Below are 72089 nucleotides of genomic sequence, written 5' to 3' on the forward strand. Positions count from 1 at the left end.
AATTAAAAAATTTATTCTATAGCCCAAAATATGTATTTTATGTTATTAACATTAGGATACAAGTTTAAGACATCTTTCATAACATTACCAAGGCTACACTAAAACCAATATTATGTGGAACCAACTAATGAATGGAGAATCAAAATCAAATTTTGTTGTTGAGAGAAGGTGTGTACAAACAAATCATTTATGAAAGCTATAGACTTTTTCTTACAAACTTTGAAGTAAATGGGCATATATGAATACCAAATTTCTCTTTAATCGAATCAACAAATACACAAAAAATAACATATGGATAAAAAATAAAAAATAAAAAACAAAGAAATAAGACAAAAAATACCTTGCATATCAAACATGTTATTGGGTAATGAAAGTTAACACATTTTTTAAGATACTCCTACACTACAATTGTGAAGGAAATTAGAATTTGTTTCAAAAATAAAATAAAACAATTTCTTTCTCTATATTTTCTTGTTGAAAAATCAACTTTTACTATTCTTCCAAGACAAAAATAAATAAATAAATGTTTTATTGGAAAATCCCACAAGACAAGGGAGCTCCTCTTCCAAATTAAAAATATATATTTTTTAATAAGACCTAAAGATAAGGAGCTTTAGTAGGCAAGTAGCAATTTTATTTTTGAAAGAATATCATTGACTAAGTTTCCTTAAAATTATTTCAAGTAGCAATTTTATTTTTGAAAGAATATCATTGACTAAGTTTCCTTAAAATTACTTCAATTTTTTTTTTGAAAGAATATCATTGACTAAGTTTCCTTAAAATTACTTTGTATTGATTTTATTGTTATATTTTTTGGAAAATCTTACAAGGGAGCTCTTCTTTCAAAATTAAGAAACATATTTTTTTATAAGATTCCAAAAGATAAAGGGTACATTAATAAGTAGTAATTTCAAATTTGAAAGAGTTTTAGGTGAGTTTCCTCAAATTATTTTGTATTGATTTTATTGTATTTTTGCAAAACCTCACAATTTAAGAAAATTCCTCCAAGATGTCCAAGGGGTTGAGCTTAACTAGTTAAAGCACCGGGTTCTCACTGTGGATACCCAAGTTCAATTCCCAATAGGGACATCTGAAGTGGAATTCTAAGTTGTGACTCTTGGCCTTCCATAGGATGGGGAAGGTCTTGGGATCAATCTAATCAAACATAATAATAATAATAATAATTCAAAGATATGTAATGGGGATGAGGCCCCAACATCAAAAATAAAATAAAATTTCCTCCAAGATTAGAAAACATATTTTATTATTAGACCCCAAATAACAAGGGAAACATTAATAAATAAATAATAATTTTATTTTCAAAAGAATAATTTTGATTGAATTTCCCTTAATTTATTTTAATGCTATCGTAATAGTATAATCAACTGCTTCAAATTTGTCATAAATAATTGTTATTGTTTAAAAACCATTGTGTAATTTTCATTTATGTGTTAATTTATATATTTATGTTTTTATTTAAATGGTCTACATAATTATAAAAGTGTTTATTACAGATCACAACTCAAAAAGAAAAATATTATATTATCTACTTGACAACTGTACTAGTAAAAGACATTGTTCCGTCTTGGCCTCTCAAATTATATTTCCAATTGAAAAGATAAGTAAGAGAATGCCCATTAAGATCCACAGGGCATTGCAGAATATGCAAGATCTATTGGCCTCAAATCGGCGTTTGGCCTCGATATGTTGAATTATACACACTGCGATCTTCTCCAACACCATTCCTTGATCCCTGTAACACAAACTTGCTTAATTCAAACGTTAATCTAACACTTCAAATTGTGGAATGTACAGTTGTATTGAGAAGAGAAAGAAAATCTTTTATGAAATATTTAAAAAGCAGAGGACTATATAATTTACCCTTGAAATTGAAATCCGTAATTATACGAAATCCTTCGGAGCGTGGCTCTCCATTTCTCAACAGTCTCACCGTCCACTCTGCGAGTGAGACGATGTTTGCTCAACGATTTTGAGTACACTCCTCCATTCTTTCGCAGGTCGCGGGGTCGAACACCACAAAAGATGGGGATAATGGAAGCTCCGCTTTCCTCCATCAAGCACAGTTCCCTTAAGCACCACGCGGATTCTGCGTACTTGTTAGAAAAAATAGCAATATGAATGGAAGCTGAGGCAATTGCTTGCTGAATTGTGAGGGGAAAAGGCTGCCCTTGTTGAAGTGATTTGTAGTCGAGAAACACTTTGAGTTGTTTGTTAGAGAGAGTGTGGTAGACAAGACTAGCAACTGTCTTCTTCACATCCTTGCCACAATGATTGATAAATACATGGTATTCCTGAGAAGAGACCTCAACATTTATCATTGCGTTGCAGTTGAAAACGCAGAAACGACTTACATACGAAGGCTTCGAAGAGAGATGGAGTCCTGCTGTAAATTATCCTCCTTAAAAAGCCATCTATGGCAGTTTGTCGTCTGAAGTTGTCTTAAAAATATTATTAATCCGGAGGCTTAGAACAGAGATGTGAGTCATGTTATCTCCCTCGTTTATAAAGAAGTCTTCTGGCGATTGGACGGCCTATTACCCAGAACTATTTGTCTTCACTCTTCACGCCATGTGACGGCAGTTTCCCAAATATATTTTTTTTATTGTAAAAAAATTAAAATCATCCATTTTGCCATTTAAACTAGTGTCTTTGGCAATCCCCAAATATTGCTGACTTTCTGAGAGGTGATATGATTATAAGTTTTCTCGAGATAATTTATAAAATATATTTAGTCGATAGCTTTTTCTAGCGGATTATCCTAGAACGGCCACAAAAGAACCGGCAATTCCAAGATAACATACCTACAATTCTGAGCCGGTTATTCCAAGATAAAATACCTAAAATTCTCAACCGGTTATATCTACATCTCTTTGGACAAGCGTGGATTCCTGTCGTTTTATTGAAATAAAATAATTCAAAGCAGAACCGATTAGTTTTTAAAAAGGCCGATCACATCGGCAGCGGTGATGCAGCCCCTACAATGCACATCTCCATAGCGAATTGTCTGCACAGCACCACAGCACCCAGATTGTACTATTGATCATATTTTTTTAATTATATATATATATATATATATATATCTTCTTATTCTTCCATCTAGAGATGGGGATGTGAACTATGCCAATATAGCATCTTGGATAAAACTGTTCGAAGGAACTATATATATATATATATGAGAGATGTATTCTTTTGATGAGAGATATAGAGTAACAGAGAAACATAGAGAGATACAGAGATAGAAGTGCAACATAGAGATCATATGTGATATGTGATTAAATTGGATAACTCAAGAGTGAATGAAGTATGTGAAGTCTGTCTACTAAGCTTAATTGGAACTGTATTACATGCATATGTGAGATGCAGCTATAATAGTTCAAGTAAGCCCTTTGCCAATGCACCTTCATCTTTTGACAGCGAGCATTTGTAATATTCTATAACTATTTATATTATATTGAGAGTTGACCCTCTTTGTGGTAATTCCCTAACGGGTTTCCATGAAAAAAAAATCTAGTGTTTTCTTGTGTACGTTGTTGTGGATGGTATCTCTACTTTTGATGTTCATTTGATCACTCATTTCTTTCTGTTGCATGCTAATTGATGTGAATCTAAAAAGTAATAATAATATTGTTTTACGATTTAGAGAATATAGATTCACCCCCTCCACCCTCTTAGTATTCCAGTTGTTCAACAATTGGTATCAGAAATTTGACTAAGGGGAAGCTATAATGAAGATCCTTTTCCCCTGCCAAAGAGGTTGATGTTGTTGTCACAACATGTTGATATATTGAGTAAATTGATGTACTTGAACTCTTGGTGAAGATTATGGTAGAAAATATTGCTATGCAATAGAATGCGAAGGTTCGAAAAGTGACTATTCACACAGATAGAGTTGTTTAGCATCTTTTTGGTAATATGATGATCAGAGATTACTTTAGTGGCGAATATTTGCCAATGGCGAATTTTTCACATCGGCCATGTCGGAAATGGCTAATATTTTGTACCAACTGGGGGTGGCCATGTCGCCAGAACATTATCAATTTATGTCAAAGTCACAGCCCGATTGCCATATGTTTTATGCAATTAAATGTTTCTATGCAATGAGTTCACCAATACAATATATGGTGGACACGCGGTAAATTTAATTTTTTTGCCTACACTCTCCGAGGTTGCCTTAATAGATGACATTAATTCGCCTATATGCATGTGAATATTTGTTAGCGAGGGGGACACAATTTGCCCTACATCTTGCTGACGCGTGTCTCTATTCACCCCAACTTTCACCAACTATATTGTATTCGCCTATTATTTGGACGACCTATAATCGCCTCGAAAATTAGATGCCATGTTATAGTTACGTGGGATTCACCAAATATTTGTATACCATATAAAATTCCCGTAGAATTTACCATATAAGGATTGGTATAAATACATGCAAAGATCAGATCTATCTCAACATAATCTGGTGGGTTCTAGGCTCTGAATTTTGATCAATAGCAAAGTGTTAGACCAAGGAAAATCATTGTTGTTGACTACATTGGCGACTGCTAGTGACCTAAAGGTGAGCGATCATATTTTTGAAGTGGTATAATATACATTATAGTCTATTATTGCTTTTTTAATAAATTGATATTTTTTGGTAGCCTTTATTTCGTTGGAGATGTCGAACAGGAAGAGGGGTAGGAAACCTGAATGTGGGGAAGGCCAGGAGAGGTCAACAAAAAGCAAAATGTTGTCTTCATACTTTGGCATTGGAAAATATTGTGGTGAAAATTAGGAAGGTACATCATCACAAGTACAAGTACAAAATTCACCACCTACACCGCATGTTGAAGATGGCGGCGAACCTGATATCTCAGATCAGGATGATCTTGAAGAAGATTATCTGGTAGATACCCAAGTTAGTCGGAATGATATAATTGACTTGGGTGATAATGCCATTGATGATAATGCACGGAAGGGGAAAAGAAAAGCCATATCAAAAAAGGGTGAACCATAATCAAAAAAGGATCGAGAGTGGGATATGTTAGTGAGGAATTTTTAAACTAATTGGGCATCAAAGTATCCATTTATTGAACTAGTGCAAAATCCAATTGAAGGCGAGCCTCCAATTAGGAAATTAGGTTATTGGGATATGTTAGTGAGGAATTTTTAAACTAATTGGGCATCAAAGTATCCATTTATTGAACTAGTGCAAAATCCAATTGAAGGCGAGCCTCCATTTATTGAACTAGTGCAGGTGTAAGATTTGCACTTGGAAACATAACAAGGAAATTAGGTTGCAACTAAAATTTGACACCATAAAAAAGCATATGGGTAAAGTTTATGAAAAATAAATGATAGACGGGGTTGAAAAATCAGTGATAAGATGGAAAACAAAGAGGAATGTAAGCATGTGAGGAATGCCGAAGAGTATTATTTTCATGAGAAAATACAGACGAAGCCTGCTAAAGTTAAAGGTTCTATTGAAGCTATTTTTGGAAAAGCAATGCAAATAGAACAACAGGGAAAATTTGTTCAGTTAAGAGTCATTTTTTATATTTTGAGCAGAGGGCGTGCTATGACAGATTTCCCATCAATTAGTGGTTTATTACACTTTTTGAAAGTTCCTAACTATCCTAATAGACACTGGTCAGTAAACAATGGATGGGAATGGGCAAGTTGTCTTGCTGAGGTTGAAAAAGAATATGTTAAGGAAAAAATAAGAGAGTCAAACTTTATTGCATTTTCTTTAGACGAAGTTACAGAAGTAGACAATACTTCATGTGTATGCATGCATGTTTATACTGTATAGAATCATACCCGCCAACCTCATTTACTATCTGTTGCTAAAATGAAGGAGAGTGCGACAATGGAAAATTTATTTCAACTAGTAAAGAGAAGTTTAATTGAATATGGAGGTATGGATGAAATGACAGTAGCCAAAAAATCAGTTTGTGTTGGAGCAAATGGAGCTTTAGTAATGCAAGGTCATAGGAACAATTTTTGTACAAAGATTGAAACTTCATTTGCACCTTACATTACTGCAATTCACTGCATGGCTCACAGAATGAATCTAGCTTTTGGAATTGTGAGCAAGTTTGCTTCGATAAAAAAATTGAAATTTTAATCAAAGAGCTCTACTCACACTTCTGTCGAAGTCCCAAGCGATTTATGGAATTTCAACACTTTGCTGATGAAATAACTGATGGGAACAAACTTCCCAAGGATAATGATACTAGATGGATCTCTTTGGATGGTCCGACGCATTGATTTTTTTCAGAATATCCATCCTTGATTGGACTATTTCACACAACTCATGATGAATCAAATCAACCGAAATTTCCTGGCCTTCTTCAAAGGTTAAGTAATCTAGAGATACTCTTAACTTTAGCAGCTCTTCTACCCATGCTAGAGGAAATGAGGAATATTATGAAGGCTATCCCAAAAAGAGATTTGTATATTGTAGAATATGTTGTGTTGCGTAAGATGACATGCATGACCCTCAACAATCTCTATCAAAATCAACCAACACTATCTGATAAAAAAATTGTTAAGTGGTGGACACTCACAGATTTGAACAATCCTGATAACTTTTTATAAATCGGTGCAGACGGGGAGGTATGTGCCAATGTATGGGGAGTTGAGATACCAATACACTTCTATGCCATGGTCGACCCCGAGGAACCAGGAAAGTGCCCCGGGAAGCAACTAGCAAGAGTTACAAGGGAAGATTTCGACAAGATTGTTGAGACTGTAACTACTTCTATGAAGAAAATTGCATATGATCTTTCCTCACAAATTAGAAGCAAATTCCCTCCTGACAATCTACTCAAAGCCATGTCTAAATTTGGTTTCCTCATTATTGGAGCCTCAATGGTGCAACTGATTTTCGAAGCAAGTTGTTGACTTTGATAAAACAATTTTGCATATCCAGAGAATTGAATGGAGTAACTATAAATAGAATATTAGATGAAACTCATCTTCGAGAGAAATCATCTCATTTTGCATACACTATGAGAGAACAATATGGCAAAATGGAGAACCCCCATGAAGAGGGATCAGTAACAAGGCCCTTTGGAAATATATAGCTGAGAACACAACATTGCATGATTCAATGCCAGAATATGTGAAGATTGCTTATTTATGTCTTACCATGATATTGGATAAGGTGGAAGGTGAGAGATTTTTCAATTCTTTGGGGTTTCTAAAATCAAAGCTAAGAAACAAACTAGACAAAAATTTGGAAAATTGTTTGAGGTTGTATACATCTAGGTATGATGTCCACACTTTTCCTTACGATAGGGCACTGCAAATCTGGATGTCCAAATGTGAAAGAAGAGGTTTGTGCAACACTTCAAACCAAAGTGCCAGTGGGACTATTGACACATGTACTGGACCTATTGGTAGCATTGAGATGCAGTTTGGTGAAGGTATGTAGACTTAGAATGAAGAAACTCAAACCACAGACAAGAATCAAGAAAGCTCTGAATTTGATGAGGATGAATGGAAGCTGTAAGAGATTGGTATTTATTAATCTTATTACTGTATCTCATCATTCATATTACAAAAGCATATTACTTTTTGCAATTAGAATTTAATATTGATTTGTAATTGTATTTTTCAACTTTCTATTTCCATATTTAAAATAGCATAATAAAAAAAAACATAATGTGTTTATTGATACAGAGATGTTTATTGTTTATTTATAAATATTTGAGTCTCAAATTTGTGTGATACATTTCAGAACCATATGATACAATTCATTCAATGGTAATACACATGTCGAGAACTTCGATTTTCATTAATTCTTTCAAAATATAGCCATATGATACAATTCATTCAATAGTAATACACCAATCGGTGTGATTCTCCATGCAAATTGCAAAAGTGAATACAAAGTTTTAGAACCCTTTGCAAATGACCCTAAATTCCCTTTTATAGAAACAAGAGAGCAACAACAGCTCCTATGTGATTCTCTAATGTCCATGCAAAAGTGAATACAAAGTTTCAGAAACCTTTGCAAATGACCTTGAATTCCCTTTTATAGAAACAAGGGAGAAACAACAGCTTCAATTCGAATTGCAAGTTTGCAACATGTGAAGACTGAACATCAAAATCACAAACTCACCACAGATTTATATGGCCATCACAGGCCATAGTAGCAATTTAACATCTCCCACATGTTTGATGTCTCTTGTTTAAAAAAAAGAGTTTAAAATTAAATATTAATTCACGCCATGAAAAATTAAACATAAATAATAGAAGTGCCTAAAACCTACTAATTAGAAATAGAGAAATGCATAAATGTTAAAGCAATGGAGAATTTGAGAATACAAATTCACTGGCTGAAGTTTTGCACTGTGCATCATAGATTCATAGGCTAGATTAGCAAAATAGCAATAGCGAGTGCTAGTTTTTTCCTATTCATAAAATAGATTCATAGGTTGGATTAGCAAAATAGAAATTGTGAGTGCATCATAGATTCATAGGCTAGATTAGCAAAATAGCAAACAAAAAAAACATAAAACCTTGAAATTAAGAGTAAAAGAAGAAAATTGTGCAATACATGCTATGATTCTTAAGATTTATGTGCCAGTTTTTGTAGGGTGCTCCACTCTTCGTCTGATGGAAGGTCAATATTTTGTAAACTTTGTCAACATTCCATATTTAAAATATTTACTTGACATCACTGTTTCATCCACTACCGAATTTAGAGTTGTAAAAGGTTGGATGAATTCCAGAAAGCTTTGGGGAGTTGTGTCCTTTGGAAGCAAGTCTAAATCAGACTTCATTTTTATCTCCATGTTTTTTTTGTAAGCTTCGTGTCCAATGAATTTATTTGATGGGTCAACAGTCTTAGGCAAACCAAGTTTAATCAAATTATTTTTCTTTTCTTGCAGCTTTAATATCTTTTTTCCATAATTTTCCATAACTTTTGATGTTTCCCTTAGCTTCTGGTATTTTTGAATTATAGATGATGTCTTAACTTTGGCATCAATGCGGCTCTTAACTCCCTTGGATGCCAAGTAGCTATCACTGGAACTGTAGACTACTTTCAAAATCTTTTTTGCCATATCCTCTTTTGAATAAACATTGTGCTCTTCTCATAGTGCCCTTTGATTTTCATATAAATTAGTCTCAGACTTTTAGTCAATTGAAACCATTCACACAACTTGTCACTCCTCTGTATTATTTGCTGCCAAATGTTTTCTTGTATATACTCCGTTGTATTTTTCATATTATCTTTCAATCTTTCCTCCAAAGTTTTTATTTTATCATTTGCATTGTGCAGGTCTTCTTTCATTTGTGCACATTTTTTTCTTTCTTCCTCTACTTCCTCTGGCAAATGTTTTTCTTTTTCCTTCCCATGATCTAATAGGTTCTATAATTTTCTCATTTTGGCAGCAACAAATTCATAACTTTTGTATATTTTTTAAAAACTAGCTCTTTCCTCATCAATTTTTTTACTTCTTTTAGCCAGTTTTTCTGTCAGGTCCTTCAATTCTGCATCCATCTTCTCCTGCTCTGCAATTTCTACTATAGAGCCTGAATTTTTTATCCTTTTCTGTAAATCATTGCACTTGCTTTCTGATGCTTTCCTCCTTGATTTTTTGTTTGCTAGGTCTGCCTGTAACTTTTCTATTTGTTTCTCCAGTTTATTTTTTTCTCTCTCCATCTTTAGTAGTGAAGCATAGACCACTTCGTTAGTCCTTTTTGACACACTAATTTTGTCCACATTATGTAATTTGGAAAAATCCATTTGGAGGGTGCTAACTTGAAATTCAGAGGGATCTATCTGATTGTGTGGTGGATTTTTATCTTTAGTTGGGGTCGGGGACATAACAACCATGATCTCCATCATATCTTTCTGTGGGTCATATGTTGGAAATACCCTATTCCTTGCAGGCTCTTCATTTAAAACTTTAGTCAAGGAAACCCTATGAAATGCTTTCTTTTTTTCTTTATTTGCTTTTGTTGTGTGTTCATATTTTTCATAGTAATCGCGATATTGAAAATCTGGGCTTGTTGAAGCAATTGAATGTTTGAAAGGTGACATAGGAATACCAGAGGCTCCAGTTCCACTTATTCATGTGGTTTTAACTAATGCTTGACTAGGATTACCAACAACAATTCATGATACTGTCCCACTCCCACTGACACTTTCATGTGTAGTTTTCATAATCTTTTTAGGTTTGTGATCTGAAGCTGCAAATGATTGTTTTGTAGTATCAATGGCACTTGAAATAGGATTCTGAATAGTATTAGTATCTACCACTAGTGACCTCTTGTGAGAGATATTTTGTTGTAGCCCTTGTCCAACAACTAGACAACTAGTATCAGCAGTACTAGTAGTACCCATGCCAACCCCACCATGGCCACCAATCACAACATCACTTAACTGAACAATAATGGGAATATTATCCCTAGATTCCCCACCTGTGGCTATGGCACTTGATTCACCACCAATGGGAATACCATGATGTGGTGGTGGTTGTGGATTTGAACCTGAAACAAATGTAGGTGGACCCTGAGGGTAATGAGTAGTACCTATCTGTGATGAATCTGAAGAATCAAGTCCAATGACTAGTTTAACAGGAGCTTTTGATTTTGACCTTGATGGAAGTTTTACCTAAAGTGGATACCAAATGCACCCTTCTCTGGCACCTAGACCACCACCTTCAAAACCCTTTTTTTCCATAATGCTTGCCCCTTTGCTATATTTTTCTTTCATGGACTCATGGACTGCACCTAATATTTTAGGGGTTGTAGTAGTTGTTGGAGCAGGCTCAACCTCATACTCATCATCATTTTCACTCCTATCATGTGTTGTTGTGGGATGCTCCATATTCCACAATTTGCTAAACTCATCATCCTCATCGATGGTCTCAAATTCTGCACTGGTCTTTGGTTCACTGAGATTCCTCCTCATAGTCCAAAAATAATTTATTTTGGTTTGAGTCCAAAAACACTCTTTACATTCTTGCAGAATTAATTTGGGAATAGATTTCTTAGATGGATTAGCAGATTTTAGGTAGAAATTGTATGACCTCCTATTTTGGATGCCTTCGCCCTCCTCTGTTGTCCTCTGTGTGTGCAATGCCATAATTTGTGATGAAATTTCTTCTATTGAAATGTTATTGTCATCTGCAATTTTTGCCATCTCTTTTTTAACCTCATCCCTGGAATCCATGTTTCTAAGCTTTTATAGCAATGGTTTACTTTCATGTTGACATAACGCTGAAGAGTTCCCATTTTTCTTAAGCCTTGCTCGAACTATACCGATTGGATCATACTGCGAGATACCCTCATCACCAAAGTTAAAAACTATCAAAAAATTATGTGCCACATTGAATGCTTTTCTCTCAAATGTGAACCCTCCACATGAGAAAGGCAAGGAAGGAAATATTCTCTTCTTTTGTTGACCATGGGAGTGCCTATATGTGCTCTCCAATTGCCATACATACTCTAATGCAAATACCCTCTTTGTCACATGTATTGGAAGTCTGTATGGTTTTACTGCTGATCCGTAAAACCTTAACACAATGAATTCTTCCATGAAGAACCAGTCAGCCAATTCTATTTGACTTCCGAGTTGAATGCAATCTCTACAAGACACAGGCAACCTAGGCATTGGAGTGCTTGTAGTTTCATTATACATTGGTGCCAAAAACAAGTCTACAAAATGGTTGTAGTTCTATCTGTTATCATGCATGCTTATCTTTGGTGTCCATTCATATATTGGACACTCTGTTCTGTTCCTAGTCTTCTCATCAATCTTATAGCTCACAATTTGAAGCTTTTTGGTCTAGAATATTGCACGATACTTGGATAGAAGGAGATAGCACAAGTAGGATGAGAACCTAAATGACTTACAGGAACCTTTTTTTATCATTAGTAATTGTTTTTGCATGGATTTAACAATGTGCTCAATAAAATTATATCTTACCAGTTGACCTACACAATGGATATTATATTATTTCAAGAAGGATTGCACCCACTTCCCTATCATTTTCCAATCCCAAGAAAAACATCAGCAAGGAAATAGTATCCCCAACCCATGGAACAAAAATGTTAGAATCATAAGGAGGCTTATGATTCTGATCCAACACAATACCAGTACCACTCTTTATTATAGCTTTGATAAATGAATCTCTGTGACTTGGATTGAGACTCTCATAATTCCCTGCTAGCTTTTCAAGGTCAATTTGGACATTTGAGTTTTGGGCTTCAAATCCTAGGTTCAACAAACGACCAAATTCTCCCTCATTTATGGATAGAATTTCCTCTTTTGTATTTTTATTGACAATTGTTTTTTTATCTTCATCATAATTTTTGGTGCAGAGTATGACAAAATTAGGGCAAGGGAGTACATCAGGTAACACCATGATTCCCAATCCAGCATCCCATGATGCGATTTTATTTATTTTTTGTTTTAACATTGGGTTGAAAACAGTAAATTTTGCCCTGGATGCATCTGCCGCCTTACTAGACAATGCATATCTAATATCTATGATATGCTTTTCACCATGGATAGCAGGGTCATAAATATCATGGTATTCATCAGTGAAACCTAGTGTTTTAACCAGTTCGGTTAGGTACATTTTGTTTTTCACTTTGCTTCCTGTTGAACTACTGCTTCCCATTTTCCCCATCGTTGTTATTGTTAATAATTCAAAATAATGCTAGATAAAAACCTGAAAATGCTAACCCTCAAATTGGATCACAAGATTAAAAAAAGCAAAAAGGTGGGATGTAGGTGTTGTAGATTTTACCTGGAATTTATATTTCACTCGATTGGCATAGACAGTCTCTGTTGCAACATGCATTCCTCAATCTAATAGCTATTTCTGAATCTCTCTCGATTTACAGGTTTGTCCATGAAATGAAATACGATTATGATTTATGAGTCTCTTATTTTGAAAACTTTGAAAAGTACAAAAGTAATACCTAAAGGGCAAAATATCTAGAATCATGTTGTAATTTTATTAATTATTATTAATAACTAATCCATACCAAAGGATAAAACATTCATTACTTTAGTATAAATTTTGAGGACATTAAATGTAAAACGTTCAGTTCTAGGCAAAGTTCTCACAAATGTGTTCACTTTCCACATCTAGGCCGAAATCCACCCTAAGACGTTGATCTTAACTCATACAACGGACGATGGCAAAATATCTAGAATCATGTTGTAATTTTATTAATGATTATTAATAACTGTTCCATGCCGAAGGAAAAAAAATTCATTACTTCAGTATAAATTCTGAGGACATTAGACTTAATTATATTTAATTAAATTTAAAACGTTTCAATTCCGGGCAAAGTTCTCACGAATGTGTTCACTTCCCACATTCGAGCTTAAATCCATCCTAAGCTGTTGATCTTTTCTCATCCAACGGATCATGGTACCTACTGTCAGATGTCGTGGGACGGTGGGTCCCACGACTTCTGCCATTTTTTTGGCACGTCACCATACTCGGGTCACTTTTCGGGTTTGTTTTTTAAGTCTATTCAATCATTTTAAAATTCCACCTAAAAAAGGGCTTTATAGAGATAGACTTAATTATATTTAATTAAATTTAAAATGTTAAATTCTGGGCAAAGTTCTCACAAACGTGTTCACTTCCCACATTCGGGCCGAAATCTACCCTAAGTCATTAATCTTTTTTCATCCAATGGACGATGGTACCTGTTTTCAGATGTAGTGGGTCCCATGACTTCTGCCATTTTTCTGGAATGTCACCATACTCATTTCACTTTTCGGGTCTATTTTTTAAGTCTATTTAATCATTTTAAACTTCCACCCAAAAAAGAGATTTATAGTCTATAGACTATAGACTTAATTATATTTAATTAAATTTAAAATGTTCAATTCCAGGCAAAGTTCTCACAAATGTGTTCACTTCCCACATTCGGGCCGAAATCCACCCTAAGTTGTTGATCTTTGTTCATCCAATGGACGATGGTACCTGTTTACAGATGTAGTGGGTCTCATGACTTCTGCCAATTTTCTTACATGTCACCATACTCATGTCACTTTTTGGGTCTTTTTTTTAAGTCTATTTAATCATTTTAAACTTCCATCCGAAAAAAAGATTTATAGAGATATAGACTATAGACTTAATCATATTTAATTAAATTTAAAATGTTCAATTCCGAGTGAAGTTCTCACAAATGTGTTCACTGCCCATATTTGGGTCGAAATCCACCCTAAGTCATTGATCTTTGCTCATCCGACGGACGATGATACCTGTTGAGAACTTGAGTGTTGTCAAATGTCGTCAGTCCCATAATAAGAGACATTTAAATTTTAAAGATGTGCAATAGTTTGAGATAACTATTAAATATAATGTTAATATTATTTGTAAAAATTTAAAATTCAAAAATAGTATAAAACATGAAACTTAGTTTCTAGAATAAAACAAATAACTAAATAATAATATAAATTTTAATATACAATTTGAAAGGTAAAAGTTTAATATAAAAAAGAAAACATTCAATATTAATTTAAAGTTTAACAAAATTCTTTGAAAATATGTTTACGATATATCATTTTAAAAAATAGTTTAAAAATATATATAAAAGTTTAACATAAATTTAGTGTATTAATTTTGAAAAATGTGCAGTCCTCAACCTATTAAGGCGAGCAAATTTGGAAAGTAAAAATGTCGAGGTGGCAATTAATTGTTGCAGAAGGAGTTGTTTGCGGCAGGTCACACGAACGGAGGAAGGAGAGGATGGCAGGAAATCTTTTTCTTGATCTCATGGCATTGATGCCTTATTGTACACATTCATTACCCGGCCTATATGACGGAGGAAAAATTTATTACCTTTTGATTTGTGTGCCAGTTTTTGCTTTGAAGCGAAACAAATCTGTAGTTCGTAGCTTCTGTAAGACATTTTTTGCAGGAAGTGCTTTTGAAATTGCAGGTGACCATGGAGGCCAATTTCACACTGTGAACAGACAAGAAGTTGGTGCCCCTTTCAGGCAAAGTATTGGATAAACGAATGCAAGGATTGTTTAGGTTTAAGGAGGAGAAGTTGTGGACGGCAGCTCGACTGATGCTTGTAGAGGAGGTGGCACATATCAGTCACCGGTATCAAACTAACGTGGAGGTTTACTCTCTGATTCTAGCGTGGGATTTTGAATTCAAACCGGAGGTGGAAAAGGTAAAACTCACATCGGTCAAATTAATTGAGGGGGATTTTTTTATTAACCTGGATTCAATCTTGGAGTGGGTGGTGTCAGGAGTTGGCATTCGAATTAAGGAAGGTGACGACCAGGAGGAATTGCTTCCTTTTATTTGTGGCCCAGAGGATGAAATCAAATACCAGTGTCGTGAACGTGCCCAAGTGGGGTGGGAAGCGATGAAACTCTTTGTGAAATTAACCTGGGTGGATGAATTCCTGAAGGCTTTGCATGTGGTGGCAAGGATGGAGGTTGGTAGGGAATTGAGAGATAGGGCTGAAGAAGGAAGGGCCATACAGCTACTGGCAAGCTTGGAGGCCAACCCCGACTTTGGGTGCCTTAACTGCATTCCAAAAATGAAAGTTGAAGCGACAAAAGGAAAAGCATCGACCTCCAAGGAGGGAAGGGACTAGGAGGAGGCGACCTAGGGGGATAGTGAGTGAATGGCCTATCGGCCAGTCTTTTTTAATTTTCTTCCAAATGATTTATTACTGCTAGAACATTTGTTATGGATATCCAGCAATGAACTGGTTTTTTTGTCTGCTTGGTATAAGCTGTGGGCAGTATGGTTTTCTCTTTGTTTGCGTTTATGCATGAATGATTGCAAATTTTGTATCTTGAAACTTTTGAATTAATAAAATGAAAAAAACTTTATCGATAAACTTTTGTATCTTGAAACTTTTGAAATTTTGTATTTTGAATGACTATATATTTATAAAATTATAATCAACCATAATCAATGTACAAATAATTAATGGAACGAACTAAATTTTTTTTATAGCATTACATAAAAAAGATCACAGTATTAAATTTATTTCCATTGTTTAACAAATAATTGAAATAACGTAGCTCATATAAAAAAAACATTTGAAAGAAATTATCTAATAAAAATGAAATAGAATTATAGAAAGCATTTTTATATCCATAAGACTATAAGAGGCAAACTGAAACAAACTGGAATTTAAAAAATTATCATTAATATTTATGCTTTGGAAATTTACAATTTTTTTGTCTCAAGTCTGAGACTTGAGTCCCTCAAAAACTTAAAAGCCAAACTGAGTGAGCCACTAAGCCTGTTAGGCTTCGAGGACATAGGAAAAAAAACTACTAGGGACCTAGGGGGTGGGGCTAAGGCACAGGTAGTGGATGGTTTACAACTTTGCAATAAGAATTCGGCCCTCCTTCCATGTAGAATTCTTCAGACAACATAAGCTGAGAGAATTCTTCAAGCTAATTGTAGTTTGGAAAGTTATCCAGGAGCAACCATTTCCGGAGGAAGTCCCTGCCAATCCATGCCCATTTCCTGTGACACGTCAAGTGCTCCACATTCAAGTTCAAGAGAAACGGTTGTCGGGCCACTGTCACTGTTTAGTCACGGAGGAGAAGCTTGGTTAATTCACTCGCCCAAGGGATCCCCACCCCTACTTCTACAAGGAAAACAACACTAATGTCATCTCCAAGGAAGTCTTCCTTAAAAACCTTCCTCAACAGCATCAGCATATCCACCTTGTCTCCTCTGAGATCCAGAAGAGACGCTAAGAAATTGGATGTAATGTCCATGTTAACATGGTATCTATTTTCATTTCACAGAAACTCTCTACCCAGCACCATCCACATAACCTCATTGATGAATGACCCGACCTCCTTACAAACTGATTGGAGGGTTTCGTCCTTAATGGAGCCCAAAAAGGCCCTCTGGTCCTCTACAAAAATGCTTCTCAAGAGAATGGGAATGTCCATCTTGAGAAAATAGATTAACAAATTAAACAACCTAAGCCTATAAACCAAAACTAGAGAAAGAATTTAAATACCGTGAGCTCCGAGGATTTATCTACCAAATGGAAAAGGCTAATTGAAGATGAAAGAAGCAGAGATCATATATAAATAAAGCTCTTGATTGCAATAATTACTTCTCTAATCATATTAATTTCTTTAAATTTGGAAACAGCTCAAAACCAGTACCAAGTTGGCAAGTACCACATTGGAAGTTGTGGGGACAGCGTGGATTGCCATAAGTGAATAGATATATATTAAATGACTGAAATTATCAATCATGATTCGTGATATTTGATACGTGTCTATTGAATCCAATTCCATTTCAGGCACTTTCTGGTGAGCTATGTTCCCTTCAAAAAATTGGGCCAAAATAAAACTTCAGCCATTGATCTATGATCATCGAACAGTTTAAAATCATTGATGGATTTTAGGTATGTGTCACCCTTCATATATCAAAGAGGCAACACTTATTGATACATCATGCAGAGTCTGGATTCAATATGAAGTACTGATGTGATGTGATGTGCCTTGTCTATTAATGGCAATGAATTCATGAAATCGCCAATAAATTACATAAATAACAAAATATTCGCCAAAACAAATTCAATAATTTTCAAGCGGTGGATAAAAATCGCCAATACATTTAAATAATTTTTCCTTCGGAGTAAAATTTTTGGCCCATACAATTATATGTTTGTTCCTTTTAACAAAAATTATTCGCCTCCTACAATATATATTTTCACCATAGAACAAGGTATAATTCCGTAGAAATTTATGGAATTTTCATACCCTAGAAAAAAATCGCCAATACAAAATAGTTTTTTGCCCTGTTTTGAAAAAAAAATCTGCCATCCATATGAAAATTTTCCCCCGAAAATAATGTCTGATTCGCCAGGATTTTACATAGTTGTCCGGGGGGGTGGTTTCTTAAAGTCATCCTTGATGATGATTTTGGAGGTAAAACCCTAGGTCATTTGACAAATCACCTAAAGTTATTATTGTTCATTTTTTTATCAGTGAATTGATAATTTGAGGAGTAGAAAGAAGTATTAAAGTGAAATTTCTATCAGTAGAGCTAAGGTATTTACAAATTTTATCTCATGAATTCTAGCAAGTTTGTTAGTTGTGAAAGTGAATCCTGACTCGAATTCAAGAAATTTATGAAAGAGCTGATAAGAGATGTTTCAGTTGGTGAATTTTAGTCACTACCGACTAGGGTGGTATGTCTTGAAGATATCTAGAAGTTTATTGATGTATAGATTGAGGAATATGACAATGTGAACATAAATTATTTTGAAGATTACCTTTCTAGAGAAAATTTACACTCGATCACTAAGTTAGGGCACAAGGGTTTGGATATTTGGAGTGAATTTTTTATAATAATTGATGAAGAATTGGTCAAGATTGTTTTGAGCAAAATTCATGATGACTACATTTGGCTAGACAAACTGTATTGAATTACAAAGGAAGCTTTAAAGATTATTACTGGTCTTTGTTTAGATGGAATCATACCAATGAAGGAGAATGTTGTTCGTGATGAGAACTTAATTGTAGGAAAGAAAAAGATATTTGGATAATCTAAATGATAAAGTTTTGGAGTTTTATAATTGATGAAAGAAAATTTTGTGTAGGTTATTGGTTGTCATTGATGTTAGCATTCTTTTGTTGACTTGTCTATTGTTTCTTCGATATATTCAGTGATTCTGTCTATCATATTTTTCTCTGCATTGCTCCATAATTGAATTAATAGATTTGCAATTTGGGTAGTACACTTATATACATCAAATATACCTCTATTATAGATTTCACATGTTTTGGATCTCTGGAAGGTGAGATTCTTGGATCGACAATTCAGTCTATCAGTTGCTCTATTCCTCTGGAATAGAATAGTTGGTTTTTGGCATCCACATTTATTTCATTAAGTGATTTTGATCTTGTGGTTTTTAGGACATGGTTAAACATTGTGGATAGTCTATATATCCTAGTTGTCTTTAATTTTGATGAGGTATGTTATATGTATGTATGCGAGAGAGATATAGAAGGAAATCAAGAGACAGAGACATAAGTGCAACATGGTAATTAGATGTGATTGAATTGGATAGTTCAAGAGTGATTTAAGTGTGAGAAGTCTATCAACTGAGCTTAATGACAACTATAATTCATGCATATGTAAGATGCATCTTTAGTAGTTCATTTTTTTATTCCCTTGGGTAGTGAGCCCTCTTGGCAGTGACCCCCTCCCTTTCATTTTGGTAGTGAACCTTGCAATGAGCACTTGTAATATTCTATAAATAGTTATACTATATCAAGAGTTAACCCTCTCAGTTATTTTTTCCTAATGGGTTTCCACAAAAAAATCTTGTGATCTCTTGTGTGTGTTGATGTGGATGATATATTTGTTTTTGTTGTTCATTTAATCACTAATTTTTATCTTATTAAAATAACAATGCAAAGTAGTAATAACAATATTGGTTGAAAGAGTTGTAGGGAATATTGATTACCCCCCCCCCCTCCTCAATATTCCAGTTGTTCAAAACAAAGACGAGGTGTGCAAAGAGTATTTCTATGAACTCTGGAAGGACTTGATTTCAATATTTAGGATCCCAAAAAGATGTGTTGAGATGTATAGGGATAGTATTACTTTCTTGTTTGATACTAATCATTGTTTCATGGAAGTTGTGTTGCCCCAGAAGTTTCAGTTAATAAAATTTGGATATAAAATCAGTGATGAAGAATGTGTGATGTATGGAGATGAGTTTCTTAAACTTCACATAGATTTCAATGAAAATAAATTTGGGACTTATGAAGAGCTCATTGGATCATATGTTACTGAACAAGTGCCTCTAGAAGGATCCTCCTTTGGTAAGAAGAGAAGCAAAAAATAAACTGAGATTGTTGAACCCAAGGTAGGACTAAGAGGGGGGGTCGAATCAGTCCAAATCAAAAACTAAATGAAGCATATAAAAATTAAATTTCAACACACATCCAACACATGAAAACCAATGTTTATATGTGGAAATCCCAAACAAGGAAAAACCACGATGAGCACATCCCCACAAAAATATCCACTATGTATATCAGATTACAAAGAAAAAAGATAACTACTTCGGACTTGTACACCAAGGCTAAGTGATCATGGGGCAAGATACAAAAGTGGACTTGCAAAACTTGAAGCTAATTGCACTTAGGGAAAGATACAAAATGATATGAAAAGAAGGATCTCCTAATCATGAAGCTATCCTTGACCTCTACATCAAGTGACCATAATCAACACACACAACTCTGATCTCAACTACCAACACACGGTCTCAAATATTTTTCACAGTCTCATCACAACTTGCATATCATTTGAACATAACTCTTCTTCTACTCTTTATCAAACCTCACAGATTATCCTTGCATCTACATTCATCACACATTCCTTCCTTTCCTCTCTTCACTCTTCTACATCTTCATAACACAATCATACACATACTTATATATACAAGATAGACCATCAAATCTCAAACAAAGTTGACCTAAATCAAGATACACTTTCTGAACAAAAAATACACACATTGATCCACTCCAAGAGAAAGTGGGGACTAAAACACATCTTCTAAAGATCAATTCACTAATCCACAATCACCAAAACATAACCAACAATATATCCACACATTACGCATCCATATAGGCAACTAAAAGTCAAAAACATACTCTTCAATGCAAATAACTCAAATTCGGATCTCCAAACACTATGGTAAGACCCATAACATAGCCTTATTCACAGCTTTTTCCAAAGCCATATCAATTGAAGCTATATGCATTGAACTTGCTTTTCCTTTTGAAAGGTATTCAAAATTGGGAAATAATACTTATACTGATCTAAGGAAAAAAGAGGAGGCCAGATTGCAAGTACTCTCATATCAAAGAGTCAACTGCCACTTATGAAAAATGCTCATGCTGGTAAAAACTATAGATTCATTATCGGACTTTTCATCAAGTGGTTCATTTTTATTGCTTCCTTCATTTATGACTACAATTATTTTCTCTGTAATGCATAATATACACAGATACCTTCTCACCAATCGAACGTGCAGTCGGATATGTTTCAGTCTTTGAATTATTATTGTTTCCATCAATATTGTTTGCTACGATTTTACTAAATTTTTTACACTTACTATTTTTTATGTACATGAAAAATAAACCACAATTGAAGAAACTATCTTGATGCTTGTTTAAATTTCAATCTTCTTCAATTTACAAGGAAATGGGTTACTCGTATATCACTTACTGCATGTTATTTGTTGCACAACCTAGATAATTACATGTCATGGGAATTTCTCTTTATTGGTTTTTAAATTGAATTAATTATTATTGTTCACATCACTTTATTTTTTATTGCCACTTTTCAACATTATAGTTGATTCGATGAGTACAACATCAATCACCCATTCCTCACTTTCTACCTTCTATTTATAGTTTTTTTTATTCTTTTTTATTCTCACAATTAATACTATGATTGTATACAATACACATCTCCAACAGTCATCAGCAATCCCGCTATTCAAATAGTTGCTTCAAAGTCAGAAATGTCATTCTTGTTGTTTTAATCATCTTAATTCTTTCCTGAACTTTAGATGATTGTTATTTGTTTCATAAGTTAATTTATGCAGCTTCTTTTAGGAAGTAAATTAATTGTAAGAACAAGTACCCATTTTTCAGTTCCTAGCTTCTATTTTATACACTTTCAATATACTCTTTACTTCAACTTTTGTAATAGCATTACATATACACTTTCTCTTTAGCAGCAAAGCACATTTCTATTGTATACACAGTTGCTTTGAATTGAAAAGTGTGGTACTTGTTCTTATTCTACTCTTGTTTTATAAATTGTTCTCTTACTAGTAAAAACAACCCAAAAAATACTTAACACTTTGCATGACCTTTGTGCAAGAACATGTATGTTTAACGCAAGCAAAAATAATCTTGTTTCAACAACCATCAATGCTCAAAGAAAGCGAATTGACTTTCTTATCTAAACTCCCATTGTCAACTTTATGTACACACACACACACACACGTGCGCGCGCGCGCGCGCACGCGCGTGGTGTGTGTGTGTGTACCTCTATGTCTCTATCACATGAACCTTGCGAGTAATATAATCATTTGCATGAAATCTTGTCCTTATGCTTCATTCATTCTTCTTTGAACTGCACATTTGGCTGATATGTACATTCCATCAAACTTTATTTTATAATACATGATGGTTCCTTTTTCAATTGGTGGAGGAGGGAGGAGAACCATTGGATGGGAATTGGGGTTCTATTGACTAAATGAAATTCTAAATATCTAAAACATTTAAAAACCGCACAGATTAGCACCAAAGTGACATCTCAACTATATATATATGTATGTATGTATGTATGTATATTTATATGCATATGTATATGTATATATGTGTTTGTGTGTGTGTGTGTGTGTGCATTAATAAATATATATATATATATATATATATATATATATATATGTATGTATGTATGTATGTATGTATGTATGTATGTATGTATGTATGTATGTATGTATGTGCATGTCTATAGATGTGTCTTTGTAGCTCTGTCATATGAACCTTGCAACCAATATAATTTTCCACATTAAAACTTCTACTTATCTTCTATCCATACTTGTCCAGAATGCACAGTTGGTCGATGTGTTCTTTCCATTGAGTTGAATGTCAATATGTATGATGCTTCTTTGGTCAATCGGCAGTGGAAGCTGGAGAACCACTGGCTGGGAATAGGGGCTCTACTAATTGCACCAACATACCCATTTTTCAATTCTTAGCTTTGTTTTATACACTTTCAATATACTCTTTACTTCATCTTTCGTAACAGCATTACATATATGTTTTCTCTTCATCAACGAAGCACATTTATGTTGTACAAATAACTACTTTGAATACTCAAAGGGAGGGAATTAACTTGCTTGACACAATTCCCACTACCAACTCCACCCACCTCATTGCCAACATTGCCTCTACAAAAATACACAACACTCGCTCAAGAATAAAGACAATAAACTAAGCTTTGTCAATCTCTACACCATAAATGTTCCCTCGTCCACATTTCCTAAGAAACCCACCAAAAACATTGCATATTACCAATAAATAAAAAACATTTCTTAACCTTTTCCCGACACCGACGACTCCAAGTTCCAACTGCCGCAATGACAATTTCACTACGGGCTGACAATTCTTTGAGAAAAAGGCTACATTGGAGCCTATCAGATGAACTGTGTGTGTGTGTGTGTGTGTGTGTGTGTGTGTGTGTGTGTGTGTGTGTGTGTGTGTGTGTGTGTGTGTGTGTGTGTGTGTGTGTGTGTGTGTGTGTGTGTGCATGTGTCTCTTTGTGTTTTATGGTCATAGCTATTTAAATGTGTTTGCAATTTACAATGTTCATTTCATTTTATCTATAATTTATATATATACTATATTTTTTGTTGTTTATATGATTGACAATAGCTTCCTAACAATTTTAGCTTCATGGACATATATACATGCATACATACATAGAAAATTTCATTACCTATTTTACTCCAATTTAGACAATGAATTTACACACATATATATACATGAATATATATAAGTAAATTGCAAACAATCGTCATTCTGGACATTCAATCAATACGTTGAATTCCCTCTTGTTCTCCTATACCTAATTAGATTACAAGTTTGTTCTCTACACGTAGAAACCAATGTTTGTTAAACACACACCATCAAAAATGATCTTACGACAACCATCAAAAATGATCTTACGACAACCATCAATGCTCAAGACAAGCAAATTAACTTCCCTAACACATGTACCACTGCCAACTCCACCCACCTCATTCCCAACATTTCCTCCACCAAAACACACACACACACACATATATGCCAATTACACGATAAAATGTGCACATTCCACTTATATACATACATATACATACATACACATACATATTTGTGTGTATATATACACATACATATTTGTGTGTATATATACACACACATATATATACATATTAATATATATACATGAATACACACACACACACACACACACACACATATACATATATATATATACATACATACATACATATATATACATATATATACATATATATATATATATATATATGTATACATACATACATACATACATACATGTATGTATGTATGTATGTATGTATATATACATATATATATATATATATATATATATATATATATATATATATATATATATATATATATATATATATATATATATATATATATATGTTCAGGATCATGGTGTGCCAAAACATGCCCTTAAGTGGCAATGAAATTTCAGAAAATCAGAGTTATGCAACTTGACATGAAAATTTGAATAAGTTGTGAACATTAATTTTAAAATATGTAAGAAGAGAATATATAGAAAATTGAATTTAGTTTCTAAGCTACTAGTTTTTTTTTGGAAAAAAAATCTCCTTTTTGATGAAAATTTCAAATTTCAATGCAGTGGTACTAAAATTTCAGGAAAAAAATATGAAGTAGACGTATGTCTGACCACCCTAATCACAATCAATTCTTAATATTTTTTAATAATATTTATAATATAAGTATTAGACTCATGTCCGGATGTGACACATATTTTTTTAAAATTTTTTATAAATTAAATAATTATTTATGAAATTTTTACTACAGCTTTTCAGAAATTCAGAAACTCCTATGTTTGACCACCTTAACTTGGTCAAAACCTTATGAAACTTAATTTTTTTTTTATTTTTCCCTATAGTAGACAAAGCATAGGATGTGACGCATGTTTCGGTTTCAAAAAATGTTATATCGTTTGAAAGTTATGAGTGTTTTTCAATCAGTATATCAATCAAGACTATTGTCGGAATTCAATTAGAAAACAAATAATAATTATTTATTAAAGTTGAAATAAGACAAACCTTATATTGTTGGAACGTTGGGAATGTCCTTAAAAAACCCTTTTCGTTTTATCAATTTTGGTTACAAAAAAAGTCATCAACCACCAGTGTAAACTCTGGAAAATCAAGGAATATTAAAAAACACGTTTTTTCAGTTGACTTTCCAGGCTTGTCACTTCTAAGCCAAATACCAAAGCATTCTTGAGCTGAAATTTGAAATTTGAAAATTTGACTACAAAAATCCGATTTCTGATATCCGATTTTAGTACAAAAATTTGTGGTCCCCAAACAATTTCTCGTTGCCGCCATTTATTTGGTAAACTATCGCATGGCAAAAATCCGATATCCGATTAAATCGGATATCGGATTTTATTAGTCATATTTTAGAGAGAGAGAGAGAGAGAGAGGAGGAGAGAGAGAGGGGGGGGGAGGGAGAGAGAGAGAGAGAGAGAGAATATGACCCCTAACGACACAATTTGGTGTCTTAAGGGGTCCCATGGTGTTGTTAGGGGTCATATGGTGACTTGGGACACCATAGGACCCCTTAAGATACCAAAGCATGTCATTAGGGGTCATATGGTGTCTTAAGGGGTCATATGGTGTCCCCTGAACCCTTATGACCTCTTATGAACCATAGGACACCTTAAGACACCAAAGCATGTCATTAAGGGTCATATGGTGTCTTAAGGGGTCATATGGTGTCCCATGAACCCTTATGACCTCTTAGGACACCATATGACCCCTAAAGACACCATATTGGGTTGCTTTGGGTCATATTCTAGTGAAAAGGGATCATATTGTGTCGTAAGGGGTCATATGGTGTCTTTGTGTCGTAAGGGGTCCAATGGTGTCCCAAGACACCATATGACCCCTATGGACATCGTATGACCCCTGACGACACCATAGGACCCCTTAAGACACCAAATCATGTTGTTAGGGGTCATATTGTGTCTTACGAGGTCGTAAGACACAATATGACCCCTAACGACATGATTTAGTGTCTTAAGGTGTTGTATGGTGTCGTTAGGGGTCGTATGGTGTCCATAGGGGTCATATTGTGTCCCATGAACCCTTATTACCTCTTAGGACACCATATGACCCCTAATGACACCATATTGGGTCACTTTGGGTCATATTGTAGGGAAAAGGGGTCATATTGTGTCATAAGGGGTCCTATGGTGTCCCAAGACACCATATGACCCATATGGACACCGTATGACCCCTAACGACACCATAGGACCCCTTAAGACACCAAACAATGTCATTAGGGGTCATATTGTGTCTTACGAGGTCGTAGGACATAATATAACCCCTAACGACATGATTTAGTGTCTTAAGGGGTCCTATGGTGTCGTTAGGGGTCATATGGTGTCCATAGGGGTCATATGGTGTCCCATGAACCCTTATGACCTCTTAGGACACCATATGACCCCTAATGACACCATATTGGGTCGCTTTGGGTCATATTATAGGGAAAAGGGGTCATATTGTGTCATAAGGGGTCCTATGGTGTCCCAAGACATCATATGACCCATATGGACACCGTATGACCCCTAACGACACTATAGGACCCCTTAAGACACCAAATAATGTCGTTAGGGGTCATATTGTGTCTTACAGGGTTGTAGGACACAATATGACCCCTAACGACATGATTTGGTGTCTTAAGGGGTCCTCTGGTGTCGTTAGGGGTCGTATGGTGTCCATAGGGGTCATAAGGGTCCTCTATCCCTCTCCTCCTCTCTCTCTCTCCCTCTCTCTCTCTCTCCCCCTCTCTCCCTCTCTCTCTCTCTCTCTCTCTCTCTCTCTCTCTCTCTCTCTCTCTCTCTCTCTCTCTCTCCCTCTCTCCCTCTTTCTCCCTCTCTCCCTAAAATATGACTAATAAAATCCGATATCCGATTAAATTCTACAATGTGGCATATTACTAAATAAATGACGGCAACGAGAATTTTTTGGGGGACCACAAATTTTTTTATTAAAATCGGATATCGGATAAAATCCAATATCTGATTTTTGTACAAAAAACTGAGAAAAAAAGGGTTTGTGGGCCATTTTGTAGATTCCAACAGCCCACAGTCTGTATATTCTATTTTCTATCAAGGAACACGGGTTTTTAGACAGCGAGAGACAAATTTGTGCCTTTGGGAGATTCTTAAAGTGAAAACTTGCATTGTGAATCACGAAGGAGCATGTGTGGAGGTAAATGGGGAGTAGTAATCATCGGAAGTCTAAACGCAAAAGAAAACTTGCAAATGACCAAATTAAAGTGTATAGAGAAAGAGATAGAGAATGTCATAGGAGGAGAAGACAAGTTATATTAAATATTGCTAATGTTACTTCAACTGAAGAGGAAATTTAATTTGAAAATGTGCCACAAGTTATTGAAAATGAAAATGTAGATTTTGAAAGTGAAAATATTGAAAATTTTGAAAATATTGAAAGTGATAATGAAAATGCTCAACATGTGGAAAATTTTGACATAGGAGGTGAAAATGTGGAAAACTTTAGCGTTGAAGGTGGAATTGCTCAACCAAGTGAACCATATGTAACACCTAATTACTTTAGAAATGAAGACCCTCTCATGGATGAAAGACAAATTCCAAATCCAAGACCTTCAAGAACCCCAAAATGGTTATTTGAAATCAATGAGAACATTATTGCGAATCTTGAAGGCAAGAGGTCAACAAGAACCATTCGGTTGTGGGCTACACAACTTTTCAACCAAAATTTTAGCAATAAGACATTGACCAAGAAATGCCAAATCTTTGTTCAATTGCTAAAGATGATAAAGATGAGACCATTGCTAAACAAATTGAAGATTCGTATGAACAAGAAGATGGAGAGAAATTCTATTATTGCAAAAAATTTATTTGACACTCTCAATTCTATTGGAAAGAATACCAAAGAAAGAGATAAGAGAGTCGCTCGAAGAGTGATTACAACCTCCTTAGTAAGCCATCAATTGAGGAAGGCTCATCAAATGAGACAAACTTGTGTTGATTTTAACATAAACCGTAAAACTTTGGATAGAGCACTTGCACGAAGACAAAGACTTGGCGATCCACTTCAACAAGATACATGGGCATTTGGTGGGAGGCTTCCACGTGTTGATAGAAAGTTGAGTAACAATGTGAAGGAAGAGATTCAACAATTTTGGCACTCTAATTCTAGAGTGTCACCCAATGTAAAGGATGTTTTGAAATTAAGAATCGGCAACCGAGACCGCACACCACATCCCAAACATTTCTTGGAATCAAGCCAAACAATGTTGTAAAAAAAATTTTGTGAATTGCATCCAACTTTGCAAATATCACAAAGGGCCTTTGAATCTTTGAAACCATTTTATTGTGTTCCTCTTAAGATTCGCAATACTTGTTGTTGCAAGTACCATGTGGAGTTTTCAATGTACCATGAACTTTAATGTCATATTCGTTCTACAATGCATACTAATGAGATGTTGTAGGAGTGTGGTGCAATGCTATTTCCAAGATCATCAAGAGACTTGCAAGATCTATTTTTACACCCTAGAGATGATGGCTGCTATTTCTATAGAAATGATTGTTTGAATGAGAAGTGCTCAGAATGCAGTGGGTTGTAAAAGTTTGTTTCATGTTTTCATGAGGGCAGCGAACACGAGTTTGGAAATAATTATGTTGAGAAAAAAAGATACGAGACAGTGAAATATACTTTGAAGAGTGGAGGTGAAGGTTCTAGATGCGAATTAGTCTCAAGAGAAGTAAGTATTGCTGATTTTATTTTGGATTTTAAGGAAAATCTTTTCTACAAGTATGCAAGGCACACCCATAGGTCTCAGTGGTTGGATCAACAGTTCAGGATGTGTAAGAACTCTTTCCCAATTGGCACCATTGTATCAGTGGTTGATTTTGCAGAGAACTATACATTGCAACCACAGAATGAGGTACAGTCTCAGTACTACAATTCAGTCGAGATTTCTATTTTTGTTCACATTACATATAGACATGCTTCTAATAGTATAGAAGAGGACAGGAAGATAATCAGGGAGTATCATTTTTATATGAGTGATGATAGATCACACTCCTCTAAGTATGTGCAACATTCTTTTGAGAAATTTTTTCAGTTCTTGCATGAGAAAGATATTACAATTGACCGACATATAATATGGTCAGATAACTGTATGGGTCAATTCAAGAATGTCTGTATGTTTTATTGGTTGAGTAGAATGCATGTGGAGAGGCGTATACCTCATATTTGGTGTTTTTTTTAGGCAGGGCATGGGAAGGGAGAGCATGATGGAGCAGGTGCATGTTTGAAGAGAGCTCTAGTTAAGGAGCAATTGAGGATTTCAGGTGCAAATTTCTCTGATACATGTTCTATTGTTGATTTGTGTAGTTCAGCATTGTCACATGGAGGTACTCTTGATTCAGCAGTGAGCAGATTCTTTTGGTTGGTTGAGGAGGGAACAGTGGGAGATAGATTGGATTGTCAAACAATTAAATATTCTTCAAAGATGCATTCATTTCTTAGCTCAAATGCAAGTACATGGACCATTTGGACATGAGTGTTGGCTTGTTTTTGTCAGAGTTGTGTTTGGTGTGATTGGGATCAGTGCGAGTCAAGTGAGTGGGTTGATATGTGGGTTCCCCATTATCTAACTCCTTTATCTCAAACAATATCCTTGTCAAATGATGACATGGAAAGTTCACTTGAGTATGATCGTCTATCAGATCTTGTACAGCCAAGACATGTTTTTGCAGTTGTTGCATCGCAAGGGAATGAAGAGAGATCAGAATATTGGTTGGCACAATGTGTACAGGGAAAACAAAAGCTAATAAAGCCAGTGACAGATGATGATGGGTTCACATATCCTACAAGTTTATTTGTTGTTGTGGGAACTTGGTTGCGAACATACATGATTAGAAAGAATGGCATGCCTGCATTTGAAGACTATGAGAGACACAAAACCATTATAATGTATTCACACCTTATTATAGCTACAAATGTCAAGTTGTTGAAGCATCAAGCAAAACTGAAGACCAAAGAGCTATGGATAGTGACTATTGTTGATCATGAAGCAATATTGGATACTCTTAAACAAAGAGATGACCCTTCAGGCAAACTTGAGTAGTAGGTCTTTAATGGTGCCTCATTTTTTTATCATGCATTTCATTTCAAACAATGATCATTAAACCTTAATGTTCAAGTTTGTTACGTGTATATTAAGGATGTGTTCAAAATGCAGGTCTATTGATGAACGTTTTTTTTTGGCAACATGGTTTTTGCATGCACATAGCGAGTACACTCGATATAATTGGAAGGGACGTATTTTTGCAACATGACTTATTATCATGCATTTGATGAGCTTTACAAATTTTTTTATTAGATAACACTATTTGATATTTTTTTATGATATAATTATCGCATAACCTTTATGCTCATGAAGGTCTTTTTTTATGATATACAATAGTATCACATTACGATTTTTGCGTCAACATAGTGGGTTCTATTGATATAATTCAAAGGGACGTATTTTTATGGTATATAATCCCACCTTTTCATTTATTATCATGCATTTCAGTTGAAGTGATTATCATAAATCCTTTATGTTCATCCATGCATTTTATGTGTAGACTAACAATTCTTAAAAATACAGGTTCATGCTAGATCATTCATTATTGACAAGACCCTCTCTTGGTGATGGTACATATTCCTTTGTGCATTAATGAGATTAAATTGTAGGTCTTGTTGTGTTTATTATCATGAAGATGATTCAAATGCATGTGGCCAGGACACATCTGCAGTGGATCAAATTTTCATGACAGATGATCTATTGAATCAAACATTTGACATTGATAGTCAGGTAAATAGGTTAATGTTGGGCCTTCAACATCAACACCTACTAGTCAGTTAGATTTTGGTAATTGAATAACATTGTTTCAATTTCAGATGCTCACATCAGATGCACCTAATATTCTCTCCACAATAGAGCATGGTGTTCTCTAGCAGTAGCATCTTTGATGCTTTTGACAGTAGTATGAGTCAGATTAGTAAATTTCTAATTTGATGCTTCCCACAGGGCTTTGCAACTTTAGATTGTGAGTGTGCCCCCATTACAAATTAATTATACTTTAATCGACATAGATGGTCTATGATGGCTTTTTTGTAAGACTATATGGTTTTATTACATATATTGTACTTTAATCGACATATAACAATATCCAAGTGGTGGTTGGCATGAGCTTGAATATGGTAAGTTGTATGCATCTTGAAGTTGAATATGATATGTTGTATACATCTTGAAGTTGAAATTTGATTAGACTTTGTCAGCATTTGATGAATCATAAATGTCATTTCATTATTAATCTTGTGAGTGTGAGGTGTAGGAATAAATATCAATTACTTTGAAAGTCATGGATGGTTGTCCTGATATGATAACCACCAGATGGTTGTGCCTTATGAAGAAAATTTGAACAGATAATAACTAATTGAGAACATCAATTCAAATCCATAATATAGAGGATGCTAATAACAGATCTTTGTATATTTATTTTTTCTAATAATGAAATAGGTACAACTGTATTGAGATAAAATGAAGCTTTTCTCTCATATGAAGATGTCACATTGGCAAATTGGTCTTTATTATAATACACAAGACATAAGTAAAATCAAAACACTCTCATCAAATCCTTCCAGATTCTATGTTAACTTGTGACTCATTAGTGTATGCTGGGAGAGGGAAGAGTGTGTGGCTTCAGGGTACATTTTTGGACTTGAGCCATATTGCATAAATCTCAAGGCTTCAACTTGATTATCATTAAAGGTTTCTGAATGTTTACAAAATATCCCTTCATGGATGTCACATGCGTAGGGTATGACCCCGAGCATTGGATCGAGTTGGGGGGGGGGGGGGGCAAAATAGGAGCATGTGTAGGGTAATAATGCCTAACTGAACATGTCAGAGCTGACGGTTCATCATCGCGATGAGAAAAATGAGAAATCGGCCACACGACAACATTCCATTGAGTGAGACTAATGATTTTTTTGCCAACCGAAAAATTGCTGCCCTAATAAAACCATAGAGCAACTTGAAAAACTGAGATAGGCTTTTGTAGGGAACCCTCTCATGACCCCATAGGTTCAAATAGATCATTTGCAAGTGCCACGGATTCCGAGTTAGGGCCCGTCAAAGTTTGACAATTTTGAGCACTTAGGGCGCTCAAGGGACGACACCAGTAGGGTATGACCCCGAGCATCGGATCGAGTGGGGGGGAAAAATAGGAGCATGCGTAGGGTAATAATGCCTAAGTGGACATGTTAGAGCTGATGGTTCATCACCACGATGAGCAGAACAAGAAATTGGCCATGCGACAACATTCCATTGAGTGAGACTGATGATTTTTTCACCAACCGAAAAATTGCTGCCCTAATAAAAACGTAGGGTAACTTGAAAAACCGAGATAGGCTTTTGTAGGGACCCCTCTCATGGCCCCATAGGTTCAAATGGATTGTTTGCAGGTGCCATGGATTCTGAGTTAGGGCCCGTCAAAGTTTGACAATTTTGAGCACATAGGGCGCTCAAGGGATGACACCGGTAGGGTATGACCCCAAGCATTCGATTGAGTGGAGGGGGGGGGAAATAGGACCATGTATAGAGTAATAATGCCTAACTGGACATGTCAGAGCTGATGGTTTGTCGGAGCAATGAGCAGAACAAGAAATCGGCCATGCGGCAACATTTGATTGAGTGAGACTGATGATTTTTTTGCCAACTGAAAAATTGCTGCCCTAATAAAACCATAGGGTAATTTGAAAAACTGAGATAGGCTTTTGTAGGGACCCCTCTCGTGACCCTGTAGGTTCAAATGGATCATTCACAAGTGCCACAGATTCTAATTTAGGGCCCGTCAAATTTTGATAATTTTGAGCACTTAGGGCGCTCAAGTGACGACATCGGTAGGGTATGACCCCGAGTGTCGGATCGAGTGGGGGAGGGGGGGAAATAGGAGCATGCGTAGGGTAATAATGCCTAACTGAACATGTCGGAGCTGATGGTTTATCATCGCGATGAGCAGAACGAGAAATCGGCCACACGACAACATTCCATTGAGTGAGACTGATGATTTGTTCGTCAACCAAAAAATTGTTGCCCTAATAAAACCGTAGGGTAAATTGAAAAACCGAGATAGGATTTTGTAGGGACCCCTCTCGTGACCCCATAGGTTCAAATGGATCGTTCGCAGGTTCCATGGATTCTGAGTTAGGGCCCGTCAAAGTTTGACAATTTTGAGCACTTAGGGCACTCAAGGGACGACGTCGGTAGGGTATGACCCCAAGCATCGGATCGAGTGGGGGGGAAAAATAGGAGCATGCGTAGGGTAATAATGCCTAATTAGACATGTCAGAGCCGACGGTTTGTCATCATGACAAGAAGAACAAGAAATCGGCCACGCGACAACATTCCATTGAGTGAGACTAACGATTTTTTTGCCAACCGAAAAATTGCTGCCCTAATAAAACTGTAGGGTAACTTGAAAAACCAAGATAGGATTTTGTAGGGACCCCTCTCATGGCCCCATAGGTTCAAATGGATTGTTCGCAGGTGCCACAAATTCCGAGTTAGGGCCCATCAAAGTTTGACAATTTTGAGCACTTAGGGCGCTCAAGGGACGACGTCGGTTGGGTATGACCCCGAGCGTTCGATCGAGTGGGGGGGGGGGGAATAGGACCATGCCTAGGGTAATAATGCCTAACTGGACATGTCAGAGCTGATGGTTCGTCATCATGACGAGCAGAACAAGAAATCAGCCACGCGACAACATTCCATTGAGTGAGACTGATGATTTTTTTGCTAACCAAAAAATTGCTGCCCTAATAAAACCGTAGGGAAAATTGAAAAATTGAGATAGGCTTTTGTAGGGACCCCTCTCATGATCCCGTAGGTTCAAACGGATTGTTCGCAAGGTGCCATAGATTCCGAGTTAGGGCCCGTCAAAGTTTGACAATTTTGAGCACTTAGGGCGCTCAAGGGACGATGTCGGTAGGGTATGACCCCAAGCATCGGATCGAGTGGGGGGGAAAAATAGGAGCATGCATAGGGTAATAATGAATTGTATCAAGTATTGTTCATTAAATGAATTGTATTGTATTGTATTGTTCATTAAATAAATTGTATTGTTCATGAATTGTATTGTTCATTTAATGAATTGTATTGTATTGTTGATTAAATGAATTGTATTGTTCATAAATTGTATTGTATTGTTGATTAAATGAATTATATTGTTCATTATAAAAACAACACTTACGATGAAATGAAATGTATTGTATTTTTCATTAAATATCCATTATTAACCATTGTTAATTATTGGAATGAAGATTAAAGATTTCCATGATAACACCACGCACAGATGAGCAACAATTTATATGATTGAATATCAACTTTTGTATATATAAAAACGTCAAATGATTACAAATGTATGTCCATACACAAATATGGCATAAATGCCAACTGAAACAAAATGTATGTCTAAATACGTGAATGTATGTCCATATACAAAATATACATGCCAACTAGACATGTAAGCATCCCAAAACTATCTTTAACATCCTAAGTTGCTGATGGATCATCAAAATCGATCCTCTTCGCCACACTGCTCGGCTCTTAAGGATGCTGCACAAGAAAAACAAACCATGATTAATATTAGTTATATTATATAATTCACATTTGAAAAGTTAATATAAAAATGAACTACAATTGAACTACTCATGTTTACCTCATCTCCACGTTTTCTCTTAAGCTTTGCAGGACTCTTGATGTATGTCTTCGGTAGAGGAGGTATGTTTTGAATATTTTCATACACAACCTACATATGTTCAAAAACATGACATTGATACAAGTTAGCATATAATTGTCACTGATAATAACAAATTATATCTACTAATCAAAAAATAAATTAAACACATATCTACTCGAGGCATCTCTTCTTCTTCTTCAGGTATACTGGGTGCAGTCATCAAGGATGTGAAGCCAAGAATTCTCTGTATATATACACAACAAGTATATGAAACTATCAATCTATGTCTAGACATGTATAATCACTATAAGTTATTTAAACTATTCATTCAATCATATTTGCATTCAATTACCTTTCCCTTGTCTCCAACTGCACTACCAGATCCTAAATCACACTGCCCCGCACTCGTGCTGCTTGTGCCCTACAAGAGTAAAATAAGATATACATGCAAGTTACTACATAATCTAATTAATACCAATATAAATGATGAGCATGTATGTACAATAAAATACAAATGACTAGGTGCAATAATATATGTACCGTCAAGCTATCAAGGCCAAATGAAATGGTCGACAAGGTGCCCTTCTGAATCTGTCTCAACTCATCCTCAATCATCAACTGTTAAATAGACCATGTAAATAAAAATTACCACTTAATATTATCTAATTTATAAATATTTAATTAAAATACAACATGAACTGTGAAAATATAAATCTTACCACTACATCATCAATGTATGATGATGGTGCCTCCTCTCTAGCATGTGAGGACTCCCCAGGGTATCCTCCAGTCTGTGTAATAACATCTGGTGCATCATGCATCTCATGCACCTCATAATCTGCACTGTCCACAGGAGGATTGACGGGTTGTCCAACTGAGCCCAAGCATACGTGCCCACACATGACACAACTATGGGGCACGCATATGTGTGGAGCCAAGGATGACGTGTCAATGCCACCGGATGCACCACTACCATCAAGAGTAGGCTGAGCTACTGACACAGCCTAAACCAAAAGGCTACTCAAAGAGTGAATAGCCAATATGGTCCATGAAGCCGCCTCACAAATGATATCAGGATGCTACACTGCAGGTGGGGGATCAACAGGAGGAGGGGGGACATACGGGCCCTAGACTACTTTGACTGCCCCAGGTCTATTTTGGGGCATACCTAAACCTACACCCTGGAAAGGTTGGATGTCAAAGTAGTTCACATGTTTGTGTAAAACAAACTCAACATACAATTTTTTTATGAAATAGAAGGGTATATCAAGATTTTTGTTGGGTGGTTTGTCAAAAACCATCCACCAATGATCCCAAAAGTTTTTCACAATCCCATCATTTGTGCACCATTTGATAAAAAGTTTTGTTTTTTTGGGATCTATGGGCTGACGAGTTCGGGGATTGACAAACAATGAGGTGATTTCGGCTTTGGATATCTCAAGATCCTTGATATCCTTATACGACAAGCCATCTACATATTTTTCCTTCATAGAATCTCGCCACAAAAGGGCGGCATCGTGCTCCTCAGTCATGGTTTCCATAATTTTTATGATTGACGTGAGAGGATCAAATAATGGGTGTAGACGAGGGATCCTACGATATACTTCTGCAATCCCCCTCAATTCATTCAAATTTTGTGCAATCAAATCTTAAATTGAGGGGGGGGTTTGGCAAATGAGGGTTTGGTTGTTGCAGTTGTGGTTGGTCAGTGTTTTCATTGTTATCCCCCATTTTTAACCTAATTGAATGTAAACAATTAAATTTAGTTAACAAATTTAAACAATTAGATATTTGATTTAAAAAAACCTAGTTTTCATGAAAAAAACCATATTTTCAATGAAAAATCAAATAAACATTAACAAAAAATACAAAAAATGAATGAAAATGATTCAAAATGATAAAATTCTTACCTCTAAATCTATTTTTTTGCAATTTTTTGTCAAAACACCGGATATCGGATTTTGACGAATTCGCACAACCCGTGAGTTAAAAATGACTCACGGGACTGTCACTGTCGAAATATATAAGTCTCATAAAATCGGATATCTGTTTTCTATACTTAAATTATTTTTAAATAACATATATAATATAATAATATATTATATAATATATTATTATATTATATAATACGTATTGTATTATATTATATAATACGTATTGTATTATATTATATAATACGTATTGTATTATATTATATATATTATAATATATAATATTATATTATATTATATTATATTATATTATATTATATTATATTATATTATATTATATATAATATTGTATTATATTATATATAATATTTTATTATATTATATATATTATAATACAATATAATACAATACGTATTATATAATATAATATTATATTATATTATATTATAATATTATATTATATTATATTATATTATAATATAATAATATATTATATAATATAATATAATATTGTATCATATTATAATATATAATATAATACAATATTATATATAATATAATATAATACAATATTATATTATATATAATATAATGTAATATTATCTTATATTATATAATATATTATTATATTATATAATATATTATTATATTATATAATATATTATTATATTATAATATAATATTATATTATAATATAATATAATATAATAATATATTATATAATACATATTATATATTATATAATATATTATTATATTATAATATAATATAATATAATAATATATTATATAATACGTATTATGTAATATATATAATGTAATATGTAACATATAATATATTTTTTAAATTAAAATTACAAATAAAAATCGGATATCCGATTTTCCCGGATATCCGATTTGCATAGGTAATTACCAGGCCGAGGTGTACTGACACCCAGGCCAAGCAAAAAGTCAACATGGATTTTTGAGTTTTTAGGCGAGTGAGGAAGGCTATTTATTTCACATCGCCACTTTTTGGCCCCCCTTGATCTTGCACTAACCCGTGTGTGTGTGTGTGTGTGTGTGTGTGTGTGTGTGTGTGTGTGTGTGTACATATACATACACATACACATACACACACACACATGTGTCTGTGTGTCTACAGATGTGCCTTTGTGTCTCTGTCATATGAACCTTGTAGCCAATAATCATTTTCCGCATTAAATATTCTACTTATCCTCCATCCATTCTTCTCTAAAATGCACATTTGGCCGATGTGTTCTTTCCATTGAGTTGAATGTCAATATGTTTGATGTATCCTTGGTCAATCGGTGGTGGAGGGTGGAGAACCATTGGCTAGGAATATGGGTTCTACCGATTGCACCATCATACAAAGATCAAAAAAAAAAACTCACATTCCCTACAAATCATCACCAATATTTATAGAGCCTTTCTATTTTTCTTTTGTTCTTTTAAAAAAAATTGTAGGTTTCACACATACGATGCTTCAAAATGTCGTATACATCACCTTTTATGTCTACAGCCTCCCTCTTGGTATACATACAATTTCTCACATTCCATTATCATTTAATCGTTCGTACCACATTTTTATATTTCTTTGCTTACTTTGTCCTTGTACTATGCTAAATACAATCATGACTTGTTGATTGAAAACATTGGTTTACTAACCTCCCTCTTGTTCCATTGCAAGATAGGTTATTTCAACTCTCCAATTTATTTCCTTCAATCGAAGAAACACTTCCTATTCCAGGTCATGCCATCATTTGTATCTATGGAACATTTGTGTCCAACTTTTAATTGTCTCCTTCTAAACAAATATCATTTCAAATTTAACGAACATTGCAAATTAGATTTCTATTGTTTGGATACATTTATATGATGACTCAATTAACTATTTCATTCACACTTGTGTCACTTAAATTTCATTACAAATTAATTTATTGCATCTTCTGATATGTCCATTAATTATTGTTTGCATGCATTTAATTATTTTCATTCAAATATTTCATTGTATATCCTTGCTCTTTATTAATATACATCTTGCCTTTATACATGTGACTTTATAATACTTTTTCTCAAAAGAAAGATAGTGTAAAATTTAAGATACAAACACAAAAGTTAGAGTTTTTAAATACACTTCTATGTCATTCAAATAACTTTTTCATTCTAAATTAAGTCAATTTAAATTCTTTTTAATGTCAAAATACATTAATATTCCACTCAATATATTCTTATTTTTCCTTTTCAATTTAATTATCTTCATTCCACCTATTAAATGCAAATACAAAAGTTAAATTTAATTCATCTTGAAATATTGTTTTTAAGGCCCTTCCAATTCATAATAATATTTGATCTATAATACTTTCATCTTCTACTTATTGTTTGCATCCAATTAAATGTTGTCATTTAAATATGACTTAATACATCTCACTTTACAATACTTTTGTGTGTGTGTGTGTGTGTGTGTGTGTGTGTGTGTGTGTGTGTGTGTGTGTGTGTGTGTGTGTGTGTATGTATGTATGTATGTATACATACATACATACATATGTGTGTGTGTGTGTGTGTGTGTGTGTGGGTGTGTTTGTGTGTGTGTGTGTATATATATAGATACATGTATATATATATATAGATACATGTATCTATATATATATATAGATACATGTATCTATATATAGATACATGTATATATATATATATATATATACATGTATATATATATATATATATATATATATATACATGTATATATATATATACATGTATATATATATATATATATGTATATAGATACATGTATATATATATATATATACATGTATCTATATATATATATATATATAGATACATGTATATATATAGATATGTAATGTATATATATATAGATATGTATGTATATACATGTATATACATTTATGTATATGCATGTATATATATACATGTATATACATCTATGTATATACATGTATATCTACATACATGTATAAACATGTATATACATCTATGTATATACATGTATATACATATATACATGTATATATATGTATATATATATGTATATATATATGTATATATATATGTATATATATATGTATATACATGTATGTATATATATGTATGTATATATATGTATATACATGTATGTATATATATGTATACATATCTATATATGTATGTATGTATGTAGATATATCTATATATGTATGTATATATATACATATATATGTATATGTATATATATATATATATATTTATGTATATATGTATGTATGTATATATGTGTGTGTGTGTGTGTTACATCTCTCTCTCGTATATGTATATGTATATGTATCTATGTGTATACACACACATATGTGTGTGTATGTGTACATACATGCATACATCTCTCTCTCTCTCTCTCTCTCTCTCTCTCTCTCTCTCTCTCTCTCTCTCTCTCTCTCTCTCTCTGCATATATATATGTGTGTGTGTGTGTGTGTGTGTGTGTGTGTGTACACATATGTATATGTATATGTATATGTATGTGTGTGTGTGTACATACATATGCATATATACATACTTACTTATATATATATATATATATTAGATTTAATTATCTCCATTCAACATACTAAAAAACAAATAAAATTAAAGAAATTTTCATTCATCTTTAAATCTCACATTCTGTGCACCCCCCCTCCCCAACCCCCTCCGGTCCAAAAAAAACTTTTATCAATATTGCATTGCTCTTTTTCTTCTCACACCCCTAATTCCAATTCCACAAAAAAAAATTAAAAAATGCCTATCGGCTCCCCGTTGCGCATGCTTCAATTGCAACTGATAGTATATAAAATACTTTTAACTTAGCTCTGAGGCTTCTCATTCTCTTAAACCAAAAAAATTGTTTTTCAGAGAAGGTATGGTTTTCAATCGCACAGAGGAGATTTGAAATAATCTACTTAAATGGACATAATCTGGAGAGGGCCCCGCAAAGGACAGCACAATGCTTAGGCTAGGGTCCCATGGGAGGGGCTTGGGCTATATTTTTATGGAAAAGGTGGTCTCATGGGGGAAAAAATGGCTATAGGGTTATTTGGAATCTTCTCCTAAAAAGTAGAAGCTCCTACTTTTAGATTTCCATTTTTGAGTAGATGCAAATGGGGTGGGGCTGGAATTAGCCCCTGCAACTTGACGATAATTTATGCTATTTGTCAATTATAATTCGATAAAAAATTATTGTTAAAATTGCACACTACAAAAATTATCATTTATATAATATTTTTATTATTATTTATATATCTCTCCTATCTCCATCTCCCTCAATCTATATCACTCCCTCTCCCTCATTCACTCCATCTCTCCTCTATATATTTATCTTTATTTTTCTCTCTATCTTTCCCCCTATCTATCTCTCTCCTTCTCGCCATGCCCCTTCATTTATTACTTGTCTATGTCACCTAATTTCTCTCACATTCATGCATTTTGTATCTCTATCCTCTCTCCCTCCACCTCTATGTCTATTATATCTCATTATCTCTACCTATCTATCTTATTCATTTCATCTATCCCACTCTATATCTATATCTCTCTAACTCCCTCTCTCTCCTCTCTATCTCTCTTCCCATTCCTTCTCTATATCTCTATCTATCCCTCTATCTATACTCTCTCACTCACTCTACCTCTCCTACTATATATCATTATCTCTCTATCTCCTTCTCACTCATCTTTGTCTTTTTCTATCCATGTATTTCTCTAAGTACATCTTCATATCTCTATATCTCTCCCTCACTCCTTTTTCCTCTCCTCCCCTATATTCTTTGAATAATTTAAAAGTGAGAGAGGGTTCAAACCCTTTACATAACTAGGAGGAACTCACAAGTTATGAGACCACCTGGTGCAAGAGCACCCTAGGTTTAGTAGGTTCAAAATTAAAATTTTGGTTTTGTTTGATTTTCTTTATATAATAAGGTTATTTAAGATCATTTCATGTGGGTTTGAGTAAATATTAGTTCAATATGTGGGTTGGAGTTTCAAATTGCATAAGTTGTAAATTTTTCAAAAAAATGTCAATGTTGCAAATGTTGTCAAATTACATAATGTGGAATATGAAGGCGGGAGTTGAAATGTGATTGTAATAGAATAAATTCATGTTGTAAACATGAATCCAAAGGTTAGAGATTTTTTGTATTGATTTGGAGGAGTGACTATAATAAGAACATCAATAATTCTAGGAATCTGAACACATTTTTCTCTGGTTTTTTGTTTTGTACAAAATTGTATAGGTATGTACCTTCTTGAAAATGATTGCGGATTGAAGAGAAATCAATCTAGTTTTTTACATAGTTTTTTAATCTTATTTCATTGAGTAGATCAAAAGTTACTACATTTTCTTGATAGGAAACCTAAAACCCTAGTTAAGGTAATAGTGAACAAACAAATCAATTTTTGAAGGTTTTCGTAGAAAGTGGCCTGCCTTGGTTCTAAGATATGTTGTATTAGGTCCAAATGGATATCCAAAACCAATCTTATATCTTCTAGGTAAATTCTACGACAAAATTTATGGCCAAAACAGGGTGATTTATTGCACTTTTTAGGCTTAATAGAAGAGAGGATGGTCAAATGTTGAACCTTTCTGTAAAAAGAAACCCTAATTGAATTTAAAGTATGTTTTGTAAGATCCAAAAGGGTATCTAAAACTATTTTTTACATTTTTTATATCATGCCTACACTGGAAGTTATGGTGGGAAAACCCTATTTGATGGACTACTAGGAAAGAAGCCTAATTCTACAAAAACTAACATTTGTTTATGCTCAAGAGCAACTATGAGTATTGGCTTGTGTAAGGAATAATATTATAATCCCTCCTCTGCATCACCACTATAAACCAATAAAGAGGACACCCTTTTTTGAAAGCAGAGCTTTTAACTAGAGCACCAAACCAGTGAGAATGAGGCTCTCAAACCCTCAACAAGCTTACATTTTTAGAATAGAGGGGTTTAGGAAAGAACCTTTAACCATTAACCAAACAAAACCCTTTCAATACCTAAATAGTCAAGGAAATAAAAAAATAACCAGTAGGTTTTGAAAGGCAACCCCCAACCTTTTACCTAAAGGACCAACATGAGAAAAGACTTCCCTAGCCATGGATGGAGACCATGAGGACTTGTGGGCATCCAAATAACTTATGATCGTAAAAAAAAAGTCTCAACGAAATAATCATTAAATAAAATAAAAAGGGACTCGATCTAAACCAACAAACTCACCAGGTTTTAGAAGGAATCCCTAAACCTAGAGAAAACCACCTCAATAGGTCCATTTGCAATGGAGCCTCTAAGAAATAATGATCCACCAAAAAGGCCCCTCTTCATCCATCAAATAGGAGCATCTAAGCACATCCCCCTCGAAGAGAAACTAGGAGGGCAAGGAACAGAGAAGGCAAGTGCAAAAATCCCAAGGGACAACATCTACCAAAATAAGTCATCAATCGTCACTAAAGTAGGTATGAGGGAGGCAAACCACTCTTTGGTTAAGCGCCCATAGGGTAACCAATCCTCATTTTATATCCAGCACCTACCCACAAACAACGACAAACTACTACCACTAAGGAGAAAACCATCATCCTCAAAATAAGACACAACCTCAGAGCATCCCCAACATCCTTCACTCCTAGCCAACCTAGAGGTTGAAACCCCTACAACCCTCCTAAATTCCACTTCAATAGGATCACAGGCCAGGTTGACCTCCCCAACAACCTTAGGAGGAACAGGGATAGAACCATCCTCCTCCTCTATATGCTAAGCTATATCTCTACCCCTTATCTCCACATCCCTTCCCTCTTGTACCTATCACTATCCCTATATCTCACCATATATATCTATCCATCTCTCCCTCTCCCTTTATCTCCATCTATATTTATCTCTCCCTATACCTCTCTATATCTCCATCTATTTATCTTCATATTCCTCTCACACTTTATCTTCGTCTCTGCCTCTATCTTCCTCTCTCCTCTATCTCTATACATGTCTTATCCCTCTTCCTAGACCCATATATCTATATCTTCTTCATCTCCTCTCTCTCTTTCACTCTTCTCAACTCTATTTATCATTTCCTCTCCCTCTCTATTACAAACATAGCATGATTCTACTGGTAATGGAGCTTGATTATCCTTTCAATTATTTTTGGATCCCTATAAGTGGATGCATAGTCAATTTGAAGGCATCACTTCTCCATTGATACCTTTGTTGGACAAACAACATCATTTACTAAAGTGCCTACTAATTAACCTCGTGTACTACACACATGCATGCAAGAATTAGAACAACATTTTTCCTATTTAACATTCCAAAACTATTTGGCATACCCATTGCAAAACAAAGGAGGAATTGCTAGTATAATCAATATTTGAGATCATTTAATGATCTATTAAGAGAATGTAGATAATAAAAAATCAATTAGATATATGGGGAAACTATGTGACTAGCACAAGTATTTTTAGCAAAATATAGGTAAAGTATGTGGAACTTGATATCATGTTTGTTCATTATTCCACTTATACTATTATATCGTTATTATACTATGATATTGTAATTAATATTAAATTATTATTATGATATGATTATATTATTATATTTTAATATTTACAACTAACTCTTTTACAAAAAAACAAAAAATATTTTAGTACCAAACTATTATTATTATATTTTTATTAAGCTTTCGACAAAAATAAAAAATCTATTAAGATTACATTATTCTTATATTATCATATCATTATATTTTTATTTTATAGTTGTGCTTATCCTCTTTGATAAAAAAAAAGTAGTTTTTTAATGTAGGGACACTTTTAATACCCCATAATTCATAACATCATTTTTAATATATTATTATACTACTATATATATATATATATATATATATATATATATATATATATATATATATATATATATATATAATTAAGTTACTAATTTTATAATAATAATATAAATTAAAAAATAAAAAATAAAATGGTTTTTTTGTGTTTATGCATTTAAGTGTCACTCAAATGAAATGTTTCTAGTTTTTATTGATGGAGGTTTTTACATCCATATATGACTATAATACAACTTGGGTGTAGTTATTGTTAGGGTTTCAAGCAGATCCGAAGCAAATATGAACTAACAATTATATGCAGATTTAAATACAAAAGATAAAGAAATAAAACAGGACACAGATAACACAGAGATTTAACGTGGTTCACCCAGAATGGGTTACGTCCACCATACACAGTCGTCCAATCTTTCTTATTATCCAGCAAAAATAGTACATCAACCTTACAATGCCTTAAGCATCCCAGCGGCTTATAACATGCGTTTTTAGGGCAACAAACAAAGTCGGCCTTTTTTAGGGTTTTATTACAATGTCGGTTTTCATCAAAAAAATGGCAAAAAAAAAAAAATTTCTCCGGGGCTGCCGCCCCCGAACCCCTGCCCGAGGCCCAGCCCGGCCCCGGACCCCGGTGAGGATACGTGCTGAGTGTACAGTACTTTGTTGATCAGTCGCCACATTTCAACAATCTCCCACTTGGAGACTGATCAGGCTCCACACCGAACAATCTCCCACTTGGAGACTGATACTACATGACACCACTGTACATGCAACATCCACTAGATAAAACACTAGGACTTGACTGGTATAAATTACACAATTATCAATCAAGAAGACCAACAGAAACTAATGAAGAAATCAGCTTCTCCTGTGGAACTGCCTTTGTGAACATATCGGCAGGATTCTCACTTGTGTGAATCTTCTCAAGCCGTAACTGACCCTCCTCCAAAATAGTCCGGATGAAGTGGTACCTGCCCTGAATGTGCTTTGTCCTTGAATGAAAAGCAGAGTTCTTTGCAAGATGAATGGCACTCTGGCTATCAGTATACAATGGGCTATCCTCTTGTGTCTGACCCAATTCCTTCAGAAAACATTGCAACCAAATCATCTCTTTGCTGGCTTCTGTAGCAGCAACATACTCAGCTTCAGTGGTTGAAAGTGCAACAACCTTTTGCAGCCTAGAAATCCAACTGACTGCAATTCCCCCTATAGTAAAAACATACCCTGTAGTACTCCTTCGTGAATGAATATCACCCGCCAGATCAGAGTCAACAAATCCACTTAGAGCAGCATTAGATCCTTTGAAACATAATGCCTTTGTAGTAGTTCCTTTCAAATACCGAAGAATCCATTTCACAGCATTCCAATGTTCCATACCCGGATTACTCATAAACCTGCTCACAACTCCCACTGCATGTGCAATATCTGGCCTTGTGCATACCATTGCATACATCAGACTGCCAACAGCTGATGAATACGGGATGTTAGACATTTTATTAACCTCTTCCTGTGCCTTTGGGCACATCTCCTTAGTCAATTTGAAATGACTAGCCAAAGGTGTACTAACTGCTTTTGCATCCTGCATATTAAATCTTTTCAACACCTTCTTTATATACTCACTTTGGGACAAATTCAAGGTTCTATTTTTCCTGTCCCGTGTAATCCTCATACCGAGAATTTGCTTAGCTGCACCCAAATCCTTCATAGCAAATGACTTGGCTAATTTCTGTTTAAGATCATTTATATGTTGCATGTTAGACCCAGCAACAAGCATGTCATCAACATAAAGCAATAGGATAATATAACTGTCATTATCAAATCTCTTAAAATATACACAATGATCAGAATGACATCTATGATAACCGTGTTCAGCCATGAAACTATCAAATTTTAAATACCATTGTCGGGGTGCTTGCTTTAGGCCATACAGACTTTTCTTCAACCTGCACACCAAGTTCTCCTTACCTTTGACCTCATATCCCTGTGGTTGCAACATGTAAATTTCCTCCTCCAAATCTCCATGGAGAAAAGTTGTTTTGACATCTAATTGTTCAAGATGTAAATCATCTGCAGCCACAAGACTAAGTACAGTTCTAATTGAAGTCATTTTTACAACTGGAGAAAATATTTCATCATAATCTATGCCATTTTTCTGTGCAAAACCTTTTACCACAAGTCTGGCCTTATATCTTTTCTGACCTCCTTCCTCCTCCTTCAGTCGATAAACCCATTTGTTAGGCAAGGCTCTTTTTTCTGCAGGTAAAGGGACTAAGTCCCAAGTCTTATTTTTCATCAAGGAGTCCATCTCCTCTTTCATGCCTAGTTGCCACTGTTGTTTGGCATCCACCTGGATTGTTTCTTCATATTCTTCTGGTTCACCAGAATCCGTTAATAAAATAGAATACAAAGAAGGAGAAAATCTTTCAGGGGGTCTACTTGTCCTCGTAGAACGTCTAACACTTGCAGGAGTTTGTGGGACAATCTATTGTTGCTGAGCATCAGGTACCTGTGGCATTTCATTTTCAGGAATCTCATCCAACACCACATATTCTTGTTTGTCCTGTTCATGCTTCTTTTCCTGCATTTGTTCTTTATACACAACCTTCTCATTGAATATAACATCTCTACTTCTAATTATTTTCTTATTTTCAAAATCCCATAACCGATAGCCATATTCATCTATCCCATATCCAATAAAGGTACATTTCTGAGATTTAGCATCAAGCTTGGTTCTGTTTTCTTTATCAACATGGACAAAAGCTTCGCAACCAAAAGTTTTTAGAAAAGAATAATTTACCTTTTTACCAGTCCATGCCTCCTCTGGAATACCACCATCCAAAGGGGTTGAAGGTCCTCTATTTATCAAATAGATAGCAGTATGTACAGCATCTACCCAAAAATGTAAGGGCAATCCAGCATGCAATCTCATGCTCCTCGCACGTTCCATGATGGTCCTATTCATTCTCTCTGACACACCATTTTCTTGTGGAGTTCCTGGAACTGTCTTCTACTTTCGAATCCCATTTAAGGAACAGTAATCTTCAAATGCTTTGCTACAATACTCACCTCCATTATCCGATCTAAGACACTTCAACTTTTTTCCTGTCTCATTCTCAACCAAAGCTTTCCATTTCTTAAAAGTTTCAAAAACATTTGATTTTTATTTTAGGAAATATACCCATGTTTTTCTGGTTGAGTCATCAATAAAAATAACATAATAACAAGAGCCACCAAGAGAAGATACCTGAACCGGTCCCCATACATCTGAATGTACAAGCTCTAACTTCTCACTCTTCTTCTCTTTCCCAACCTTGAGAAATCTGACTCTTTTCTGTTTACCATAAACACAGTTTTCACATAACTCTAAATCAATCTTCTTTAGTCCTGGCAATAGATTTTTGGAGTGAAGGATTTTCATCCCTTTCTCACTCATGTGCCCAAGCCTATGGTGCCACATTATCGAATATGTACTTGCAACATTTATTGTTGTTGTCCCTGCAGTAACTTTATCTGTAGCACCTAAGGTAGAGTAAGTGTTACCAGTACACAGATATAATGTGCCTACCTTTGCACCTTTAGCTACTACTAATGATCCTTTAGTGACCTTCCACATACTGTCTGAGAAGGTAACTATGCAACCTTCACTACCTAGTTGCCCTGTAGAAATTAAATTTCTTCTTAAATTAGGAACATGTCTTACCTCCTGCAGAAACCAGTCATTACCATTCTGCAACTTGATCTTTATCTTTCCTTTTCCAACAATTTGACAGGGCTCATCATCACCCAAATATACCTGTCCAAAATCACCTTGAACATAATCTAGAAAATATTTTCTATGGGGTGTACCATGAAATGAAGCCCCAGAATCTATTACCCAAGAATCATTAACATTATCCAAACATAAGATTAAAGCATCTTGTAAAGTTTTACTTGCAATATTAGCTTCCTTACTATCATTTTCATTTTTGTCTCCTTCTTTTTTTTTTCGAGACCAACAGTCTTTCTTTAGATGACCAGGCTTTCCGCAGTACCAGCAATCTTTCTTTCCTCTAGATTGAGAGCGTCCTTTCTTTGACTTCCCTCGTGACTTCTCATTCCCAGGGCCTTTTCCTCTTTCCTTTGATCTTCCTCTGTTCTCCACATTCAAAACACTACCCGATGATGTTGGAGTCTCACCTGTGCTTTTCCTTCACATTTCCTCTCTTAGGATAACACCAACAATATCATCAAATACCAAAGTATTTTTACCAGATACAGAGTTACTTACAGCCATAACCAAGCTATTCCAGCTTTCTGGCAAAGAACATAAAATCAAGAGAGCCCTAACCTCTTCTGCAAAGGTAATTTTTACCGAAGACAATTGACTGGTAATTGTATGAAATTCATTTAAGTGCTCTGCTACAGATCCTCCCTCACTCATTTTCAAATTAAACAAACGCTTCATAAGAAATACCTTATTCGAAGCCGAGGGTTTCTCATACAGCTTAGCCAATGTTGCCATCAAATCTACAGTCGTTTTTGCTTCTGTTATATTGAATGCTACAGATGACACAAAGCACAATCGAATGGATCCCAATGCCTTTCTATCTAAAATGTCCCACTCTTCATCTGATATTGTGGTCGGTTTCTTTGCCTTTCCTTCCAATGGCCGCCACAAATCCTTTTGATATAGGTAATCCTCCATCTGCATTTTCCATAACTGATAATTCTGGCCGTTAAACTTTTCGACCTTGAATTTGGAATCCTCCATTGCTCCCACTCAAATCTGAAAGTCCTGCCAATTTACAGAAAACCTCGCTCTGATACCAATTGTTAGGGTTTCAAGCAGATCCGAAGCAAATATGAACTAACAATTATATGCAGATTTAAATACAAAAGATAAAGAAATAAAACAGGACACAGATAACACAGAGATTTAACGTGGTTCACCCAGAATGGGTTACGTCCACCATACACAGCTGTCCAATCTTTCTTATTATCCAGCAAAAATAGTACATCAACCTTACAATGCCTTAAGCATCCCAGCCGCTTATAACATGCGTTTTTAGGGCAACAAACAAAGTCGGCCTTTTTTAGGGTTTTATTACAATGTCGGTTTTCATCAAAAAAATGGCAAAAAAAAAAAAAAATTCTCGGGGGCTGCCGCCCCCGAACCCCCGCTTTTCTCGGGGGCTGCCGCCCCCGAACCCCTGCCCAGGGCCCAGCCCGGCCCCGGACCCCGGCGAGGATACGTGCTGAGTGTACAGTACTTTGCTGATCAGTCGCCACATTTCAACAGTTATTGTATAATATTTACTAAAATACCAAATTATTCAAAATTTTGCTTCATAAATAATCTATGTAGTTTTGAGATGTGTCTCAATTGCCACAAGTGAATATATGCTTTTTCTCATTGTCATTTCAAGGATTGGCCAAAGGAAATTTCAGGATCTATAGGATCCTTCCCCGTTAGGCTTGAAGAGAAACATCTCTTTCATGGTAGAATGTAAATCTTCTAGATCAGATATGGTTGGTGATTCTTCTAATGGTCTTTCACCCTTCAACAAGGAACACTGATTATCCATTTTATTTTATTTTAGGAGATGTAAATTTCAAGTGGTCTAATTTGGATAAGCATTATAATGCTCAATCAAATCGAAACTCGTATTTTGGATTCAAACCATTTCAAGAGGTAGTCCTATTCTTTTATGACATGTTTGGACCATATATTTTGATATTTGAGTAGGGTTTCAAGATTTATTATTGTGTTTTGTTTTTTTATGAAAAGTTTGGCCTTTCAAATTTTTAACTTAGTCAAAAGCATTTATGATAATAAAAAATAAGTATTTATTATAGATGATTAACTGGAAAAGATAAATATTATATTTGCATTCAATAACTGTACTAATAAGAGACATATTCTATAAGATCTTGAAGCACAAAAACACAATTACAAATTTTATGTGATTGTTTGTTATCATTTTTTTTTTAATTTGATTGGAGAATTCTCGTCAAATTCTCTGAAAGCATTAGCTTCAGAAAGATTACCACTTGCAACTTTGACCTTCCATATTTACAAGATAGGAAAGTAGAATTTTTTAACGTAAAAACAGAAAAATATATTATTAAAAAGAGTTAATGTAAACTGTTTCCACAGGCGGTATGAAAAGAAGATAAAAGACAACAATTGGGTGCGTAAGGCACCGCTAATGAAGATCACAAAGGGAATTTCGTATTTTCTTACCTTACATATGATTAGAATTTTGTACTCTAGATTTGCATCCCATGACAGAGCCTGGGATTAAACTGAACCGTTCCAAATCCATTTACAGCCGGACTTGCATTTTTCCTTGTGAATACATTACTTTATAATAAAGATAAGTAAGAGAAGGCCTATTAAGATCCAGAGAGCATTGCAGAATATGCAAGATACCACTCTGCTGAACTGAAGACGGCGTTTGGCCTCGATATGTTGCATTATACACTCTGCAATCTCCTCCAATACTATTCCCTGATCCCTGAAACACAAACTTGCTAAATTCAGACACTAATCCAACACTTCAAATTGTGGAATGTGCAGTTGTATACACTCAATCTGAAAGGGAAAGAAAAGCGTTTATGAAATTTTGAAAAAGCAGAGGACTATATAATTTACCCTTGAAATTGAAATCCGTAATTATACGAAATCCTTCGGAGCGTGGCTCTCCATTTCTCAACAGTCTCACCGTCCACTCTGCGAGTGAGACGATGTTTTCTCAACGATTTTGAGTACACTCCTCCATTCTGACGCAGGTCACGGGGTCGAACTCCACAAAAGATGGGGATAATGGGAGCTCCGCTTTCCTCCATCAAGCACAGTTCCCTTAAACACCACGCGGATTCTGCGTACTTGTTAGAAAAAATAGCAATATGAATGGAAGCCGAGGCAATTGCTTGGTGAATTGTGAGGGGAAAAGGCTGCCCTTGTTGAAGTGATTTGCAGTCGAGAAACACTCTGAGTCGTTTGTTAGAGAGATTATGGTAGACAAGACTAGCAACTGTCTTCTTCACATCCTTACCACAATGATTGATAAATACATGGCATTCCATGTTGCAATGGAATTCCTGAGAAGAGACCTCAACATTTATCATTGCGTTGCAACGACTTACAGTACGGAGGCTTCGAAGAGAGGTGGAGTCCTACTCTAAATTATCCTCCTTATAAACCCATCTATTGCAGTTTGTCATCTGCAGTTGTCTTAAATATATTCTTAGAAGAGAGATGAGAGTCATGATCCCCTCCTCACATTTCCCAGAAAGTTTTTGTCTTCTGTGACGGACACGTTTTTTTTTTTTAAATTTCAATTCAACCCTATTTAAGTATTCAAGGTTTTACAACATGGATTTCATCATCAACAACTTTCCAATCATAATGGACCTTGTGACTAATTCCCCCATTTTTTTTGTTGACTTTGTGAGCTAGGAGATATGATTATAAGTTTTGTCAGATAATTAATAAAAAATATTATTAGTCGATAGGCTTTACTTAGCTGTTTAACCCTAACGCGCCAAAAAAAACCAGTTATTCCAAGATATTATACCCACATGGCACTATCTCTTTGGGCAAGCGTGAATCCCCTGTCATTTTATTCAAATAAACTATTCAAAGCAGATCCGCCGATTAGTTTTAAAAATGCCGAATCACTTCGGACAACGAGATTGTCCTCCGAAATGATATTTTTCGTTCTACGCATGCCTCGAAAACATTTTTTTTAATCGAAAACATTTTAATTTATTAAAGACATAATATATTCACAGTATATGGTATTCGTTGGAAATGTTTCAAATTTGGCTGCGTGCTTTTTTTAATCATTTGTACCATTCCATGATCCATAGGTCCTGAGATGTAGATAATTAAAAAATCATTTAGATGCCTTGGGAAGTAGATAATAAGAAAATCATTTAGGTAATAGGAGAATGACCAAATCGTTCCATATTAATCTAGGCAGTTTTGAGATTTGTTTGTTCATGGTCCGACATGACTTCGAAACTGCTGCCATTGATGTGGGGTGTCTCGCTTTCGCACAACTAACATCTAACATAGAAAAAGTGTTTACCGAAGCTCCTTGGAATGACCCATCAATGGATGCATGGCGAATATACTTGACTGAATCTCTCTTAAAAAAGGAAGATCGCATGAGCGTATAAACAATGGTGCTAAGGTATTGATTATGTGGATTAGATTTGTGTAGCGTATGTATATTCCTTAGTTTCATCTCCTTTATCCATTTTCGGGCAAAGACTGCCTTTGCCTATGGTAAATCTTCACAAGGTCCATTATCTTGAAGATTCTTTTCCATTAATGACTCTTCTAATTCTCTAGGCTCTTCTTCAGTGTGTTCCCTATGGAACACACTGCCTTTATCAGCTTCCCTCTCTATTTCAATCTTTATGAATACTATTTTGGGGTGGTTGCTTTTTATAAAGATAAATAGGTTTTACAGGGACCTGAAACCTAAAGTTTTACAGATCATGGCCAGGAGCCAACCAAGCCAACAAACTAAGTAGAATAGGGAACGAGCCCCACACATACCAATAGCAAAAAACAAAAAAGCTGGACCAAAAAATAGGACCACGCACTCAACTAAGAGAGTGCATCAAATCAGTTTTTTTCTGAATAATACTCCTATTAATCTTCTCCAAATCCTCCATGATGAATCTGGAGGTACCCTAGTCCTGGCTCCGGCTCTTGGTTCTAGTACACAGACCCGAACTGATCTTCCCAGCAGCAGCACTCTGTCCAGCCTCCGAAGCAATCTTTTTCTGCTTTTCACCCATGGGAGGGTCACTAGCAAAGGTCCTGGCTCTATAATCAGTCATCATGGAATTTAATCTTTTCTAAACCATCAACGCTATTGTTCATCGCCTGCCTACTAATTTCCACCAGATTGTTCAGGTTTTCCTTGATCTCACTCGCATCCTCTTCCAGCTTCTCAATTCTGCTCTCTTGGTAAACCTTCATGGTTTCCACATCCTGCGAAATTTTCTGGATCATACTCATGATCATCTCAGATTTGTTGGGCCCAGGGGATTCCGTGAAGGTGTCAACAATTCCTTTAATTCCTTATTTTAGGGGTCTAATCTCCTTCTCCACCCACTTCCAACATTGCTCTTGACTTCTGGTAGCCTCCAATAGCAAATTTTCAATCACACTCTCCTCCTTTATCTCGCCTTTATTTTCCTTGATCGCACTCCCTTGTTTCTCATCATCCACCTTGATAGGGATGTCTAACTTAATCTCGTGGTCCAGGGCTTTGGACCCACTAGATTTGGTTAGTTTCAATTTCTTTTTGGTGGGAGGCTATAGGTCTTGCATTTTCCTGGTGCTGGATTTAAACTTACTAGTCACCCACCTTGGGGGATTGGTTTTCCTGTTGTTGTGAGTTCCCGGGGTCATCGTAAACTCCCCTTCAATTTTAGGTTTATACTCAGAGTCCTCCATATCCTTGATATCTCGTCAGTCCATGGTCATACCACTATAATCCTCGTCCCTTTTCGTATATTATTATATCTGGAATTTGTTTACTATAGTTAATAGGTCTTTGGTCTTACGAAAGTTGAATGGTTTTGAATGAATTTGTCAAGTTTCAAATCTTATTGAATGCAAGGTCATGACATCATAAGGGATGAAGCTTGAATCATGTCCCGGGTGACCTTGATAGAAGGGTAAGTGTAAGGTAATGGGTCACAAATTGGCAAAAATCTGTGTGTTGGAAAACATGCTCTTAGAAACGGGGGCCCATTTTTGCTTCGGGCCCCCGAGGCAAAAGTAGCGGGGCCCTGAGGTGAAACTAAAACAGGCTGCTTGAAAATGAAACGAGGTCCCATTGTTAAAAAATGGGCCTTCGTTTTTAAATCCGATTTTACCCATTTTTAAATGGGGGCCCATTCTATGGAATTTGATTGCACAACCCGCCACTTGCCTCGGGATTAGGTCCGAGATAGGCCTGAGATGGCCACACCTGAGACATGGACCTACAAATTCAAATCTCCATGAACGAAAGCACAAATATGAACTTCTGAAATAGTTTATGTGCCTCTAATTAGAGAATTTTTATACAAAATTAAAACTCATTTCAGATTATACTGTCTAGATTCTAAATATGTAATTTAAAAAAAAAAATGATTATTTTAACTATTTTTTCATTTAATTTATACTAAATCGGGTCTATAAACTTGAAAAAAAATTATATGTTAAGTTTACGTCAAATTATGTGGGTCGTACACGTCAAATTTTTTAAAAGATAATTACAGTCATTAAAAAATTAATTTAAAAAATATATTTAAAAAAAATACAAAAAAATATGCTCATCAATTTTTGGTGTGTTACAAACCATTTCTCAAAACGGTTTGAGAAAATAATTTTAATTGTGTGAAAAAGTGTGGGTCGTACACATGCATAGTATGGTCTTGAAACAAACATTTTTAAAACATAGTTTTTAGAACTTCATTCAAAAAGTTATTTTTTATTATGTGGGTATTAAAATAAATTACATATTTGGAAAGTAGACTCAGAGGGATATATTTTATATTTCTGACTTTTTCCAAGATTCAATCTCCAAGTGTTTCAAAATTTAAGCTCAAATGAGATAAAACCTGAAAATCAAGGAAAACACTTCCACTTTTTGGCCAAAAAGTGAACTCAACTTCTTGCACTGACCCAGAATGGATACCCCTTATTCTTTGGCTCTCAATCAAAGATGTTTCAACTTAAGGCTTGTGCTCCCATATCAAATAGCCAAACTATTATATGAGTTTGATAGAAACACTCTCCAACAAAATAATAAAACATAAATTGTAATATAAGATAACAATAGTTGTCACAAAAGATCCAATCAATATTTAACAAAAATGTCTATTAAAAGAGTACACTCATGTGAAATTAAACAACAGTTCAAATAAATATTTTATTTTATCAAAATAATATTATGATATGGACTATATTGTCTTGAACTCTACAAGTTTGAAATGATATTTGTAAGTTTTAATATAGATATTAAAATATTCAATGTTTCTATAAATAGAACATACATTTCACATAAAAGATATATTCCTTCCAAAATAATTGTATGTCAACCATCCCATAAAAAGAGAGTTATTGTTTGATATATCAATATTGTTGCAACAACTTACAGTACCACTATGCCCAAGTATTGGCCCATATGATATGAACAATGTCTACAACAATACGAAAGAGACTATAAGGCTCACTAATAACAATAATATTAGTTATTGTAATGTAGGAAATTTGACTTTATTAAAAAGAAACCACAAATCCTTTGAGAAATTTCACTACACACACTTATATTACTTGAATTGGTTAAAATTCTTAACTAAAATTAAATTGGTGAAAATATAAAAAAACAAAACAATGAATTTGAGTTTTTTTATACTAGAAAAAAGAAAATACAGACAATAAAGAACCTATGGTTAAAATCTAAGCATCTCGACCAAGGAAAACAATGTTATGTGTGGACGTCCATGCATAGTGATATCGTCTCGTAAAGACCACAAATATAAAATGTTCAAAAATAATGAAGACCTAACTCTATGATTTGGCTCAACTGCAAAACCCAAAAATAAAAATACATTCGCAAACACTATCCAACAAAGATATAAAGAAATAAATTAAATAACAAAGTGTAAATTTGATTCAACGAGGACAAATAAAAATAAAGAAACATATGCAAAGCTCCATGCATTTGACTGCATTCCAAATGCCTACATCCATAAAGGAAAGAAAATTTTTTGGAGTTGATTAGGGACTCGCCTCAATCAAGTGCCTACTTCGGTGTTTCCACCTCCATAGAAACCAAGATACATAAGTAAATAAATAAATAAATATATATATATATATATATATATATATATATATATATATATATATATATATATATATATATATATATATAATAAAAACATAAAATATTTGATAACAGATGTGATAAATCCCCAAGATGCTCAAAGGTGTAAAAATATAGAATTATACTAACTGAGAAGTCTTGATAAAGACAAGAAAGAAAGAGAGCTATGTGAGACTAATTTGAGAGCACTATAGAATTGTAACAAGTGTAGAGATTTATGCATTAGCTTGAGTCTGCAAGAGAGCCAAGAGATCCCAATAAAGATTTTAGAAAGATTATTTAGAGAATGAAAGTTTCGTTTAAAAATAAGATGAGGAAGAAAAAGAAAGCGGTTGATGAGCCATTTCAAATTATTCTAGGTTGCTTCCATAGACCTAAAAAGGTGACAAGTGGAAAAACACTTAGAAATGATCTTTGGATAATTAAATATCAGAGGATGCAACTTGAAACTTTATGCTTAAAAATGGTGGGAGATGAGAAAATCATAGGGTTAACGGTGATACAAAAAATGTAGCTATTGAAAAAGAATCTTAAACACCTTGATGAAGAAAAAGGTTAATGTAAGGGCTAAAATGAACCTACAAAATTACTAATGTAATGGACACTAAAGTGAATACAAAATATAGGTGAAATTACAAGGGTGTGCAATTTAGGATGTGCTACAATTATTAATAGTAGATTTCAAGTCCATTCACTAATTCTACAGTCTTGAATGCATTGATCATGGTGTTAAAGCTAGGAGAACATTTGAACAATATAATTAAAACAAAATAAAGGGATTCACCAATTTTGGGGGGGGAAATGTGGTGTATGTGAAAGGAGCAAGATGTTTCTAACTATTTTTGTAGGATACTAGTGGGGGAAAAGAATAATATAATATTACATTATTAGGATGTGAGAAGCAAAATGGAAAATGTTCAATGATTTTATATAATGACTAGTTAAACGTATATATAGAAGATAATGTATTGAATAAAGAAACTACATAACTAATCTCTATAACATAAATAAGCTGAGAAAAAACTATGAACAATTCAATACTTACAGCTATACTAACATTTATGGCAATTGATCAACTATAAGGGCATTCCTTTTGATTGTAGATGATACTTTAGTATAGGACATTTCGCCTTTGCTTGTCCTTGTGGCTCTCGTAAATTAGCATCCTCAACTTGGTGCATGAATGCTCATCATGATAACCTATTAATTTACCCTATTGATTCATATAGTAATTCTATAGATTTAGATTCTCGTCCTCCAGCTCCTTTGGCTCTCGTAGCTCAAAAACTCGTTTCTTCTATTGTTCACAAGTGGTTGGTGGTTGAATATGTTATTCTTGAGACTCCACATGGTAAGCTGGTTGTTTCTAGGTCTTGTTCACCAACCTCCCAGCTTGCTCCTAGTTCTATGAGTCTAGCTAAGACAACCTCACCTTGACCTTTCACTCATAGTGTTTGAAGTTGTTTTGAAGTTTCTTCCTCCCCCCATGTTAAAAGTCTTATGATTGTGGTAGCAGCTCTACTTGGATAGTTGTTCAATGTAAGAATAAATATCCCACTAAGAAGATCTCTCTCTTAGGTGAAATCATTAGATAAGCAATTCCAAAGTTCTAATTTAAAATTGGATGTAGTATAATTTAATCCTATTATGTTGTTTCTTAGTTATCTGCCTTGTTTTGCTACTTCTGTGAAAGGTTTTGTCTGTTTGTTTTATACTTTGTAAAAGGTTCTAGGTCCTTTCAAAACCCAATTTATTTTACTCAAAAAATTCCACCCTTATTACATTGTTCCTACAAATGTAACATCAAAACCTCAAAATTCACCTTGCTAACGGACCTCCCCTTAAGGCTTCCATCACAAAAAATTGTTGACTACATTCTTGAGGATATCTTTCTTTGAAGAAAAAAAATTCTAAATCAACTGGAACTGCATCAAGATGTTGTGTGACTCTCGTAAGGGTGTAGCCTTGAGTTGGATTCTTGAGCTCTCTGTTCTTCAAACTCTTGAATCAGAAACATATAATTATTTGACAATAATCCATATTGAGCTCTACACACATAAGACTTCATCAAGTTTTCTCTTGGCTCTCATAAAGGTATAATTCTCACTCATAGTCTCAAGAACTCTTTGGATAACAATCCATATCAAGCTCAACACCAAACCCATTACCTATCTTCAAGAAAAAAACTTCACAATATATGTAACCTTCAAATTTGTCAACAATAACCAAGGAAAACTAAAATGAAAGAAATAAAGTAAATCAAAAAAAACTTATCATGCAAAACACCATCTCAAACTAAGAAGCTAATTTTAGATGATGAAAATCCTCTAGCCTTCCGTGCCACCAACCTTCAAAAATGGCATAATTAAGAATCCAATTCATCGAAAGATGGAGGTGTTGGTTTAGTAAGAAAAATGGTATTTCCACTACCTAGACCTAACTTAATACAATCTAGATTCTAGATTCTATGTCCTAACTTAATACAATCTAGATTCTATAGTCATAGTCAATCAAGAGTTGTTGAATGGCTACTTCTTCGAGCTTCTCAATTTTGGCTCTCCAACCCAATGTTATTGAAATGAAAGAATCTTCACCCAATATAATCCCTAATAAAACCTGTGTCAACATGGCTTGAATACTTGTGGAAGGAGTGTCTGCATCAATGGGACCAAGGATTTTATTGATATATTTCTTTAACTTTCCATTTTGAGCCTTCAACTCTTCTTTAGTCTCTTCCTCTTTATCCATTCTTCAAAAAATTGTATCTAAAGGTTTTCATAAAGAATGTCTTTCTCCTTCTTTATTTTGTTGGCCCAAATCCACTTCTTGAATATGGTAATCATCGGGCTACATTTCACCTTAAAACTTATCAACTAGGGGTACAAATATTTAGGCCTTTTGGTGTCTATATGTATCAGTAGTAACTACTGAGAGTTTCCTTGTGCATTTTCTTGGGTTGAGAGTTTGAAAGGTCTTCTCAAGCACGGAAAAATTAGCTTCTTCAACTTTCTTATACCTCCTTTCACTACTTGCAAATGTTTTGGCTAACCAAGTAGGATTTGAACCCATACTAGTGATCTTCATTTGTTGCTGACCTATATTGTCTTGAGGTTTCTCCTCTCATTCCTTATCTCTAGTATCTTCAACCTACTCTTCTCTTTGGCCTCCCACATTTCCACAAACTTCTTTATCATGGGGATGGTCAGCTTCTTCTCGATCCTTATCTTATGCATGCTCTCTAGGTTCTTCATCATGCTCTTGTATTGCCATAAATGCATCATGTTCTTGTTTTTGTTCTTGACCAGGTGACACAAATACATCCTCTTGTAATTCTTTCTCATGAAGTTGTTGTCAAAAAAGATTGCACTCTGATGCTAATCTAGGAACTCAACAATCCCTTAAAACATAGAAACACCTTCAAGCTTGTGGGTTGCTCATAATAAAGGTGAATCTCTAGAGTGAACTAGTTCTCCTGATTGACCTCCTGCAAACTAACTTTGATGGTAAAAAAGATAGAAGGAAACTTTGAAAGATTCTTTTTCTTTTTTAGATCTTTCATATAATAAACAAAATACACTTTCTATATTTTATTTATTTCAACATACAAATCAAAGGCATTGAGATTTATTTTGTTCTATCTTTTATTTATTTCAAAATACACTTTCTATCTTTTATTTATATAGATTATATTTATATTAATCTATATAAAATGCATTGAGAGAGATATGAGGTGTATATTTATTTTACACTTGCCCACATAAATTATTTTTTTCACAAATCAAATATACACTTTGAATAGGATATCTCTGGTGTATTTCATATATATTATATTTAAAATATGTATGCTAGTAGGAATGAAACATGGACCATGTAAGATAAATAGATTAATATTATTTTAAATGTGTATAGAACTGTAAAGTGGAAAATTGGAGGCTCGGCCAATTCACCACTTGGAAGTGGGGAATTTACTAAGCTCAATTTTCACTTGAGGAAACTTTACATTCAAAAGAGGGGGATGAATCTACTAGACCCAATTCCAAAGGATGCAAGGATTGAATACTAAGTAGATTGATTGAAATTGAAATGTAATTGACACTCTTTTATAAGTTGATTAAATGAATTAAGGCAAAGTGTTGAATATGAAAACAAAGTATGCAAAAACAGCAAGCTACAAATTCAAGATTCAGTCATGCACCTAGATCTAAGAAGTTTGAGATGATTTGAAGTTGCTCTTTGAAATCAGGTAAAAGTTGCAAGGATCGTGTGTCTTTACAAGGGCACCCTCCACTTGGTCCTTGAACTTTCCGTGAGTTGAAAAGATTTTTTCCGTCTCTATGAATAAATCTTAATTCCAAAAGCACAGTTGTGCACCTGTTTCCTACACACAGAAAGAAAGGGAAATATGTTGGGAATAGGGGTTTGCCTTCAGGTCAAGCCCCGGTTTTGGAATTAACCAATTGGTTGAAACAATGTAAATGAAAGGACTGAAAGTAGAAATCCTCCTCTTTGAGGGGATGTTGAATTTCTTGAAAATGAAATGCTTATACCTCCTTGTGAAATTTCGCTTGCCTCCACATAGAATTATTATCTCATGAAGTAGAATGTTGATCTCCTCTTCAATACTTGAAATCTTGACTCTATTGTTGCTTCAAAGCTTGAAGGAAGACTGAAAATTCCTAATTGCTCTTGAATGATTGGATGTTTGATGTAATTTCATGATCTTCTGTCAAATGAGAAGGGAAATCCCTCTTATATACTTGTCAGTACGATTAATCGACTGATTTTCCGACTTGAGCCGACATAGGGGGGACTTTCCCGCTTCAAATTTGAGCTTGGTGTAAAGCGGAAAAATCGAACCCTAGTCGTTCTCCCCTCCCCAACTCCGAGGAGAGAGAAGGGAGGTCACTAGGGTTGATGGTTTTCACTTAGGAGAGACTTTACATTCAAAATAGGGGTTGAAACCCACAAGATCCAATCCCACACAATGCAGGATTGGATTCTAAATGAGTTTCAAGGGTTAAGACATCAAGGATACCCTCTTTTGTAAAGAAATGTAGATAGAATGATTGAACTAGGAATGCATGTAAAGTAGGAAAGATTCGTTTATAAACAGAGATAGGGATATGGGATGAAGCTGCGGACCTGGAATTAGTAGTAAAATGTCGAGACGGTGTTGTTCTGCAAATTTGAGCGAAAGTTGACGGGGCGATGGCGCCCGGTGTGCACACGGTCCTCCGAAAAATCCGCGAAATGAAGGTGGATCTGTTCGTCTCTACACAAGGATTCCAGATCTTCAATTACAGTCGCGTACCTGCAACCTACACACAAAAAAGAGAGGACGATTGGGGGGTTAGGGATTAGGGGTTTTCCTTTAGGTCAAACCCCGGTTTTGGAATTAACCAAGAAATGAGAATGTTGTAAATGTAAATGTTTGTAATGTAAACAAGTACTGATACCTTGTTGTAAGAATGTTTGTATTCTTACATGCGAAGGTGTAATGTATGTTGTATGTTATGTGTTGTAAGTGATCTCCTCTTCAATGGTTGAATCCTTGTCTTGAATGCAACACCTAGCCTTGAATGGAGACTTAGAATGCTCAATTGCTTGAAGGAATACTTGAATGCTTGAATGTTTGAATGTTTGAATATCGCTTTCGCCTCTTGCTCTTGCTTCTTTCCTTCCTTTTTTCCTCCCTTTCTAGGAGAGGAAAAGTACTTTATATACTTGTCAATTAGGGCTGATAGACTGATTTTCCCGACCTTAGGCCGACCTAGAAACAATATTTCCCGAATTGCAAACTTAAAGACCCGATGCCCAAAAGGAGACCGGGCCCAAAATAGGGCTAGGGACCAGGGCGCTGGGCGCCATGGTCCCACCTCCCGGGACAGCAGGGTGCAAGGAGGGATCAGACCAGGGTGCAGAAAAATGCAGTTTTTGGTGTTGTAAACAGGTTTCGGGGTCTCCATTTAGGTTTAACGTTGCATCGCCATCGTGAAGACCCAAATGCAGTCGAAATTGCAAGTGTCGCAATTTTAGGATGCTACATTTAGCCCCCACTTTAGCGGGAGTATAAGCGTACGCTCATACTTTCAGTAAAGTACAAGGAAACAACATTGAAAAAACTTTCACCACGTCAAGGAGGCAAGATACACCAAGCCCCCAGTGGACTAAGGATCTTACAACTTCGATTGACAAAGTAAAAGGGAAGATCACGAGGGAGAACCATGACTGTCAGTAGTAAGGTTCCCTCACTATGAGTCATGCAAGAAAGATATCAAAAAATTTCAAGGCAAAGCTAAATTTGTCAAGAAATTTTCAAGTATCTTGAAGAGATATGAACGGGATGTATGCCCCCTACGTTAAAGTGATCGTACACGCCTCATCGGGGGTGATTTCTTTAAGGTAGTGATACATATAAAAATGAGAAGGGAAAGGAGCATGTTATCACAAGGATTTAGCCCCCAAGTGTGAGATAAGCCCAAGGATAATAGACACAAAACACAAAGCACGAGGTGACTTCACTTTCCTCGGGGTCAGTATGTTGTATGATAATTCATGTATATCATATGTATGCATGCATAATTGTTCTTCATTCCCCAATCAAGGAAGGTCACCTAGAAGAAGGGAACACATGTGTCTTTTGAGTCAACATGAGAGAGACCAAAAAAGATCTCAATGTTTTGCATCGTCCTCAAGTAGAAAACACTAAGGACAACAAATAGAAGAATGAGAATAACACATAGAAGAAGTAACAAAAGAGATCAAGAGAGGAGGAGAGAGTCTACTATGCTAATGTTACTAGTCTAGCACGTCATCTACCCCCCGATCTTGTTGATCAATATTTCGGGAAGGCAGGAAACATGCTAGAGGAGGAACATCCAACACAGCAGATGGAGCTATCACAAGATCCAAACAAGGGCTATGTTCATGTTCCAAGCCACGTTGTTCTTGTCTAGGAGCTAGGATAAGTGCTTTATAAAATTCATTAGATAAATGGTTATCAACATCAACATATTCATATTCACTATCAGAATGAACAAGAGTAACATTTTCATCATGAATAACATTTTCATCTATATCATCATCAAGATTTATAAAAATAGGATCTTTAACTCGCACAGGATCAAGACCATCATACATCTTATGTTTAGGAGATTTTGGCTCAATTTTCGGCTGAGGAGAAAATGGAATAATACTGGCTGAAGGTGTTTTTGGGGATTGCAAAGTTTGAGAAGCAGCTGCCTAAGCTCTAAGATGACGCTTTCGTCGGCGTTCACGTGCAGAACGATTTCGTCTAGTCTTAGTAGGAAGTTGAGAAGATTGAGGAGGAGGAATGTTCTCATCCTTATCACTTGGGTGTTTAGGTTGTGGTCTCTTAGGTTGAACAATAGGAGAAGAGGAAGGTCTCTTCTCTCCATAAGAGGAAGGAGGAGGAACTGCTCCATACAAAGGAGGAATATTTGGTTTAGGAAGGAGACCAAGCCCATCATGATGAGGAGGTATAGGTCTACTTTTAGGAAGTTTATTAGATATAGGCATAGTCACATTCATAGGGATAGGTTGGGAATCTTCTTGAGGAGAGACATTAGTTTTATCTTTCAAAGGAAGAACTTCCTTCTCAAGAACGATAGGAATGTCAAGTTTGGGTGTTCTAGGTTCACTTAGAGATAGGATCATATCCTTTTTCCACTTTTGATAAGATTTGAAAAGATGATCACTTCGCGGTGGAAGAGATTGGAATTGTTTAGGCCAAAAGTAATCAATAGGAACGCTAGAAGTTCTTTCAGCAGGTTTAAAGAGACTATGATTGACAGTAACAACTTCACCATTATGGGGAAATTTCAAACACTTATGAATAGGAGAAGCAATAGCTTTCATGGAAGATAGCCAAGGATAGCCTAGCTTCACACGAAATTGTTCGGATGATGGAATAATAGAAAAGCTCACATTAAGGGATTTGTTATGGACCTCAATAGGTAATGTAATAGAACCAATTGCAGGAGAAGAAAATGCATCAAATAATTTCACAACCACATTTGTTTCATCATAGATCACTTGATTCAATTGCAAAGTAAAAAGAAATTCTTCAGTAATGATATTAATCATACAAGAAGGATCAATAAGCACTCCACGGCAAGGTGTATTCTTGACTTTTGCAACTATATATAAAGGACCATCAGGTGCCCTGATAGTTTCACTGGAATCAAAGGTGATGGAAGGTTCTTTAGGGATTTTCTGCTGTTCCACAAAGTTAATCACATTCGGAGTCATAGACACAAGATCATCAGGTGAGACAGAGGAGTCAGTAGTATCAATTGCATTAGAGGTATGAGAAGGTAATGGATCAGTGAAAATCTTAAGATTTTGGTTAGGAGGAGCTACAGATGTGTTGCCTTTATCATTCACACCAGAAACAGAGATAGTATTATTATCAATCAAATCTTGAATTTTACCCTTTAAAGCAAAACATTTCTCAGTATCATGCCCAGGATGACGATGAAATTGACAAAAAGATTTGTTATCAAAATAGGGTGAATTAATCTTTGTAGGATCTATTTGCCTTATAGGAGGAAGAGTAAGCACATTTTGTTCCAATAACTTATTCATAATACTATGCAATGATTCATTCAAAGGAGTAAACTTTCTTTCTTTCTTGAAAAATTTAGAAATAGGAGGCACACCTGATGCTGCATTCACATTGTTGTTGATGATGTTTTCATTGAACTTAATGGACTCTCTGTTCGGTTTAAACTTCCCAAATGGTTGTTGACTACTATCACCCTTATCACTCGGAGCCATAGGATTTGCTTGTTCCATTTGACTCACAGTCAGTTGATAATTGTGAAGAGTTGCGCACAACTGTTGGAAAGAAGTAAACTCAGAAAACAGGAGTTTTTCTCTAATATCTTTTTGTAAATTAGAAATAAAGATTCTTTGAATATCATTGTCAGGTACTGGAAAATAAATCTGAGCATACAAATGCTTATATCTACCAATGAAATCAGTCACTTTTTCTTTAACACCTTGTTTACAATGCATTAAATCAATCAAAGTAACTTTAGGACTTATATTGTTTTGAAATTGTTGAATAAAAGCATTTGCAAGTTGTTCGAAAGAAGTAATAGAATAAGAAGGCAACGAGCAATACCATTGTAGGGCTTTATCTCTTAATGTTCTAGTAAACAGTTTTTCAAGCAACCTTTGGTCATAAGCAAAATCGGTACATATTGTTTGAAAGGTCTTAACATGTGTTAGAGGATCACCCTTACCATTATAAAGCTCCAAATGTGGAATTTCAACATGTTTAGGGGGGATAGCTCGAACAATGTCAAGAGAAAGTGGGCTCGCAACATCAAATGTGGGCACACTATACTTAGATTGATTCATAGAGGCAATTTGTTGCTGTAAAGAAGAGACAGTTTGTGCAAGATTGTTAATGGTCGCTTCAGTCGAAGAGTTCATATTAGACGTGTTAGATTGTGATGGAGGTATTATGTTATTGAAAGAAGGTAGAGAGTAAGGTGGTGGGACACTATGATAGTTAGTCATAGGAGATGATTGGAAAGGAGGAACACTACAAGGAGGAATGGAATGATTAAACGAATTGCCTCCTTGCACCATGTTCATTTGTGGAGATATAATAGGAACACTCATTGAAGGAATGAATGAAGAAGTTGGATTGATTGAAGAGGAAGGATTGCCCCCATGACTAGTGATCATAGGGGGAATGTCTTGTATTGAAGTAGTCATTATGTTTGATGTAAAAGTAGGTATACTAGCAATAGGAGTTGTCAAAGGAATAGAATGATTAACTTGAGTAGGAGGTTGTGTATAACCTAAAGTTTCGGCACAACTTTTCATAGGCATCACATTCGAATCCACAATGTGTGCAATACCACGAAAAATATCAATTCCATTCTTATCACTTTGAACCATACATTTTAGACCCTCAATTAATGAAAGAGCTTCGCTATCGGGGTATTCTTGATACATCCATTGTCGAAAATCATCAAATTGGTTATCCAATTTCGAAAGTTGTTCTACAGAAACCTCATGGAGAGCTTCTTCATCATTAAGAGGATTAGAGGAATTACCCATGTCCTCGTTAAAAAGGCCATTCAAATTAGGTTCCATCTCCTCAGTAATTAAACCTTGGAAGGACTTAATTCTAAGGCTTCGTCTAACGGGAATAGTGTAAGTAGGGCTTATTGTTGTAAAACTCATGCACTAAAGAGAGAGAGAAGATTTTGATTTTTAGAGGTAGAAAATTTCAATAAAATCAGCCAATCTCCTAGATTTAAGCTGTTAAATACAATCAGGACAATCTCCCAATATTTCGGAAAAAATGTCCGGGACCGTGGCGAACGGAGTGCACACGGTCCTCGCAACTTTTTTCGAAATTTTTAGGGATGAAAGTTATGATGATTTTAAAGCTAATCTGAAAAAATTGAGTGATTTTACGATCTGTAGATAGGCCAAATTAAAGTTGCAATCTCAAAATTGAACCCTACCAAGATTGTTGAAAAATGTAAAATTTGAATTTTGAAAAAGAGAGGGAAACTAGAATTTTGAATTTTATGATTTTAGAGGGAATACTGAAAGCAATGCAGGCTTTGAAATTTAAAAGTTGACTCAATTTCATGCAAAATTCAAATTTGAAAGCGGAAATCAGAGTTGTTGCAATTAAACACTTAATTTCAAAAGTCACAAACTGCAAAAATTTGAATAAAGCACTGAAATTTCGAATGAATGCCAACACACTTTTCATATTTAGGACTGTAAGAAACACAATTTTGATATGAATTTTAATTTCAACAATTTTTGAATGATTATAAGCCTTTATCCAAGCAATCACTAAACCAACTTTGACTTTAATTTTGAAAGTGTTAGAATTGAGAAAATCAGCCACAATTTTGGATTTTAGCAGAGAAATACAGTAAGATCTAGCTCTCGAGATTTCGGAAAAAATGTTGGGGACGATGGCGCTCGGGGTGCACACGGTCCTCGCAACTTTTTTCCAAATTTTCAGGGATGAAAGATATTGTGATTTTATTGCAGAATCCAAAGTTACAGCCGATTTGGAGGTGTTTTGATCAGTGGAATTATCAGTCAAAGGTTGAATCAAGAAGGTTTTAAAAATTAGGGTTTTGACATTTAACCACTTAATTTTCAGAATTAAAGCACAAATATGAATTGACAATTTGCAATAGAAGGGTAGATCTGAAACAAGCATTAACAATTAAACATTTCACAAGTTTAATTACTAAAAAGAAAATTTTAGGGTTTTTATGCAATCAACCTTTAAAATTTGCAAAAGATCAAACATGGAAATGTAATTAAGGAAGCCAATTTTTCAGATCTAACCATGAATAATCAAAATTAGGATGTTCACGTCGGTTTCACCAAAATGTAAAGCGGAAAAATCGAACCCTAGTCATTCTCCCCTCCCCAACTCCGAGGAGAGAGAAGGGAGGTCACTAGGGTTGATGGTTTTCACTTAGGAGAGACTTTACATTCAAAAGAGGGGTTGAAACCCACAAGATCCAATCCCACACAATGTAGGATTGGATTCTAAATGAGTTTCAAGGGTTAAGACATCAAGGATACCCTCTTTTGTAAAGAAATGTAGATAGAATGATTGAACTAGGAATGCATGTAAAGTAGGAAAGATTCGTTTATAAACAGAGATAGGGATATGGGATGAAGCTGTGGACCTGGAATTAGCAGTAAAATGTCAAGACGGTGTTGTTCTGCAAGTTTGAGTGAAAGTTGACGGGCCGATGGCGCCCGGCGTGCACACGGTCCTCCGAAAAATCCGCGAAACGAAGGTGGATCTGTTCATCTCTGCACAAGGATTCCAGATCTTCAATTACAGCCGCGTACCTGCAACCTACACATAGAAAAGAGAGGACGATTGGGGGGTTAGGGATTAGGGGTTTGCCTTTAGGTCAAACCCCGGTTTTGGAATTAACCAAGAAATGAGAATGTTGTAAATGTAAATGTTTGTAATGTAAACAAGTACTGATACCTTGTTGTAAGAATGTGTGTATTCTTACATGCGAAGGTGTAATGTATGTTGTATGTTATGTGTTGTAAGTGATCTCCTCTTCAATGGTTGAATCCTTGTCTTGAATGCAACACCTAGCCTTGAATGGAGACTTAGAATGCTCAATTGCTTGAAGGAATACTTGAATGCTTGAATGTTTGAATGTTTGAATATCGCTTTCGCCTCTTGCTCTTGCTTCTTTCCTTCCTTTTTTCCTCCCTTTCTAGGAGAGGAAAAGTACTTTATATACTTGTCAATTAGGGCTGATAGACTGATTTTCCCGACCTTAGGCCGACCTAGAAACAATATTTCCCGAATTGCAAACTTAAAGACCCGATGCCCAAAAGGAGACCGGGCCCAAAATAGGGCCAGGGACCAGGGCGCTGGGTGCCATGGTCCCACCTCCCGGGACAGCAGGGTGCAAGGAGGGATCAGGCCAGGGTGCAGAAAAATGCAGTTTTTGGTGTTGTAAACAGGTTTCAGGGTCTCCATTCAGGTTTAACGTTGCATCGCCATCATGAAGACCCAAATGCAGTCGAAATTGTAAGTGTCGCAATTTTAGGACGCTACACTTGGTCCAAGGGAGGGGATCAAGATATGCCCCAATTAAGGGATCCCAAGGCGTCACGCCTTGGTCCTGGTCGTCACGCCTTGGTCCAACCCTATTTTGAGGCAAGATAAAGGTGGCCCTTGAGTACATTGTTGAATTGCAAGGTGTTTTTGGTGTGCATGAGCATATATTCAAGTCTCCAATCAGGCCGAGGGGCGCAAAAACTAAGGCGAAGACCCAAATGCAGTCGAAAATTGTGAGGGGTGCAATTTTGGGACATTACATTTAGCCCCCACTTTAGCGGGAGTATCAGCTTATGCAAATATTGTCGATAAAGTACAAGGAATTCAAATTGAAATACTTTCACCACATCAAGGAGGCAAGATTCACCAAGCCCCAAGTGGAATTTAGGATCTTATGACTTCAATGATAAGGTAAAAGGGAAGATCGTGAGAGAGAGAGAGAGAGAGAGAGAGAGAGAGAGAGAGATCTAACCATGATTGCAACTAGTAAGGTTCTCCTACTATGAGTCATGAAACGAATACCAAAAATTACAAAGTAAAGACAAAGTTTGCTAAGTAACGTAAAGTATCAAAAGAGAGAATCATGAGTGGAATGTATACCCCCACGTTAAAGTGATTGTGAACGCCTTATTAGGAGCAATTGTTTTAAGGTAGGATACACCCAAAGAAGACAAGCACATTATCGCAATAATTTAGCCCCCAAGAAAGGATAAATCAAAGGATAATGAATATAAAAAACAAAGAATGAGGTGGTTTCACTTAACTTTGGAATCAGTATGCTTTTTATGGTAACTCGTGTATGTCATGTATATGTATATGTGCATAGAATCGTCCTCATCTCCCAAATAAAGGAAACCACCATGGAAAACGGGAACACATGTATCTTTTGAGTCAACATGGGAGAGACCAAAAGAGATATTAATGATTTGAATTGTCCTCAAGTAGACAACACTAGGGACAAGAAATGGAAGAATGAGGAGAACAAATAGAAGAATGTCACAAATAAACAAGAGAAGAGAGGGAGAGAGAATCTACGATGCTAATGAATCTAATCAAGCACGTCATCCTCCCTCAGATATTGCTTGTCATTATTTTGGGAAGGTGGACAACATGCAAGAGGAGCCACATCGTGCATGGTAGATGGAGCCATCACAAGTTCCAAACAAGGACCATGCTCTAATGTTGAGTCACTTTGTTCATTACTTGGAGCTAGGATTAATGCTTTTGAAAATTTTGCAAATAAGTCATTGTCAACATATTCATATTCATCATCAGAAATATTGGGATCAACATTTTCATCATTAACAACATTTTCACCTATTTCTTCATCAAGATTAATAAGAATAGGAGCTCTCATAGGAATAGAACGTGAACCATTATTTGTCTTAATCATTTTGCGTCTTGGAGAATTAGGTTGAACATCTTGTTTAAGAGAAAATGGAATTATGTCATATGTTGGTGTTTTAGGAGAAGAAATGGTTCACGAGAAAAAGCTTCACGAGCTCTAGCATGACGCCTTTGTTGACGTTCTCTTGCACAATGGTTTCGTCTAGTTTTGGCTGATGGGTTGAGAAGGTTTAGGTTCATTGGATATAGGATATGTCTCTTCTTTTACGGAAGGATGGATGGGTTGAGTTCTTTTAGGTTGGACAATAGGAGAGGTCAGTCATTTCTCTCTATAAGATGAAGGGGGAGGAACCACACCATATAAAGGAGGAATGAGAGGTGTAAGAAGGAGACCAGGTCCATCATGAGGAGAAGGGATAGGTCCATCCTTAGGAGGGATAAATTATTATTTAGGAGGACGAGTTTATCTACCTTTGGGAGGAAAAGTGGACTCATCCATAGGAGAAGGAATAGACTTTTCTTTACCAAGAAGAATATCTCTTTTCTTAGGAGAAAGGATACTCTTCTCTTTAGGAAAAGGAATAGGTGCCTCTTTGGGAAGAAAATTATTTCTTTCCTTAGGAGGAAGAATAATCTTATCCTCAAGAAGGGGTATATGATCATCGAGAGGAATGCTCAGTGTTGGATTTCTAGGTTTACTCACGGATAAAATCATTTAATTTTTCCAATTTTGATATGATCTAAAGAGAGCATCACTTCTAGGTTGAAGAGGCTTGAATTGTTTAGATAAAAAAAAAATCAAGACAAACATCTCCATGCCTCATTGTAGGTTGAAATATGCTATCATTAATAGTTATGATTTCACCATTATGAGGAAATTTCAAACACTTTTGAGCAGTCAAAACGATCACTTTCATTGAAGAGAGCCAAGGATGTCCCAACTTCACACGAAATTGATTGGATGTAGGAATGATAGCAAATTGAACATATAAGCATTTAGTTGCAATATCAATAGGAAGTGTTATAGAACCAATAGTAGGACAAGAGAATCCAACAAAAACTTTAACTATCACATCAATATCATCATATATCACTAGATGCAATTGCAAAGTAAAAAGAAATTCTTTAGTTATCACATTAACCATGCAAGCAGGACCAGTAAGCACTCCTCTAGAAGGTATACCTTTTACTTTTGCACTTATGTATAATGGGCCTTCGGGTGCCTTAATGGTCTCACTAGGATCAAATGTTATGTAGAAATTCTTAGGAGGTTCTTGTTGATCTACAAGGTTCACCATATTATTAGATTCAACGGTCATAGCATTGGGAGAGTAAGCAGGGTGATCAATTTCAATCATATTAGTTGAATGGGATGGTAAAGGATTAGTAAAAAATTTGAAGGTTCTGATTAGGAGGAGCTACAGATTTGTTTCCTTTATCATTCAAACCTACCACAGGTATCGTATTGTTATTAATAAATTCTTGAATCTTACTTATCAATGAAAAATACTTCTCAGTATCATGACCAGGCTGACGATGATATTGACAAAAAGATTTAGCATCAAAGTAAGGTGAATTTGTCTTAGATGGATCAATTGGTTTGATTTGGGGAATTTTAAACACATTCCTTTGTATTAACTAAGACATAATGCTATGCAAAGATTCATTCAAAGGAGTAAACTCTTTTTCTATTTTAAAGAATTTAGACAAACAAGGCACACCTGTAGTGGTTGCTACTTGAGTGTTATTGTTGATGTTGTCATTGAATTTGATAAATCCTTTGTTTGGTTTGAACTTCGGA

The 72089-nt window shown here is 35.1% G+C and overlaps 2 protein-coding genes across 2 annotated transcripts; both read right to left on the bottom strand.

Moving 5' to 3' along the window:
* Positions 1–1877: 1877 nt before the first annotated feature.
* LOC131051844 (probable 2' cyclic ADP-D-ribose synthase BdTIR) lies at positions 1878–2339 on the bottom strand. Its single transcript, XM_057986449.2, has one exon. The coding sequence runs from the start codon at positions 2337–2339 to the stop codon at positions 1878–1880; it is 462 nt and encodes a 153-aa protein (XP_057842432.2).
* Positions 2340–2950: 611 nt separating this feature from the next.
* On the bottom strand, positions 2951–51550 carry LOC131858188 (probable 2' cyclic ADP-D-ribose synthase BdTIR). Its single transcript, XM_059211309.1, has 4 exons — positions 51075–51550; positions 50853–50937; positions 50664–50714; positions 2951–3025 (listed from the first exon to the last, which is right to left on the bottom strand). Exons 1-4 carry the CDS (start codon positions 51548–51550, stop codon positions 2951–2953), a joined length of 687 nt encoding a protein of 228 aa, XP_059067292.1.
* Positions 51551–72089: the final 20539 nt, after the last annotated feature.

This window comes from Cryptomeria japonica, chromosome 1 (genome assembly GCF_030272615.1).
Source record: "Cryptomeria japonica chromosome 1, Sugi_1.0, whole genome shotgun sequence".
Lineage (NCBI taxonomy): Eukaryota > Viridiplantae > Streptophyta > Pinopsida > Cupressales > Cupressaceae > Cryptomeria > Cryptomeria japonica.

What these genes read in the sequence shown, in the direction of transcription:
- LOC131051844 (XM_057986449.2), bottom strand. Translation starts at nt 2,339, where the DNA reads ATGATAAATGTTGAGGTCTCTTCTCAGGAATACCATGTATTTATCAAT.
- LOC131858188 (XM_059211309.1), bottom strand. Translation starts at nt 51,550, where the DNA reads ATGATAAATGTTGAGGTCTCTTCTCAGGAATTCCATTGCAACATGGAA. An exon ending in GTCTTCAGTTCAGCAGAGTG is followed by an intron (nt 50,715 to 50,852) that starts GTATCTTGCATA and finishes GTTTAATCCCAG; the next exon opens with GCTCTGTCATGGGATGCAAA. An exon ending in AAATTCTAATCATATGTAAG is followed by an intron (nt 3,026 to 50,663) that starts GTAAGAAAATAC and finishes GGTGCTGTGCAG; the next exon opens with ACAATTCGCTATGGAGATGT.